The sequence below is a fragment of the Phocoena phocoena genome, chromosome 1, assembly GCF_963924675.1.
Source record: "Phocoena phocoena chromosome 1, mPhoPho1.1, whole genome shotgun sequence".
Taxonomy (NCBI): Eukaryota; Metazoa; Chordata; class Mammalia; order Artiodactyla; family Phocoenidae; genus Phocoena; species Phocoena phocoena.
In genome coordinates this window covers 116,654,548-116,722,854 of record NC_089219.1, presented here as the reverse complement: position 1 = coordinate 116,722,854, position 68,307 = coordinate 116,654,548, and the positions used below count along the sequence as shown (strand labels likewise).

The 68,307-nt window shown below is 40.0% G+C and overlaps 1 protein-coding gene across 1 annotated transcript; it reads left to right on the top strand.

Moving 5' to 3' along the window:
* The first annotated feature begins 16,585 nt into the window (after nt 1–16,585).
* Nucleotides 16,586–46,250, top strand: SLAMF6 (SLAM family member 6). Its single transcript, XM_065898777.1, has 8 exons — nt 16,586–16,691; nt 36,718–37,041; nt 39,795–40,058; nt 40,530–40,595; nt 40,968–41,006; nt 42,058–42,137; nt 44,652–44,726; nt 46,104–46,250. The coding sequence occupies exons 1-8, from the start codon at nt 16,586–16,588 to the stop codon at nt 46,248–46,250; spliced, it is 1,101 nt and encodes a 366-aa protein (XP_065754849.1).
* The last annotated feature ends 22,057 nt before the right edge of the window (nt 46,251–68,307 follow it).

The following is a 68,307-nucleotide window of genomic DNA, read 5'->3' as shown; positions in this document are numbered from 1 at the left end:
GAAGAGAGAGAGAGAAAGGAAGGAAGAAAGAAAGGGAGAGAGAGAAAGAAATGGGGGAGGAAAGAAAGAAAGAAAGAAGAAAGAAAGAAAGGGAGAGAGAGAAAGAAAGGGGGAAAGAAAGAAAGGAAAGAAGGAAGGAAGGAAGGGGGAAGGAAGGGGGGAGGAAGGGGGAGAAAGGAAGGAAGGAAGGAAGAGGGAGAAAGGAAAGAAGAAAGGAAAGAACCAGAGATAAGTGTTCCTTAGGTCTTCCAGGAGAACTAACCTGGGATGGAACCAGTGCACAGAAATTCTTCAAGTGGGCTTTGGGACTCAGGACCACCGTGTTTGATTCTTTCCTGTGAGTCTTCTGATTTATGAAGATGTAAGCTACTTACCCCATTCCCAAGGGCTCAGTTCTCAGATAATCCTTCTGTAAAATGACTGTGATCTTATTTTCCCCTTCACATATTTCCATACAACCTAGATTATGAACAACAGGTCTATAAAATCAAAGTATTCTTTCAATGGAGAGGATCTTGTATCAGACAAAGATGTGCTAGTTTAAAAATGTGCATTGAGGGGCTTCCCTGGTGGCGCAGTGGTTGAGCGTCCGCCTGCCGATGCAGGGGACACGGGTTCGTGCCCCGCTCCGGGAAGATCCCACATGCCGCGGAGCGGCTGGGCCCGTGAACCACGGCTGCTGAGCCTGCGCGTCCGGAGCCTGTGCTCCGCAATGGGAGAGGCCACAACAGTGAGAGGCCCGCGTACCACAAAAAAAAAAAAAAAAAATGTGCATTGAAATTGAAATCTGAGGGGCAGGGCCCTCTAGTGGAAAGCAGAGGTAAGACAGGACACTCCCTGGCAAGTCAGCGTGGGCTTTACCAGGGAACTGAGTTAATGCCTCTCAGAAAAAGAAAGTGAAGCTGATTTAAAATGAGAGTTTTTTAAAGCTATAGAACATTATGAACTGCACAGCCCACAAGAGAAGATCTGGACTGGGCCACCTATGGAAAGTGGGCATAGGAAGGAGCCTGGCTGGTCCAGGCTATGTAAACAGAGAGCACTTCTCATGGTTACTCCTGGAGAAAAGAAATGACCGGGCTGTATTTTCTTCAAGATCCATTACTTTCCTTCTATTTGAATTTTCTCTGAATTTCACTTGATTTGTAAAATTTTCTCACATGTAATTAGTGACAATACCTATTGGCTGTAAAATGAAGCTTAAGGACACAATAGGAAAAAGTGTAATGAGTGGTCACAAATGTGGGCTCTGATGCTAGAGTACCTGGGTCTGAATCCTGGTTTCTTAGATATGTGACCTTGGGCAAGTTATTTTAACCTCTCTGTGCCTCAGTTTGCCCATCTGTAAAATAGGTATAATACTGGCTCCTACCTTGTAGGGTTGATGTAGGGATTAAATGAGGTGTTCCGTGCCTGCACACAATAAAACCCTGGATCATTATATTAGCTGTTCTTATAGGCCTGAAACCATCATAAGATGCTAAACCAAAATTATGAAATAAGGTTCTTGCAACACAAAGGTATCTGATATTATGCTAGATTAACATGGTATATCAAACTTTTAACTCTCAATCCTCAACTCAATACCTGCTCCTATTATTTCACTTATTACACTACATCTTAATTACCTGATAGCATACCTGTCTCCTCAACTAGCGAGAGCACAGGGGCTATGTCTGAATAATAGTGATGGAAATAAAGAGCTATTTGAGGGCAGGGAGCCTGTAATAGTTAATTGAGGGCTTACTTTGTACACCAACTGCTACACTAGATGCTGTAAAATAGAAATTAACTCTTCTAGTTTACATTAAGGCTCAGGGAGTAAATACCTTAGCAAAGCCAGTAAGCTTAGGAAGACAGGATCTGAACTCAGGACTTCTTGTCATCAAGGCCTAAGTACTTGCACTCTACCATGCTGCCTCCTTTACCTGCTGTGGCTTCCCAACACCTGGCACTTTGCTTCAAGTATATCACACACCTGGCACCTTGCTTGACACATAATAGGTGGCCCACAAATATTTGTTGAATGAATATGTACATATAATAATATTTTAAAGACAATAACTGCAGCTCCAAGTCAACATGTTCATATATTAATTCCATTGTTCTCTGGATAACCACCCAGCTTTCCTTTTGGAAACAGCCATTAAAGAAGCTTGGATAGAAGCCCTCTCTGCATTTTGGACAGAGCTAGTTTCCTAGCAAACAAGGAATCCAGGTCTTAAGCATTTCTGATGAGTTGTTACAAAATGAGAAAAACACAGTGTAAATTTCCACTATTTACACCACAAGAAAAACAGGAACAGAAGAGGTAAGAACTGGGGAGTTGTGCTATACTAGTTCATGGTTAAGAAACAGCTACGCACCTTGAGATTTTAATGATCCTCCATCCAAGTGTGAGGAGCCCTTGATGGTTTTTCATATTAAAGTGTTAATACATTTTGACAAAGGCTCATTAGTAAAAGTCCTGAAGTTCTGATTTGAGGAAGCAAAGTAATGACTAGTACATTCTTTAGAGGCTTGTAGACTTTGAGAAATTTATTTAGAGGATGCATAAGAGAACTATCCTCTCTTCGGATGATAATTATTATCATCATTCTTGCTGGCTGATTGCCCAGGCAGTTCTGAATAGCCCTACACAAGCCTCTGGGTTTAGCTGCATCAACTCTGGGACCTGAAAGTGGCCATATCTTTGCAAGTGGGAAATAGAGATTTTTTTTCTTATGAGGTTTTATCATAGGCAAATAATTACATAAATTATCTGTCAGGGAATTTTTAAAAATACACATAATCTCAATCACTAATTTATAATCTATATTTCCAACTGTTTATGGGTCATTTCTGCATGGATGTCAGAAGTCACCTTAAATTCAGTGTGCCCAAAATTGAACTCACAGGTCTTTCCTTGACCTCGCCAACTTGCTTTCTGTCTGTTTCCACTGTGCTAGTTAATGGCCCACCAAATCATAATAGCTGACACTTACTGAGTGCTTACTATGTACCATTCCCGCCCTGATGTTTTATATGTATTCACTCATTTAAAGCCCATAAGAAACATTAAAACTTATCTACCCCCAAAATAGTTGCAATCATCCTCCATTTTACAAGTTAAGAAACTGAGTCACAGAAAGGCTAAGTAACTCAGACAAACAAATATTAAAACCAGGAATCAATTCCTAGTCTTCCAACTCCAGGGGTTGTGTCCTGAACTGCTATTCTTCACTGCTTCACCAATCAGCTGCCACCCAAAGCAAAGAAATCTTTTATCCTCGAGTCTTCTTTCTTTCTTCCCATCACCTCACCTCCCCACTACATCTAATCAGCTACTAGGTCCTGTCAATTCCAACTCCTCATCTGTCATACAGAGTGAAGTAAGTCAGAAGGAGAAAAACAAATATCATATGTTAACACATATATATGGAATCTAAGAAAAAAGAATGTCATGAAGAGCCTAGGGATAGGATGGGAATAAAGGCACAGACCTACTAGAGAATGGACTTAAGGACATGGGGAGGGGGAAGGGTAAGCTGTGACGAAGTGAGAGAGTGGCATGGACATATATACACTACCAAAGGTAAAATAGATAGCTAGTGGGAAGCAGCCGCATAGCACAGGGAGATCAGCTAGGTGGTTTGTGACCACCTAGACGGTGGGATAGGGAGGGTGGGAGGGAGGGAGACGCAAGAGGGAAGAGATATGGGAACATATGTATATGTATAACTGATTCACTTTGTTGTAAAGCAGAAACTAACACACCATTGTAAAGCAATTATACTCCAATAAAGATGTTAAATAAATTAATTAATTAATTAAAAAAAAATTCCAACTCCTCTATTTGGCCCTTCTCAACCATGTCTCCTCAATCTGTCTAATTCTCAAACACACCCTCCCTCTCTATCCCAGTCTCTCAGTTCATTCCTTTATCCTTTATTACCTGGGCTGCTATCACACAAAGAGCAACCTTTCTAAAACATGGAAGTTATCACTTCATTTTCCTGTGGGACCAGACTCCTTAGCAATCTAACCTATCAGATTTTCCAGGCCCCTCACCTGCCTCTTCCCTAGACTCCAGCCACATAGAATATCATGTATCCATAAACTCACTAAATCCTTTCCCACTCCCATGCCTTTGCCTATGATGCATCCCCCACCTGAAATGCCTTTCTCTCCACTCCATCTCTGGCTCTTTCATATTTCAAGGATCAGACCAAGTATCCCCTCTTTGTGTAGTCTTCCAAAACCTCCCACTCAAAGCTAAATATATAGCTCCTTATTCACACTCCTGCAGCATTTAGTACATAAGTGCATAATAGTAGTATTTATCATATTCTTTTATAATTATATAGCTGTGGCATTTTTTTAACTGTCTCCCCAACTGGTCAATAAATTGTTTTGGCTCAGAAGACTTTCTCCTCTTCTTTGTGTCCACAGTACCTAATAAACCTTGGATCCTCAAAAACTTGGATTAATTAATACAAGCATGAAGATTATGCTTACTAGTAGCAAATGCTGCTAAACCTATTTCAGAAGCCAGGTGCCATGTTTGTAACAGGGTATTTTATCCTTTCTACATGTTACCTTTTATTTCATGTATTTGTAAATTTCCAAGTATTGTTCGCACCTTGTAAGTGCCTAAGAAATGAGACTCCATTTCAGCAAGTAAACACACAAATATTTTATGATGCACCTATTCTGTTTGTGTCTTACTTGGCTTTTTCAGGAAAAAAAGAGATAAAATAAGTAGCTGAAACATCGAAAACTATCAACAATATGATAAAGGCTCTGTGCAGCTGAGAACTCAGACCCTGAATAGACACAAAGTTACCATGGATTGAGGTAGTCAGACAGAGAATGGGGAAAAGGAAGTCTACTGTGAGAGAGATGACCAGGATCCTGAGAGAAGGTGGAAAACCTAGAGGTAAGGAGGACCAGGACCAGAAACAAGAAGCCAGAGCACAGCAGAGGCATATGTCTAGAGGTAGAGCAGGGAGTTCTGCCTTGATCATCCTAGAAACAGAGAAACTGGGCACTTAAATCATATGTTTTGGGGTCCCTCTCCCTCTAGTATAAGAGTTTTGTCTTATTCATCTTTTCAGTAAGAGTGCTCACCACAGAAGCCAATGCCTAGGAAAGCTTAAGAAATATTTGTTGATTCACCTTGTTATAAAGCAGAAGCTAGCACACCATTGTAGAGCAATTATACTCCAATAAAGAATAAAGATGTTAATAAATAAATAAATAAATAATTTGTTGAACTGAACTCAGATTGGGACCCAGACATCAAGAGTAGAATAGAAGTCCTGGAAACCACTCTGAGTCTGTTTCTAGGGAATTTGAGAGTAAGATTGTATAGGTCACCCACAGTGCCACTTGGAGAAAAGGGATAAAAGGACTAGGTTTTTCAACGATGAGACTAGGGTGTGGTTCCCTCAGAACTATAGGTGCAGGGCCTCAGGGTGTTTTGTAAAACTTTGAAGAAATGACTTGCTAAGAGGTGGTATGTGAGACAGCAAACAGTATCTTCTAGATCTGAAACCACTTCCTTTACTCTCTACTTATCAAAGAAGCTTCAGATCCTCTGCTCTGAGCAACTCTGCAAATACGCTTGGGCTCCCAGCTCCCACAGTTACATCTCTTCATCCGTTTTTTGTTGGGCTGAAATGGAACCACTACCCAGAACAATTTCAGTGCCACCTGTGTAGCAACTTTATAAACAGATACAGATAATCTTGAAAAGATTTTTTTAAATTTTTGGTGGTGTTTTTCTAGTGCCCTCTGAGGTTCTGGCACATTTCATTTAATTTAATCTACACGTTAGCCTTAGGACTCTCCCTCTGTCTGAAATGCTTTACCACCCACTCCGTACCTTCACTACCTCTAATACACACTTCACTTAGTTAATGCCCAGTTATCCCTCAGGGCTCAGCTCAAATGTCCCTTCCTGAGGGAAGTCTTCCTGTTCTTCAATCCATGTCTGATGCCCATTTTTACTCTCATTATACTAGATCTCTTTCCACCACAGCAGTTTTCAGATTTTGTCTTTAAATATTTCTCCTTGTGATTATCTGATCAATGTCTCTGTTTCCCCACTAGACTGTGAGCTCCATCAGGGCACAGATCACATCTGATTTTGTTCATCATTTGTATCCACAACGTCTGATCCTGTGCAAGTTACAGAGGAAGTCCTCAATGTATAATATTTTGATTAACTAGTGAAGATGCAACAGTTTGTACAGCTTTTAACTGTCTTACCTTACCTGGAATGAGTAATTCTTTGGCACATGTCTCAATGACAAAGCTATTTATTCCAAAGTATATTCCCTTAATAAGTTTCCAACCTTCAGATGGAAATGCAATAGAAAAATACTGGCTTTACTTCCTGTGTATAAAACATAGTGTGCTAAACACCTGCTTTCCTTCTGGGATTCTGAAATTTTATACATGCTAGGTAGATAGCGCCTGCATGACTACTGATAAAAACCCTGGAATCCTAGGCTCAGACAAACTTCTCTAGTAGAAAATATTTCACACATGTTGTCATCACATGTCACTAGAGGAATTAAGCATATCCTATGTGACTCCACTGGGAGAAGTCTCTTGGAAGCTTGTACCTTGGTTTCTCCTGGACACCACTCTATATACCATCTCTTTTTACTGATTTTGCTTTTTATCTATTCACTGCAATAACTCACAGCCATGCGTATAACTATATGCTGAATCCTATAAGTCCTCGTAGTGAACCATTGAACGTGGAAGTGGTCTCGAAAATCCCTGACATACCTCCTTGAATGTTTTTATAATCCATCCAACTTTTCTTCTTCCATCCAGCAGTAGCTACAGCAGTCAAGGCACTATCTTCTCTTACCTGGACAACAGCCCTTTACCTCCTGAAGTCACACTTGCCATGGTCCAATTCATTCTCTACACCACAGCCAGAGTGATCTTTCCAAAACACAAACAATGCCGTCTTGTGGCAGGAAGAACAAATGGATTGCTCTGGTATATAGCTTTACACTCATAATAGTTCATAAGTTGAAAGGTTATAACTGGAAGAACTTCTTTAACCAGAGATAAAATGGAAAATATACTCAGTTATCTAATTCCCCAAGAGGCACCAAGCCTAGATGGTCTTATGAGCTAACTCCACCACCTTCAATGAAAGGATAATTCCTATGTAATTTTAACTGTTCCAAAGTGTAAAAACTAGTGGAAATTTTCAAAATTCATTGAGCACTATTAATATAGCACTGATTCCAAACTAGATGAGGACGATTCCCAAAAAAGAAAAATATAGACCAGGGATCAGCAAACTACTTCCTGTGGACAAATCCAGTCTGCCAAGTGTTTTTATATAGCTCGTGGGTTAAGAATAGTTTTTACAATTTTTAAAAGTTGGAAAAACTCAAAAGAAGAATAATATTTGGTGACATGCAAAAATTATATGAAATTCAAATTTCAGTGTTAATAAATAAATTTTTTCTGGAACACCCCCAATACTCATTCATTTACATATTGACTGGGGCTGCTTTCATGCTACAACAGCGAAGTTGAATAGTTGCAGTGGAGACTGTACAGCCCCCAAAGTCTAAAAGTATTCACTATCTTGACCTTTATGGAAAAAATTTGTCAATTCCTGATATTGATCAGTCTCACTTATTAATATAATTGTTAAAAATGTTAATTCAAATTTTAGTAAATTGAACCAAGCAAGGAATTAAAAAGAAAAAAGTGTAATCAAGTAGGGGTTCTCTCCAGAATGCAGAAATTAGTTATCTTTAAGAAATCTTTAAAAAAATTTCTTATTGAAGTATAGTGGATTTACAATGGTGTGCCAATCTTTGCTGTACAGCAAAGTGACTCAGTTATGTTCATATAGACATTTTTTTATATTCTTTTCCATTATGGTTTATCATAGGATATTGAACATAGTTCCCTGTGCTATATATTAGAACCTTGTTGTTTATCCATCCTAAATGTAACAGTTTTCATCTACCAACCCCAAACTCCCAGTCCATCTCTCTCCCTCCCCACTCCCCCTTGGCAACCACAAGTCTGTTCTCTATGACTATGAGTCTGTTTCTGTTTTGTAGATAGGTTCATTTGTGCCATATTTTAGATCCCACATATAAGTGATATCATATGGTGTTTGTCTTTCTCTTTCTGACTTACTTCACTTAGTATAATAAGCTCTAGATGCATCCATGTTCCTGTAAATGGCATTATTTTGTTCTTTTTTATGGCTGAGTAGTATTCCATTGTATATATGTACCACATCTTCTTTATCCATTCATCTGTCGATGGACATTTAAGTTGTCTCCATGTTTTGGCTATTGTGAATAGTGCTGCTATGAACATAGGGGTGCATGTGTCTTTTTGAATTATAGCTTTATCCAGGTATATGCCCAGGAGTGGGATTGCTAGATCATATGATAATTCTATTTTTAGTTTTCTGAGGAACCTCCATAATGTTTTCCATAGTGGCTGTACCAACTTACATTCCCACCAACAGTGTAGGTGGGTTCCCTTTTCTCCACACTTTCTCTAGCATTTGTTATTTGTAGACTTTTTAATGATAGCCATTCTGACTGATGTGAGGTGGTACCTCATTGTAGTTTTGATTTGCATTTCTTTAATAATTAGTGATGTTGAGCATCTTTTCATGTGCCTACTGGCCAACTGCGTGTCTTCTTTGGAGAAATGTCTATTAAGGTCTTCTGTCCATTTTTTGATTGGACTGTTTGTTTTTTTGTTGTTGAGTTGTTTGTGTATTTTGGAGATTATGCCTTTGTCTATCGCATCATTTGCAAATATTTTCTCCAATCCATTCCATAGGTTGTCTTTTGTTTTTTGTTTGGTTTTTTGTTTGTTTTTATGGTCTGCTGTGCAAAAGTTTGTAAGTTTGGTTATGTCCCATTTGTTTATTTTTGCTTTTATTTCTATTGCCTTGGGAGACTGGCCTAAGAAAACACTGGTACAGTTTACATCAGAGAATGTTTTGTCTATGCTTTTTTCTAGGAGTTTTATGGTGTTATGTCTTATGTTTAAGTCTTTAAGCCATTTGAGTTTATTTTTGGGCATGGTGTGCGGGTGTGTTCTAACTTCATTGATTTACATGAAACTGTCCAACTTTCCCAGCACCACTTGCTGAAGAAACTGTCTTTTCCCCATTTTATATTCTTGCCTCCTTTGTTGAAGATTAATTGACCGTAGGTGTGTGGGTTTATTTCTGGGCTCACTGTTCTGTTCCATTGATCCATATGCCTGTTTTTGTACACTGTTAAATACTACAGTGTACAAAATACGGTCAATATAGTCAATGGTGAGAAGTTGAAATACTTCACTGTTTTTGAAGTGAAGTACTACACTGTTTTTATTTGTACACAATACTACACTGTTTTGATTACTGTAGCTTTGCAGTATTGTCTGAAGTCTGGGAGAGTTATGCCTCCTGCTTTGTTTTTTTCCCCTCAGGATTGCTCTGGTAATTCTGGGTCTTTTATGGTTCCATATAAATTTTTGGATTATTTGTTCTAGTTCTGTGAAAAAATGTCATAGGTAATTTGATAGGAATCACATTAAATCTGTAGATTGCTTTGGGTAGTATTGCCATTTTAACAATATTAATTCTTCCAATCCAAGAGCATGGGATATCTTTCCATTTCTTTGAATCCTATTTTACTTCCTTTATTAATGTTTTATAGTACTCAGCATATAAATACTTCACCTCCTTGGTCAGGTTTACTCCAGGTATTTTTCTTTCTTTGGTGCAATTTAAAAAAGTGTCTTTTTTTTGAATTCCCTTTCTAATTTTTCATTGTTAGTGTAAAGGAATGCAACTGATTTCTGAATGTTAATCTTCTGTCATCCTACTTTGCTCAATTCATTTATTAGATCTAGTAGTTTTTGTGTGGAATCTCTAGGTTTTCTATATATAGTATCATATCATTTGCATACAGTGAAAATTTTACCTCTTCCCTTCCAATGTGGATAACTTTTCTTTTTCTTGTCTGATTGCTGTGGATGGGATTTCCAATACTATGTTGAATAGAAGTAGTGAGAGTGGGCATCCTTGTCTTGTTCCAGATTTTAGCAAGAAGGCTCTCAACTTCTCACCATTGACTATTATATTGGCTGTGGGTTTGTCATAAATGACTTTTATTATCTTGAGATATGTTCCCTCTAGTCTCATTTTGGTAAGAATTTTTTTTTCATGAATTCATGTTGAATTTTGTCAAATGGTTTCTCTGCATCTATTGAGATGATCATGTGTTTTTTGACTTTTCTGACTTTTCTCTTGTTAATGTGGTGTATTACATTGATTGATTGATTTGCATATGTTGAACCATCCTTGTGAACCTGGGATGAATCCCACTTGGTCGTGGTGTATGATGATTTTTATGTGTTGCTGGATTCTGTTTGCTAATATTTTGTTGAGAATTTTTGCATCTATATTCGTCAAAGATATTGGCCTGTAATTTTCTTTTGTGGTGGTGTCTTTGTCTGGTTTGGGTATCAGGGTGATGGTGGCTTCATAGGATGTCTTTGGGAGTGTTCCCTCCTCTTCAATCTTTTGGAAGAATTTGAAAAGAATCAGTATAAGTTCTTCTTTGTATGTTTGGTAGAATTCACCTGTGAAGCCATCTGGTCCTGAACTTTTGTTTGTAGAAAGTTTTTTAATTACAGATTCTATTTCACTTCTAGTAATAGGTCTGTTCAAATTATCTATTTCTTGCCAACAAACACATGAAAGAATGCTCAACATCATTAATCATTAGAGAAATGCAAATCAAAACTACAATGAGATATCATCTCACACCAGTCAGAATGGACATCATCAAAAAATCTAGAAACAATAAATGCTGGAGAGGGTGTGGAGAAAAGGGAACACTCTTGCACTGCTGATGGGAATGTAAATTGGTTCAGCCACTATGGAGAACAGTATGGAGGTTCCTTAAAAAACTACAAATAGAATTACCATATGACCCAGCAATCCCACTACTGGGCATATACCCTGAGAAAACCAAAATTCAAAAAGAGTCATGTACCAAAATGTTCATTGCAGCTCTATTTACAATAGCCCAGAGATGGAAACAACCTAAGCGCCCATCATTGGATGAATGGATAAAGAAGATGTGGCACATATACACAATGGAATATTACTCAGCCTTAAAAAGAAATGAAATTGAACTATTTGTAATGAGATGGATAGACCTAAAGTCTGTCATACAGAGTGAAGTAAGTCAGAAAGAAAAAGACAAATACCGTATGCTAACACATATATGTGGAATTTAAGGGGAAAAAATGTCATGAAGAACCTAGGGCTAAGACAGGAATAAAGACGCAGACCTACTGGAGAACGGACTTGAGGATATGGGGAGGGGGAAGGGTGAGCTTTGACAGGGCGAGAGAGAGTCATGGACATATACACACTAACAAACGTAGTAAGGTAGATAGCTAGGGGGAAGCAGCCACAAGGCACAGGGATATTAGCTCGGTGCTTTGTGACAGCCTGGAGGGGTGGGATGGGGAGAGTGGGAGGGAGGGAGACGCAAGAGGGAAGACATATGGGAACATATGTATTTGTATAGCTGATTCACTTTGTTATAAAGCAGAAACTAACACACCATTGTAAAGCAATTATACCCCAATAAAGATGTTTAAAAAAAATTATCTATTTCTGCTTGATTGAATTTTGCTGGGCTGTATGTTTCTAGGAAGCTGTCCATTTCTTCTAGGTTGTCAAATTTGTTGGCATATAATTGTTCATAGTATTCTCTTATTTTTTTTTTTAATTTCTGTGCTATCAGTGGAGATTTCTCCTTTTTCATTTCTTATTTTGTTTATTTGGGTTCTCTCTCTTTTCTTCTTTGTGAGTCTGGCCAGTGATTTGTTAATTTTGTTTATGCTTTCAAAGAACAAGCTCTTGGTTTTGTTGCTTTTTTCTATTGTATTTTTTAAATCTCTATTTATTTATTTTCTCCCTGATCTTTATTATTTCCTTCCTTCTGCTAACTTTAGGTTTTGTTCTTCTTTTTCTAATTCTTTTAGGTGGTAGGTTAAGTTGGTTATTTGAGATTTTTCTTTCTTTGGATGAAAGTCTGTATCGCTATGAACTTCCCTCTGAGAAATGTTTTTGCTGCATCCCATAGATTTTGTAGGTTGTGTTTTCATTGTCATTTGTCTCAAGGCACTTTTAAATTTCCTTTGTGACTTCTTCATTGACCCATTGGTTATTTAGTGTCATGTTATTTAGTCTCCATATAATCTTTTTTTTTTTTCTCATTTCTTTTCCTGTGGTTGATTTCTAGTTTCATGCCTTTGTGGTCAGAGAAGATGCTTGAAATAATTTCTATACTCTTAAATTTCTTGAAGTTAGTTTTGTGCCATAGGATATGGTCAATTCTAGAGAATGTTCCACGTGCACTTGAAAAGAATGTATATTCTGTGGGGTTTTTTGATGTAGTGCCCTGAAAATATCAATCAAGTCTAACTGTTCTATTGTATCATTTAGGACCTCTGTTGCCTCATTGGTTCTCTGTCTGGAAGGTCTGTCCATTGATGTGAGTGGGATGTTAACCTCTCCTAGTATTATTGTATTCATATCAATTTCTCCTTTATGTCTGTTAGTATTTGTTTTATGTATTTTGGTCTTCCTATATTAGGTGCATATATGTTGATGAGTGTAAAAGTCTCATCTTGTATTGATTCTTTTATCATTATATAGTGTACTTCTTTATCTTTCTTTATACCCTTTGCTTTAAAGACTATTTTGTTTGATATGAGTATTGCAACTCCCACTTCCTTGTCATGTCCATTTGCATGAAATAACTTTTTTTGGTTTTTTGGCTGCATTAGGTCTTCATTGCTGCATGTGGGCTTTCTCTAGTTGTGGCAAACGGGGGCTACTCTTTGTTGTGGTGTGCAGGCTTCTCATTGTGGTGGCTTCTCTTGTTGTGGAGCACAGGGTCTAGGAAAGTGGGCTTCATTAGTTGCAGCATGTGGGCTCAGTAGTTGTGGCACTTGGGCCCTAGAGCACAGGCTCAGTAGTTGTGGTGCACAGGCTTAGTTAATCCGTGGCATGTGGGATCTTCCCAGAGCAGGGATCAAACCCATGTCCCCTTCATTGGTAAGCAGATTCTTAACTACTGCACCACCAGGGAAGTCCCTGAATGAAATCTTTTTCCATCCCCTCACTTTCAATCTATGTGTGCCTTTTTCTCTAAAGTGGATCTCTTGTAGGCAGCATACTGTAAGCTCTTGTCTTTCAGATCCAATCTGCCACTCTATGTCTTTTGATTGGAACATTCAGTCCATCAACATTTAAGGTAATTATTGATATATATGTATTTATTGCCATTTCAAACCTTGCTTTCCAGTTGATTCTTTATTTCTTCTGTGTTCCTTTCTTTTTTCTTTTTGTTTTTCTTTTTGTGGTTTGATGATTTCCTTTTATTTTATACTTGTATTCTCTTCTGTTAGGTTTTTGTGACTCTATTGTAAGTTTTTTATCTATTGTAAGTTTTTTATTTGTGGTTGCCCTGTTTTTCCAATATGTTAACCCATTCCTATATCTGCTTGCTTTGGACTGATAGTGATATAGACTCAAACACGTTCTAAAAAAAAGGAAAAAGAGGGCTTCCCTGGTGGCACAGTGGTTAAGAATCTGCCTGCCAATGCAGGGAACATGGGTTCGAGCCCTGGTCTGGGAAGATCCCACATGCCACAGAACAACTAAGCCCGTGTGCCACAACTACTGAACCTGTGCTCTACAGCCCACAAGCCACAACTACTGAGCCTGCATGCCTAAAGCCCATGCTCTGCAACAAGAGAAGCCACCACAATGAGAAGCTCATACACTGTCGTGAAGAGTAGCCCCTGCTCGCTGCAACTAGAGAAAGCCTCTGCATAGCAACGAAGACCCAACACAACCAAAAAAAAGTAAAAATACATAAAATAAATAAATTTTAAAAAATAAAGAAAAAGAATATGGATTTTCCTACTCTCCTTCCCCACACTTTATGATTTTGATGTCCTTTTTTACATCTTCATGTTTATCCTTTTGCTGTTCCTTGTGTTTATCATTGCTTTCACAAATCGTTTTTTTTTTTCTTTTTGATCTGTATACTGGGTAATTTAAGTGATTTACTTTCCAGCTGGATTTACTCCTTCCTATTTCTTCTTGCTTCTCTTCTATTTAGAGATGGCCTTTCAATATATCTTTTAGGATAGGTTTAGTATTGTTGTATTATTTTAGTTTTTGCTTGTCTGAGAAATTCTTTATTTCTCCACCTATTCTAAATGGCAATCTTGCTGGGTAGAGTATTCTAGGTGGAAGATTTTTCTCTTTTAAGACTTTGAATATACTTTGCAAAAGAAATCATTTATTGCAAGATTTTATTTAAACAAATTAAAGGGGAGAAAAGAAATAATCATCTGGAGAGATTCCAAAACATGTATTTGATTAAATTCAACCCTGAATGGCCAAAACAATCCTGAAAAGGAACAAAGTTAGAGGACTTACACTTTCTGATTTCAAAACTTACTACAAAGCTACAGTAATCAAAAGAGTGTGGCAGGGGCATAAGACAGACACAGGGTGCTGTAGAATAAAACAGAAGAGACCAGATATAAACCCTCAAATATATGTCCAACTGATTTTTGACAAGGACGCCAAGAACATTGAATAGGGAAAGGACAGCCTTTTCAACAAATGCTACTGGGAAAATAAGACATCCTAATGCAAAAGAATGAAGGTGAATCCTGCCTTAAATAATACAGAAAAATCAACTCAAATGTATCAAAGAGATAAATATAAAAACTAAGACTATAAAACTCTTAGAGGAAACACAGGGGAAAATCTTCATTACATTGGATTTGGCACAATTTCTTGAATATGACACCAAAAGCATAGGCAACAAAAGAAAAAACCAAATAAACCAGCCTTCATTAAAACGAAAAACTTTTGTGCATCAAATGATACTATCAGGGACTTCCCTGGTGGCACAGTGGTTAAGAATCTGCCTGTGACATATGGTCACCTTATCTTTGATAAATGAGGCAAGAATATACAATGAAGAAAATATAGCCTCTTCAATAAGTGGTGTTGGGAAAACCAGACAGTTACATGTAAAAGAATGAAATTAGAACACTCCCTAACACCATACCCAAAAATAAACTCAAAATGTATTAAAGACCTAAATGTAAGATCAGACACTGCCAAACTCTTAGAGGAAGACATAGGCAGAACACTCTATGACATAAATCACAGCAAGATCCTTTTTGACCCACCTCCTAGAGAAATGGAAATAAAAATAAACAAATGGGACCTAATGAAACTTAAAAGCTTTTGCACAGCAAAGGAAACCATAAACAAGATGAAAAGACAACCTTCAGAATTGGAGAAAATATATGCAAATGAACCAACTGACAAAAGATTAATCTCCAAAATATACAAACAGCTCATGCAGCTCAATATCAAAAAAACAAACAACCCAATCCAAAAATGGGCAGAAGACCTAAATAGACATTTCTCCAAAGAAGGTATACAGATTGCCAACAAACACATGAAAGGATGCTCAACATCACTAATCATTAGAGAAATGCAAATCAAAGCTATAATGTGGTATCACCTCACACCAGTCAGGATGGCCATCATCAAAAAAATCTATGAACAATAAATGCTGGAGAGGGTGTGGAGAAAAGGGAACCCTCCTGCGCTCTTGGTGGGAATGTATATTGATACAGCCACTATGGAGAACAGTATAGAATTTCCTTAGAAAACTAAAAATAGAATTACCATATGACCCAGCAATCCTAAAACTGGGCATACACCCAGAGAAAACCATAATTCAAAAAGACACATGCACCCCAATGTTCATTGCAGCTCTATTTACAATAGCCAGGTCATGGAAGCAACCTAAATGTCCATCGATGGATGAATGGATAATGAAGATGTGATACATATATACAATGGAATATTAATCAGCCATAAAAAGGAACAAAATGTGGTCATTTGTAGAGATGTGGATGGATCTAGAGACTGTCATACAGAGTGAAGTAAGTCTGAAAGAGAAGAACAAATATCGTATATTAATGCATATATATGGAACCAAGAAAAATGGTACAGATGAACTGGTTTGCAGGGCAGAGATGGAGGCACAGTTGTAGAGAACAAACATATGGACACCAAGGGGAGAAAGTGGCAGGGGATTGGGGGTGGGGGTGTGATGAATTGGGAGATTGAGATTGACATATATACACTAATATGTGTAAAATGGATAACTAATAAGAACCTGCTGTATAAAAAAATAAAATAAAATTCAAAAAAAACCCAGTTAATTTTAGGTTGCATAACCACAATATGTAATTTAGGTTGTTTTACTACCATATAAAAGAAAGAAAAAAGGATATAGATAGTGAAAATTCCAATTCACATCACACACAATATTTTTGCACTTTGCTCAGAAAAGAAATAAATAGAGTAATAAAATAAAAATGGAACTCTTTGTATAGGGGAAGAAAGCCTTGCCACGCCTCTGAGAGGAAGAGGGCAGTTTCAGTAGAAGCACTTTCAGTCTATGAGAGAATGCCAAGAACATTGACTGCCTTGAGGTCTCCAGCACCATTCTCCACTGCTAAGAGCATGATCTGGCTGCTCCAGTCTCTCACGCTTGTCTCCTGCCTTGGCCCAGGTAAATGCTGAAGCGGACCCATGTAGTCATGAGTCACTCCTGGTTTTGTGCAGCTTGCTCAATCTAAATCACCTATTTATAGGTGTCTGTCTGTCTCTCTGCCAAGGGATCTGGTGGGGCTCACAGTGGTGCCTGATAAACTGCCGTTTCCTCTCAACCTAAAAGCTTATGGCCTGAGATGGTTCAGAGTTAAAAGCTTCAACTGTGTTTTCATTTAAGTGAATTATCTGCTGGGGCATGGTAAATGTGTTTTATGAGACAAGACTCTTTGGGTTTTATGACCAGCATGTTGTGATATAAAGAGACCTAAAGTTAAGAAAAGAGGCCTTCTTACTTACTGAGGTATCACAGGTAGGTTACACGTTCCTCCTGAGCCTCACGATCTTCATTGGAAATATTGAAACTCTATGGTTGGGCTTAGCCGAAATTTCTGAACCCAACTAAAACACTAGAAATAGTCCTCTCAGTTTTTGCTTACTGTGATAAAAAGCGTTCTCCAGCTTTCCTTTCCTTTGATGCAAATCAGGGGCTATCTAGTCCAGCAGCACCCAATTTGGCAGACAGAAAGGAATTATCTGATCCTGCCTGCTTCTCATTCCCTGCTGTCCATTCCATGGAAAGCATGAAGGTTCATGTCAGGTTTGGAGAACCACAAGTGGTCAGCTGGGGCCAAAGTATAGGATGGGGCAGAAGACAAAACAGGAAAGCTAGCCCAGAACTAGCCCAGGGTAGCAGATAAAAATAGTTAATATTCATTGAGGGCTCATACTGTTCCAGGAACTGAGTCAAATATTGTACATACATCATATACATAAGCCTTATGATAGTTCTATGAGTCTATACTATTATTATCCCCTTTTTGAATAACTTGCCCAAATTTCATTAGACAGCAGGTGGCAAGCTCTTGCAATATTTTTGAGGAACAGTGACAGTTGAATAAACACAGTAGCAGCACAAGAGGAAGAAGGACAGAAGCAAAAATCATCATAGATGTAGAATTAACTAGATTAACTGGCAATGGGAATTAGGGGGGAAGAGAATTCACTGTCATCCAATAAATATTCATTGAGCACCTACTGGATGCCTGGCACTGTTCTAGTTCCTGGGGATACACCATGAACAAAGGAGGCAAAAATTCCTGCTCTCGTGGAGTTAACTTTTTAGCAAGGGAGACAAACTATAAACAAGATAAATAAGTGAAATAGTATATTTGATAGTGATAAATGATAAGAAGGAAATAAATCAAGCAGGGAAAGGAGATATGAAATGTTGGTGGGGGGGGTGAAATTTCAGAGTAGCCAAAGAAGGTTACAAAGTTGCCGGGATGAGGGAGCAACCATAAAGAGAAGGTGATTTCTATTTTGGAGCTACTAATTTTAAGATGTTAGTGTGATATCCATGAGAAGATTTCCTGAAAGCAGCTGGAAATTTAGGATTGGAGGTAGAGCTGAGGCTGGAAGCTTAGAAGTCACAGCATAGAAGTAATAAATGAAGTTAAGGAGAAAAGTGTAAGGACAGAAACTTGGGAAATAAGTATAAGATGTAGAAAGAGAGAGAATTTACTTACACATTCAAGAGCCACTCCCCAGCATGGGAGCAGAGACCCGTGTCTTTGCCTACTTGCAAAATTGAACCCATCTCTAGAATTAAATGTTCTGAACGTCCTCAGGTTAAAATTCCCCTGCTTCTCCTCATTCCCAACAATACTTCTCATAGGGCCCTATGAAATATACAGTATCCTCACTTTAAGGAAGAGTAAAGAAGGCATACATCACTTAAGTATCTTGCTTAATGTCACACTGTTATGGGGGAAGTGGGGATGGTGCAGAAAAGAAACATACTTGAATGTGTTTTGCAGGTGTTCTGAAGCCCAGGAGGAAAGCAGTGATTTCCAGGGTTAGAAATCAGGGAACCTGGCTCCAGAGTCTGTATTCATAACCACTGTACTCTGCTAGTTAGTTTATACACAGTTATATATTCACATAAATGTATATATAATTATAAACTGTGATACTAGGAAGAAAATAAGCAGGGTATTGATGCCGAAAACTTGGCTTCTGTACACTGGTGCTGAATTGAATCTCAGAGACAGAGTTTTAGGTGAAATAGAAAAGTGTAGCTTTATTGCTTTGCCAGACAAGGGAGACACAGCAGGCTCCTGTCCTTAAAAACTGTGTGTCCCAACCTGGGACCATTTGGTGAGGAGTTTTTTGGGGTTTTTTTTGTGGTATGTGGGCCTCTCACTGCTGTGGCCTCTCCCGCCGTGGAGCACAGGCTCCGGACGCGCAGGCCCAGCAGCCATGGCCCACGGGCCCAGCCGCTCGGCGGCAGGTGGGACCCTCCCGGACTGGGGCACGATCCCGTGTCCCCTGCATCGGCAGGCGGACTCCCAACCACTGCACCACCAGGGAAGCCCTGGTGAGGAGTTTTATAGCAACCGTTCAAGGTTGGGGTTGCTGATAAGATTAGGGTGTGTGCAGGACCTGCACTCCTTCAATTTGGTCTCAGGTAATCTGATGAGTTTCTATGGTTCCTTTAATCTGGCCTCAGGTGGTCTTCTTGAAGAGCTTCTCTGGTTCCTTTAATCTGGAATGAAGAATGCTGATATATTCCATTTTGGGGCTTTTAGTTCTGTAGAAGAGCTCAAAGATATTGCTGTTTAACCCTTGAGGCGGAACCAGGACCCTGCCCCAAGGTTGCACTATTGTTTCTTGGCTGCTCCTCTCTCGTCTCTGCATCCCCTCTCTTCCTTGATTAGCAACTATTCTAATCCGCCCTTAGGAACTCAGGGAAGGTCATGGAGGCTGGAGTCTATTCCCTACAAACAAGAAATGGGGGACATAAAGCCTTCCATGCCCAGGAGTCCCCATAGTGTCCTTCTTGGTTTCAGTACAATTGCAGAGAAAAACAAGAGGATCTGCTTTGGATGAGGTGATATGGAATGGATTTTCTGGAAAGGTAGCATCTCCTCTGATATTTAAGGAGTGTGAGAAGTCAAACAGGGGAGGAGTCTAATGAAGAAGCATTCAAAGCAGTGGGAATTACATGTGCAAAGGCCCTGGTTTAGGGAAGAGTTTGGAGTGATTAAGGAAGGGAAAGAAAACTACTGTGACAAGAGTATGGCACAAATAAAATCAATCTCGAAAACAAGCATGAAGGAAGATGACTCATGCCAGCCTACATTCTTTCAAGGGGCTGGACACCATAACTTGCTCCTTTTAAGAAATGTATCTGAAAAGATAAACCATGTTAAGAATAATCCCAATTGGTATAACTGAAATCAGACATTATCATGCCCTGGAGGAAATGAATCTCATTTGCTTCTCCGTTTTATTCTTTATAGGTGGGAACTTACTTATCAAATGTCAATATGCATACAAATTATTAGGAAATCTTATTATAATGCTGATTCTGGAATGGAGACTAAGATTCTGCATTTATAACAAGCTCCCAGGCAACCGCAATGCTGCTTCATGAACCACACTCATGAGACTTTAGTCACAGTGGAGTTGGAGGGATGGAGAAATAAGAACAAATTCTTCAAGTGTGTTTGCAGGAAGCAGATACAGGTATTCTGATGCTGAAGAGAGAACAGTGGTAGGAAATATATGTACAGCCAATACACATGGGCCAACCAAATGATTCTGACGTTTTGAGTCAAAAACTTACAGGCTCTTCTGCTAAGAGATTTTAATCCAATGACTCCCCTTCCCCTGAGCAGCATTATCTACTTTACTAACCATCCACACCTTCAAATGTTTATTGTTGCTCACCACAGGCAGAGAGTTGTTTATATTTTGTCACTATCCTCAAGGACAACTGTGTCTTTCCACCTCTCAGAATCTGTGGTCTGTGCCCACTGGACTACCAGCCTTCCACACCTCCCAGTTTTCAGTCTCCCACTACAGATCTAGCCTCAGTTGTGTCTCCATGTGCACAGAAAATTTTTGTCTTTCTTTTTTTTCATTAAAGTGAAATTCACAAAACAAAATAATAATATTAAAATGTACAATTCAGTGACATTTAGTAAATTCACAATGTTGGGCAACCACCACTTCTATTGCTCCAAAACATTTAGTCACCCCAAAAGGAAACCTTGTACCCATTAAACAATCACTTCTCATTTCTCCTTCACCCTATCCCTCTTCAAACACCAATCTGCTTTCTGGCTCAATGGGTTTACCTATTCTGAATATTTCCTATAAATGAAGTCATGCAACATGTGACTTTTTATGTCTGACTTCTTTCACTTAGTACAATGTTTTCAATGTTTATTCATATTGTACCATGTATCAGTACTTTGTTCCTCTTTATTGCTGAATAATATTCCATTGTATGTGTGTACCATATTTATTTATCCACTCATCTACTGATGGACATTTGTGTTGTTTCCACCTTTTGGCTTTTGCAAATAGTTCTATTATGAAGATTTTTGTACAAGTATTGTTTTCAATTCTTCTGGGTATATAACCAGGAAAGAAATTGCTGGATCATATGGTAATGTTGTACTTAATTTTTTGAGGGATCACTAAATAGTTTTTTCCACAGTGGCTGTACCAGTTTACAATCCCACCAGCAATGTGTAAGGGTTCTAATTTCTCCACATCCTTACCAAAACTTATTTTCCAATTATTTACTATTATTATTGTTGTTATCATTATTAATCACCATCTTAATACATGTAAAGTGTATTGTGGTTTTGATTTGCATTTCCCTAACAACAAATGATATTGAGCATCTTTTCATGTGCTTATTGGCCATTTGTATATTTTCTTTGGAGAAATGTCTATTCAAGTCCTTTGTCCCTTTTTGATTGGATTATTTGTCTTTCTTTTTTTTGAGCTATAAGAGCTCTTTAACTACGTTGAATACTAGACCCTTATCAGATATATGATTTAAAAATATTTTCTCCTATTCTGTAAGTTTTATTTTCATTACCTGATAATGTCCTTTGATGCACAAAAGTTTTTAATTTTGATGAAGTCTAATTTATCTATTTTTTCTTCTCCTGCTCACACTTTTGTTGTGATATCTAAGAATTCATTGCCAAATCCAAGATCATGTAAATTTACACCTATGTTTTCTTCTAAGAGTTTCATAATGTTTTGCTTTCATATTTAGTTATTGAAACATTTTGAGTTGATTTTTGTATAGGTGTGAGGGAGGTGTTCAACTTCATTCTTTTGTTTATAGACATCCGGTTGTCCCAGCACTATTTGTTGAAGCAAACATTCTTTCCCCATTGAAAGATCTTGGCATTCTTGTCAAAAATTAATTGTCCATAAATGTATGGGTTTATTTATGGACTCTCAATTCAATTCCATATAGACATCTATATGTCTATCCTGATACCAGCAATGCACTGGCATGTGATTAATGTAGCTGTGAAAATTTCTAAATTGGGAAGTGCGAGTTCTTCAATTTGTTTTTATTTTTCAATATAGTTTTGGCTATTTGGGGTCCCTTACAATCCCATATGAATTTGAAGAATGGCTTTTCTATATATGAAAAAGAAAGTCACAAAAGTCGTTGGAATTTTGATAGAGATTGAACTGAATCTGTAACTTGCTTTGGGTAGTATTGCCAAATACTTAATCTTAAATCCTACAATCCATGAACATAGGATGTCGTTCCATTTATTTAGGTATTCTTTAATTTCTTTCAAAACGTTTCATAGTTTTCAGCATATAAGTCTTGAGTCTCCTTGGCTAAATTATTCATAGATATTTAATTATTTTAGATGTTATTATATATGGAATTGTTCTCCTAATTTCCTTTTCAGATTGTTCATTGCTAGTGTTTAAAAATACAATGTGTAAAAAATTAATTAATTAATTAATTAAAATAATAAAAATACAATGTGTATTTGTAAAATACAAATTTAAACTCTACAATTGTAAATTTACAATTGTAAAAATACGTGTTGTAATTGTAAAGTTTTGTAAATTGATCTTCTATGCTACAACTTTGCTTAATTCATTTATTAGCTCTGATAGATATTTTGTGGACTCTTTTTTTTTATATATACTTTTTGTTTTATATTGAAGTGTAGCTGATTAACAGTGTTGTGATAGGTTCAGGTGCACAGCAAAGGGACTCAGTCAGCCATACATATACATGTAACCATTCTCACCCAAACTTTCCTCGCATCCAGGCTGCCACATAACATTGAGCAGAGTTCCCTGTGTAATACAGTAGGTCCTTGTTGGTTATCCATTTTTAATATAGCAGTGTGAACATGTCGATCCCAAACTCCCTGACTATCCCTTCCCCTGATCCTTCCCCCCAGTAACCATAAGTTCATTTTCTAAGTCTGTGAGTCTGTTTCTGTTTTGTAAATAAGTCCATTTGTATCATTTCTGTTTAGATTCTGCATATAAGGGATATCATACAATATTTTTCTTCCTCTGTCTGACTTACTTCACTCTGTATGACATTCTCTAGGTCCATCTATTTTGCTGCAAATGGCATTATTTCATTCTTTTTAATGGTTGAGTAATATTCCATCGTATATATATACCACATCTTCTTTATCCATTGCTCTGTTGATGGACATTTAGGTTGCTTCCATATCTTAGCTATTGTAAACAGTGCCTCAATGAACATTGGGGTACATGTATCCTTTCAGACCATGTTTTTCTCTGGATATATCCCCAGGAGTGGGATTGCAGAGTCATATGGTAGCTGTATTTTTAGTTTTTTAAGGAACTTCCATACTGTTCTTCACAGTGGCTGTACCAGTTTACATTCCCACCAACAGTGCAAGAGGGTCCCCTTCTCTACACACCCTCTCCAGCATTTATTGTTTGTGGATTTTTTGATGATAGCCGTTTTGACTGGTGTGAGGTGATGTCTTGTAGTTTTGATTTGCATTTCTCTAATAATTAGCAATGTTGAGCATCTTTTCATGTGCCTGTTGGCCATCTGTATGTCTTCTTTGGAGAAATGTCTATTTAGGTCTTCTGCACATTTTTTTAAATTGGGTTGTTTGTTTTGATGATATTAAGCCTCGTGAGCTGTTTGTAAATTTTGGAGACTAATCCCTTGTTGGTCACATCATTTGTAAATATTTTCTCCCAATATGTGGGTTGTATTTTCATTTTGTTTATGGTTCCCTTTTCTGTGCAAAATCTTTTAAGTTTAATTAGGTCCCATTCATTTATTTTTGTTTTTATTTCCATTATTCTGAGAGATGGATCAAAAAAGATATTGCTGTGATTTATGTCAGAGAGTGTTCTGCCTATGTTTTCCTCTAGGAGTTTTATAGGTTAGGTCTTTAATCCATTTTGAGTTTATTTTTGTGTATGGTGTTAAAGAATTATCTGATTTCATTTTTTCACATGTAGCTGTCCAGTTTTCCCAACACTGTTTGTTGAAGAAACTGTCTTTCCACCATTGTGTAGTCTTGCCTCCTTTGTCATAGATTAATTGACCATAGGTGTGTGGGTTTATTTCTGGGCTTTCCATCCTGTTCCATTGATCTATATTTCTATTTTTGTGCCAGCAGCATACTCTTTTGATGACTGTAGCTTTGTAGTATAGTCTGAGGTCAGGGAGCCTGATTCTTCCAGCTCTAGTTTTCTTTCTCAAGATTGTTTTGGATATTTGGGGTCTTTTGTGTTTCCATACAAATTAAGATTTTTCTTTGTTCCAGTTCTGTGAAACTTGCCATTGGTAATTTGATAGGAATTGCATTGAATCTGTAGATTGCCTTGGGTAGTATTGTCATTTTAACAGTACTGATTCCTCCAATCCAAGAACATGGTATATCTTTCCATCTGTTTGTGTCATCTTCGATTTCTTTCATCAGTATCTTACAGTTTTCAAAGTACAGGTCTTTTCTCTCCTTAGGTAGGTATATTCCTAGGTATTTTATTCTTTTTCATGTGGTGGTAAATGGGATTGTTTCTTAAATTTCTCTTTCTGAATTTCATTGTTAGTATATAGAAATGCAGCAGGTTTCTGTGTATTAATTTTACATTGTGCAACTTTACGGAATTCATTGATTATCTCTAGTAGTTTTCTGGTAACATATTTACGATTCTCTATGTATGGTATCATGTCATCTGCAAACAGAGACAGTTTTACTTCTTCTTTGCCAATTTGGATTAGTTTTATTTCTTTTTCTTCTCTGATTGCCATGGCTAGGACTTCCAAAACTATGCTGAATGAAAGTGGTGAGACTGGACATCCTTGTCTTTTTCCTGATCTTAGAGGAAATGCTTTCAGCTTTTCACCAGTGAGTATGATGTTAGCTATAGTTTTGTCATATATGGCCTTTATTATGTTGCGGTATGTTCCCTCTTCGCCTACTTTCTGGGAATTTTTTATTATAAATGGGTGCTGAATTTGTCAAAATATTTTTCTGCATCTATTGAGATGATCACATGGTGTTTTTCTTCAATTTGTTGATGTGGTGTATCACACTGGTTGATTTGTGGATATTGAAAAATCTTTGCACTCCTGGGATAAATCCCACTTGATCATGATCCTTTTAATGTACTGTTGGATTCAGATTGCTAGTATTTTATTGAGGATTTTTGAGTCTATGTTCATCAGTGATATTGGCCTGTAATTTTCCTTTTTTGTGGTATCTTTGTCTTGTGTCAGGGTGATGGTGGCCTCATAGAATGAGTTTGGGAATTTTCCTTCCTCTGCAATTTTTCACAACAGTTTCAGAAGGATAGGTGTGAGCTCTTCCCTCAATGTTTGATTGAATTCGCCTGTGAAGCCATCAGGTCCTGGACTTTTGCTCTTTGAGAGTTTTTAAATCACAGTTTCCATTTCAGTACTTGTGATTGGTCTGTTCATATTCTCTATTTCTTCCTGGTTCATTCTTGGGTGACTGTTCCTTTCTAAGAATTTGCCCATTTCTTCCAGGTTGTCCATTTTATTGGCATACAGTTGCTTGTAGTAGTCTCTTATGATCCTTTGTATTTCTGTGGTGTCATTTGTAACTCCTCCTTTTTCATTTCAAATATTATTGTTTTGAATCCTCTCCCTTTTCTTCTTGATGAGCCTGGCTACACGTTTATCAATTTTGTTTATCTTTTCAAGGAACCAGCTTTTAGTTTCATTGATCTTTGCTACTGTTTTCCTTGTCTCTGTTTGTTTATTTCTGCTCTGATCTTTATGATTTCTTTCCTCCTACTAACTTTGGGGTTTTTTTTTTGTTGTTGTTGTTCTTCTTCTTTCTCTAATAGCTTTAGGCGTAAGGTTAGGTTGCTCATTTGAGATTTTTATTGTTTCCTGAGGTAAGATTGTATTGCTATAAACACCCCTTTTAGAACGGCTTTTGAGGTATCCCATAGGTTTTGAATCATTGTGCTTTCATTTTCATTTGTCTCTAGGTATTTTTTAATTTCCTCTTTAATTTATTTAATGATCCATTTGTTCTTTTGTGTGTGTGTGTGTGGTACACGGGCCTCTCACTGTTGTGGCCTCTCCTGTTGCAGAGCACAGGCTCCAGACTTGCAGGCTCAGCAGCCATGGCTCATGGACCTAGTTGCTCCACAGCATGTGGGATCTTCCCGGACCGGGGCATGAACCCATGTCCCCTGCAACGGCAGGCAGACTCTCAACCACTGCGCCACCAAGGAAGCCCCCATTTGTTCTTTAGTAGCATATGTTTTAGCCTCCACATATTTGTGTTTTTTATAGTTTTTTTCCTGTGGTTTATTTTTAATCTCATAACGTTGTGATCAGAAAAGATGCTTGATATGATTTCAATATTCTTAAATTTACTGAGGCTTGCCTTGTGACCCAGCATGTGGTCAGTCCTGGAGAAGGTTCCATGTACACTTGAGAAGAATATGTATTCTGCTGCTTTTGGATGGAATGCCCTATAAATATAAATTAAGTTCATTTGGTCTAATGTGTCATTTAAGGCCTGTATTTCCTTATTGATTTTCTGTCTGGATGATCTGTCCATTGATGAAAGTGGGGTGTTAGAGTCCTCCATTATTATCGTGTTACTGTTGATTTCTCCCTTTATGGCTGTTAGTACTTGCCTTATATATTGAGGTGCTCCTATGTTGGGTGCATATATATTTACAATTGTTATATCTTCTTCTTGGACTGATCCCTTGATCATTGTGTAGTGTCCTTCTTTATCTCTTATAACAGTCTTTATTTTAAAATCTATTTTGTCTGATATGAGTATTGCTACTCCAGCTTTATTTTGGTTTCCATTTGCATTGAATACTTTCTTCCATCCCCTCACTTTCAGTCTGTATGTGTCCCTAGGTCTGAGGTGGGTCCCTTGTAGACAGCATGTATACAAGTCTTGTTTTTGTATCCATTCAGCCAGTCTATGTCTTTTGGTTGGCATATTTAATCCATTTACATTTAAGATAATTATCAATATGTGCATTCGTGGGCTTCCCTGGTGGTGCAGTGGTTGAGAGTCCTCCTGCCAATGCAGGGGATATGGGTTCATGCCCCGGTCCGGGAAGATCCCACATGCCGCAGAGTGGCTGGGCCCGTGAGCCGTGGCCACTGAGCCTGCACGTCTGCAGACTGTGCTCTGCAGCAGGAGAGGCCACGACAGTGAGAGGTTTGTGTACCACAAAGAAAAAAAAATATATATATATATATATATATGTGCATTCGTATTGCCATTTTCTTAGTTGTTTTGGGTTTGTTTTTGTTGGTCTTTTTTCTTCCCTTCCTCTTTTGCTCTTTTCTCTTGTGATTTGATGACTGTCTTTAGTGTTGTGTTTGGGTTGCTTTTTCTTTTGTGTGTGGGTATCTGTTGCAGTTTTTGGGTTTGCTGTTCCCATGAGGTTTTGATATATCAGTCTATATATGTGCAAGTTTATTTTGTGGTTATTGTTTTTGTTTGTTTTAAGTTGCTAGTCTCTTTCCTGCGTAGAGGAGTTTCTTTAACATTTGTTGCAAGGCTGGTCTGGTGGTGCCGAATTCTCTTAGCTTTTGCTTGTCTGTAAAGGTTTTGACTTCTTGTCCAAATCTGAATGAGAGTCTTGCTGGGTAGAGTATTCTTGGCTGTAGGTTCTTCCCTTCCATCATTTTAAATATATCATGCCAGAGAGACCTTCAAGATGGTGGAGGAGTAAGACGTGGAGATCACCTTCCTCCCCACAAATACATCAGAAATACATCTATATGTGGAACAACTCCTACAGAACACCTACTGACACTGGCAGAAGACCTTAGACTTCCCAAAAGGCAAGAAACTCCCCACGTACCTGGGTAGGGCAAAAGAAAAAAGAAAAAACAGAGATAAAAGAATAGGGAAGGGACCTGCACCTCTGGGAGGGAGCTGTGAAGGAAGAAAAGTTTCCACACACTAGGAAGCCCCTTCACTGGTGGAGATGGGGGATGGGCGGGGCGGGGTGGAAGCTGCAGAGCCATAGAGGAGAGCACAGCAACAGGGGTGCAGAGGGCAAAGTGGAGAGATTCCCACACAGAGAATCAGTGCCAACCAGCACTCACCAGCCTGACAGGCTTGTCTGCTTACCAGCCGGGGTGGGTGGAGGTTGGGAGCTGAGGCTCGGGCTTTGGAGGTCGGGTCCCAGGGAGAGGACTGGGGTTGGCTGCATGAACACAGCCTGAAGGGAGCTAGTGCTCCACAGCTAGCAGGGAAGGAGTCCGGGAAAAGTCTGGACCTGACTAAGAGGTAAGAGACCATTGTTTAGGGGTGCATGAGGGCAGGGGATTCACAGCACCCCCTAAATGAGCTCCAGAGACAGGTGCGAGCTATCAACACAGACACCAGAGACAGGCATGAGATGCTAAGGCTGCTGCTGCAGCCACCAAGAAGCCTGTGTGCAAGCAGATCACTATCCACACCTCCTCTCCCTGGAGTCTGTGCAGCCCGCCAGGCCAGGGTCCCGTGATCCAGGGATAACTTCCCCAGAACACACGGTGCGCCTCAGGCTGTTGCAACGTCACGCTGGCCTCTGCCGCTGCAGGCTCACCTGGCATTCCGTACCCTCCCTCCCCCTGCCCTGGGTGAGCCAGAGCCCCCTAATCAGCTGCTACTGTAACCCCATCCTGTCTGAGCAAAGAACAGACACCCTCAGGTGACCTACACACAGAGGCGGAGCCAAATCCAAAGCTGAACCCCAGGAGCTGTGCGAACAAAGAAGAGAAAGGGAAATTTCTTCCAGCCGCCTCAGGAGCAGTGGATTATATCTCCACAGTCAACTTGATGTACCCTGCATCTGTGGAATACCTGAATAGACAACAAATCATCCCAAAATTGAGGCGGTGGATTTGGGGAGCAACTGTAGACTTGGGGTTTGCTTTCTGCATCTAATTTGATCCTGGCTTTGTGTTTATCTTAGTTTAGTATTTAGAGTTTATTATCATTGGAAGATTTGTTTATTGATTTGGTTGCTCTCTTCCTCCTTTTATAGATAGATAGATAGATAGATAGATAGATTTTTTCCTTTTTCTCTTTTTGTGAATGTGTATGTGTATGTTTCTTTGTGTGACTTCCTCTGTATAGTTTTGCTTTTACCATTTGTCCTAGGGTTCTGTCTGTCCGTTATTTTGTTGTTGTTTTTTTTAATATAGTTTTTTAACACTTGTTGTCATTGGTGGATTTGTTTTTGTTGTTCTCTTCTTTCTTTCTTCTTTTTTTATTACTTTTTTATTTTTAATAATTATTTTTAATTTTAATAACTTTTCTTTTTTTTCTTTTTTCTTTTTCTTTTTTTTTTTTTTTTTTTTTGCCCTTTTCTTCTGAGCCATGTGGCTGGCAGGGTCTTGGTGCTCCATCCGTATGTCAGGCCTGTGCCTCTGAGGTGGGAGAACTGAGTTCAGGACAATTGGTCCACCAGAGACCTCCCAGCTCCATGTAATATCAAATGGCAAAAGCTCTCCCGGAGATCTCCATCTCAACACTAAGACCCAGCTCCACTCAATGATGAGCAAGATACAGTGCTGGACACCCTATGCCAAACAACTACCAAGACAGGAACACAACCCCATCCATTAGCAGAGAGGCTGCCTAAAATCATAATAAGGTCACAGGCACCCCAAAACACAGCACCAGAAAGACTAGATCCAGCCTCATCCACCAGAACACAAGCACTAGTCCCCTCCACCAGGAAGCCTACACAACCCACTGAACCAATCTTAACCACTGGGCCACTGGGGGCAGACACCAAAAACAATGGGAACTACGGACTTGCAGCCTGTGAAAAGCAGACCCCAAACACAGTAAGTGAAGCAAAATGAGAAGACAAAGAAACACACAGCAGATGAAGGAGCAAGGTAAAAACCACCAGATCAAACAAGTGAAGAGGAAATAGGCAGTCTACCTGAAAAAGAATTCAGAATAATGATAGTTCTTCTGCCTCAGTTATTCTGCTATTGATTCCTTCTAGTATAGTTTACACTTCAGTTGTTATATTTTTCATCTCTGTTCTTTAGTTCTTCTTGGTCTTTGTTAAATATATCTTGCATCTTCTCAATCTTTGCCTCCATTCTTTTTCTAGGATCCTTGATCATCTTCATTATCATTATTCTGAATTCTTTTTCTGGGAGGTTGCCTAGCTCCACTTCATTTTGTTGTTTTTCTGGGGTTTTATCTTGTTCCTTCATCTGGGACATAGTCCTCTGCCTTTTCAGTTTGTCTATCTTTCTGTGACTATGGTTTTTTTTCTGCAGACTGTAGGTTTGCTTCTTGCTTCTGCTGTCTGCCTTCTGATGGATGAGACTATCCAAGAGGCTTATGCAAGCTTCCTGATAGGAGGGACTGGAGGTGGGTAGAACTGGGTCTTGCTCTGGTGGGCAGAGCCTGTGCTCAGTAAAACTTTAATCCACTTGTCTGCTGATGGGTGGGGCTGTGTTCCCTCCCTGTTTTTGGCCTGAGGTGACCCAGCACTGGAGCCTACAGGCTATATGGTGGGTCTAGTGGCAGTCTCTGGGAGGGCTCACGCCAGTGGGTACTTCCCAGAACTGCTGCTGCCAGTGACCTTGTCCCTGTAGTGAACCACAGCTGCCCACTGTCTCTGCAGGAGACCCTCCAACACTAGCAGGTAGGTTTGGTTCAGTCTCCTATGGGGTCACTGCTCCTTTAGCCAGGTCCTCATGCACACAAGACTTTGTGTGTGACCTCCAAGAGTGGAGTCTCTGTTTCCCCCAGTCCTTTGGAAGTCCTGAAATCAAATCCCACTGATCTTCAAAGTCAGATTGCCTGGGGATTCCTAGTCCCATTGCCAGACCCCCAGGCTCAGAAGCCTGACATTGGGCTCAGAACCTTCTCTCCAGTGGGAGAACTTTTGTGGTATAATTGTTCTCCAGTTTGTGGATCGCCCACCTAGCAGGTATGGGATTTGATTTTATCGTGATTGTGCCCCTCCCACTGTCTCAGTGCAGCTTCTCCTTTGTCTTTGGATGTAGGGTATCTTTTTTGGTGGGTTCCAGCATCCTCCTGTCAATGCTGTTCAGCAGTTGGTTGTGATTTCGGTGCTCTTGCAAGAGGAGCACCAATCTATTTTTGTGGACTCTTTAGAATTTTCTATCTATAAGATCACGTCACCTGTGAATAGGAAGAGTTTCACTTTTTCCTTTCCAATTAAGATACCTTTTATTCTTTTTCTTGTCTAATTGCTGTAACTAGAACTTCCAGTACAATGTTAAATAGAAGTGATGAAAGTAGGTATTGTTATCTTGTTCCTGGCCTTATGTGGAAGGCTTTCAGTCTTTCATTCTTTTTTTTAAAAATCTATTTATTTATTTATTTATTTTTGGCTGCATTGGGTCTTTGTTGCTGTGGGTGGGCTTTCTCTAGTTGCAGTGAGCTGGGGTTACTGTTCATTGCAGTAGGCAGGCTTCTCATTGCAGTGGCTTCTCTTGTTGTGGAGCACGGGCCCTAGGCATGCAGGCTTCAGTAGTTGTGGCACACGGGCTCAGTAGTTGTGGCTCACGGGCTCTAGAGCACAGGCTCAGTAGTTGTGGTGCACAGGCTTTGTTGTTCCACGGCATGTGGGATCTTCTGAGATCAGAGATCGAACCCGTGTCCCCTGCAACCCGTGTCCCCTGCATTGGCAGGTGGATTCTTAACCACTGCACCACCAGGGAAGTCCCTTCCATTCTTGAATAGAATGTTAGATGTGGGCTTCTCAAATGCCCTTTATCAAGGTGAGGAATTTCCCTTCTATTTTTAGACTCTTATGTGTGAAACAGTGTTGGATTTTGTTAAATGTTTTTTTCTGTATTAATTGAGATGATCATGTGTCTTTTTTCCTTAATTATATTAATGTAGCATATTGCATTGATTGATTTTCATATGTTGAATCACTCTTACATTCCTGAAATAAATTCCAATTAGTCTTGGTGTATAATCCTTTTAATATGCAGCTGGATTCAGTTTGTTAATATTTTGTTGAGGGTTTTTACATCAATGCTTATAAGGGATAATGGTCCATAGTTTGTGTGTGCGTGCATGTGTGTGTGTGTATGATATCTTTGGCTTTGGTAAAGGTAATGCCGGCCTCATAGGATGAATTAGAAAGTGTTTTCTCCTCTTCTTTTTTGGGGAAGTGTTTGAGAAATATTGACATTAATTATTCTTTAAATATTTGGTAGAATTCACCAGTGAGGCCATCTGGTCCTGGACTTTTCTTTGCCAGAAGGTTTTTGATTACTGATTCAATCTCTTTACTTGTTAAAGGTCCTCTTAGATTTTCTATTTCTTCTTAAGTCAGTCTTGGTAATCTGTTTGTTTATAGAAATTTGTCTATTTCATCTAGGCTATCTAATTTGTTACCATACAGTTATTCATATTATTCTCTTATAATCGTTTTTATTTCTATAAGGTCTGCAGTAATGTCCACTCTTCCATTTCTAATTCTAGTAATTTGAGCCTTCTCTGTTGTTCTCTCAATTAATCTAGCTAAAATTACGTCAATCTTCCTGATCTTTTCAAAGAACAAATTTTCCCTCTGAGCACTGTGTTCGCTGCACCCTGTAAGTTTTGGTATGTTGTATTTTCATTTTCACTTGTCTTACTCAAGATCCTGTCTTATATATCTCTTCCCTTCTCTATTAAATCTCTTGAGAAATCAGCCCCTACCCTCCTTCTGAACTTGTTTCATGCTGAGCTGAAACAACCCACTATATCTCTTTTTCCTATAGATAGGCCTAAGCCAGTCCTAGGCCTAAGCCATTCCCCTAGGTTAGATATCCCAAAGTTTCTCTGACTTTTCTCTTTTTCAGAATCAGTTCAGCCTTACCTGCTTTCTTTATTCCTTTGCATTTCTCAAAAATACTCCATGTTTCTTAATATATTCAAAAAAATCACTCAGATAATCATTCAAGACACTTTACATTCTGATCTCAACCTATTTAGTATTCCAAGTTCCCTGGGCCAGATTCTGGGGGCATAAAGAGCTGACTGATACATTACTCATGTTTCCAGAGTGAGTGAAACATGTAAACAAACATACTCCAAATTTCTGCTGACTGAACATCCACACCAGGGGATGGACCTCAGCACCACCCCCATGCTCCAAGTGGCTCCCAGTGACTTATAAGGGATGCTTCCCATAGGCCCCCAAAGCAGCCTTCTGTTAAGGTGATGAGGCATCCTCCCAATTCTTAGTCTCTTCTGGTTCCAGTCCTCCAAATCTGCAGCCAGCTGAACCACTTACAGAAGACCTCAATGCTCTGCAGAGAACGTGGATATCCATGCCAAGGATGCTGACCCAGGACATTCCCAAAGCATCAGTGCTGATCCCAGGCAGAGTAGGGAAAAAGGCCTTCTTGTGCCTTCTGGGCCACACCACGTCACCTGGGTCCCAAAGCAGCTCTCCTAGAGTCCAAAGTCTTTCAGAGGAGCCTTTGAACTTTTTCAGTAACTTCTTACCTTCACCTTCCTTAAGCACAGTGGCTCTTATCTTCTTTTTTTTCTTAGACTTGCAGGGAATTACTTCTACCAACCCCTTCTCCTCCTTCTATAACTTCTCCTCTTCTCTAACCACAAACTCCTGTCTCCTCCCCTGTACCAATGCAAACCCCATAAATATAAGCAAAGGCAAACAGATATTTGAACTTATCCTTGAAGGATAAATAGGAGCTCACCAGATGGGAAAATGTGAGCAAGGTATTTCAGGCAAAGGGAACAATGGAGCAAAGAAAGAGCCGGGCATTCTTGAAATAATCAAGCAATGGAGAACTTCTTGTTTTTATTCAAAACCCAACTACAATGTTACCTTCTCTGCAAAGTGTTCCCTAACAACCCCCAACCCTTTCTACTCCATCATTTTCACTATTTGTGCTCCTATAGAGCAGTTATCTCTATCAATTCAACATTTATTGAGCTCAAAATAGTGCTAAATGCTAGGAATACAGAGATAATAAGCATAATCCCTACCCTCAAGATTATGAAAAATAGAGGAAAAGAACATTTTAACTATATCTAAGAGAAAGAAACACTCGATATTGAGTGTGCAGGGTGCAGTTAGTGGTGTGAGGGCAATGCAGAAGCAAACCCTATCCTAGGTCAACGCCTAACTCACCACACCATAGCTACATGTTTACCTGTCAGACTCCTCTACCACACGGTGAGTCCAGAGAACAGATAATGTCTTATTCATTTCTATATTCAGTCTTCAGTCCAGAAACTGGTACATAAAATGAATCTGATAAGTATGGTCTGAATGCCATGATTTCTAAGGCTTTTACTCACTGAATTGGCATAAAGCTGAGCAAATAGTACAATGAATGGCCTGTTAAATAAATGAATGATTTCAATCTATAACAACAAAGGAAACTTAAAGGTCTGTGCTAGAGAAGGAAGAACAGTTCTTGGAGAGTCTTTGGGCCACAGGGTATGCCGAGACCCGTTACAAAGAGAAACTGGTCCTAAACATCATGGGCAGAGAACCTGCAAAACAAGGGATGGAGCTGTGCTCATTCACTCAGCAGTATTCATTGGGTGCCTACTCTGCGCCAAGCACTGTTCAAGAATGTCCAACACCGTGAACAAGACAGAAAAAATCCTTGCTTTCATGGAGCTTACATTCTTATAGAAGGGGAAAAGAACAAAAAAACAAATATGCAAATTACAGAGTATGGTAGAAAGTAAGTATTACAGAGAAAAACAAATTCAAAGGCAATGAGTACACAGGAGTGAGGGCTTGTGGTGAGGAAAGCATGGTCACAGAAGGCCTCCTTGAGAGGAGATGTTTGCATTAAAGACCTTATGGAGATGAAAGAGTGAGCCATGTGGACACCTGGGGGAAGAGCATTCTAGGCAGAGGGAATTACAAGTGTACAACTCTGGCCTGTTCAAGGAATAACCAGGCCAGCATAGTGTGAGCAGAGGGAATAAGGGGGAGAGTTATAGGAAGTTAGGCTAAAAAGAGAAAAGTGACCAGATCATTCTGGCCCTCATAGGCCATTGTAATTGCTTTGTTTTGTTTTTTCTTGTTTTAACCTCTTTTACTGAAATATAGTATACAAAGAGAAAATTACAAATCCTAAGTGTCAGCTCAAGGAATAATCATAAAATGAACAAATCTGTGTATCCAGACACAGGTTAAGGAATGGCACATTACCAGCAGCCCAGAAAACCCCCTCTATGCTCCCTCCTATTTGCTATCCCTCCCTCCTCCTCAAAGGTAACCCTATCCTGACTTCTAAAATAATAGATTTGTTTTGCCTGTTTTCTAACTTTAAATAAATGTAAGCATGCCACTGTATTCTATTTGTATTTTCTTTTTTCACTCAAGATTTTGCTTGTGATATTCACCCATGTGATTCTGAGAGGGAAGAATGGTCAAATGACAAACAACAGCATGTTAAAGTGCTGATGGGAAAAAAGTAGTAAAGAGGGGGAATTGATGGCAGTGTTCATGTGATGGGCATGCATGTGACAATTTGAGAAAAAGAGAGGAAGTGTGAGGTCACCCAGGAGCTGAGTGCAAAGATCCTGAGAGATATTTCCTCCCCTACTCAGATCCTCTCCTGAGAATTAAGAGATCTTGAGAAGGTTGAGAAGGTTGAGGTTGTGGTAATGGTTACCTATTCATTGATTCACTCAAACATTTCCATATCTTACTTTGTGTTAGGCACAGTGCTGAGATATAAAGATAATTAAGACATGGTCAGCTGGACAAACAAGTAAACAGAGGGCTAAAAAATGGTATGATAAATGCTAGGAATTTGGCAAAGGATGGTAAAGAAACATCTTCTTTAAGAATGACTGTGACTATTTCACCTTTTTTGCTTGAACATTAATGGCTCTGAGAGAGGCTCATGAGAGTATAGTCATTGTATGTTACTTTGAGGTTAAATGTATTATTTTTATGCTTATCAGTTTTTATCTCCTCAACTACTAGACAATAATCTTTTGGGAGAATAAAAGATATCTTCTGGTATCATGGAAAGAGCACAAAGTAGTTAGAGTCAAAGGAGTTGGGTCTGAATCCTGACTCTGTTATTCCTTAGCTAGTTAACCCTGGGAAAACTAGAGAACCTCTCTGTGCCTCAGATCCTTTCTATAAATGGAGATGGGAATATTCATTCTACTGCCTCACAGAATTGTTGTCAGCGTCGAATGAAATAATGTATAAGAACTGTAAACTCCTATTACTAGTCCTCTAAATCTCACAAGCCTACTATGCTGAACACAGTAAGTATTTAATAAATGTCAAGCTTTGATTATATTTCATCAGCAAAGACTTGTGGGTTTTGAAGTCTGTGCCAGAGAGTTGATATAGTTGTCCCTCTCTATCTCATGCCCAGACAACTCAGAAGCTGGGATCAGATAGTGTGGCCATGACTCAGGAGTGACCAGCTAGTATGGGAGGGTAGACTTGCCAGGATCATCTGGACCAACTACTCATTAAACAAGAGTGCCAGACATTTTGCTGGGGTGGAACCTCTGTGATTGCCCATTTCAACACTCCTCCTAACCGTTTCCCTTTTCATCATATTTCTGGACTTCAGTATCAGAGAGCTCTAACTGACTGGCAGAGGATGGAGAAAGGGTGTGGAGAGCAGGGGGAGGGCAGGGAGAGTTATAGCAGTTTCCTTTCTGTGTTCACAGGGAACACAGTTTCACAAACCAGCTCAACACCATTGATTGTGAACGGGGTCCTGGGGGAGTCTGTAACACTTATCCTGAAGTTTCCTGTGGAAGAGAAGATCACGTCCATCACCTGGCTACATGATGGAAAATCTGCCGTCTTCATAGAGCCAAATGAAGCACTAAACAGGGTGACTGACCCAAAGCGGAAAAATCGATTGAATGTCACCGAGTCCTATTCCTTGCATCTCAGCAACCTGACGATGGCAGACTCAGGACATTACAAAGCCCAGATAACCACACTGACCTCTTTACTGTTTACCAGTTATGATCTGAGGATCTTCAGTGAGTCAAATCATGGGGTTTAATTGTGTATGGACTGAAAAATAGTACATATTTCAATTCTATGTGACTGCAAGTGTGCACTATAGCTTAGTGGTAAAAAGCATGGCATTTGGAGCTAGACTGAGGTCCAGCAACAAAACTATTCAATGGCATTGCACAGCAGTTAGTGATAGAGCTAAGATTAGAACCTAAATCTTGTGACTTCTAGACCCTGTATTAGGCTCCATTACACTTGTTGAGACAAGTTTCTTCTGCCACTATTTAGAAGACCAAGCACAACTTCTTCTGCAACAACCACACTCCTGAGGCTGAATGCCAATGGCTTCTCAGGGCCTTTTGGAGTGCCTCTCCTTCAAAGGCACATACACAGAGAGATGTGTAAGCTACACCAACGTGTTTTACAATTGTGCAAAGGTATTTTAAGATATAAATTATATAGGTTTTCTTTTAAAAAAACACTGGCCAATTGTTCTGTATGTACTAGGCTAGGGATGGCAAAGATTTGATCTTATGGGCCAATATAAATTAATTGGGAGTAACTGTCTAGGGTTCAGTGTTAAGAAAGATATCAGAGTCATGTTGTTTATTCACTGAGTCAACAATATTTGTTAACCAGGGATAATATACGAGACACTGTTTTAGGCCCTTGAAATACATCAGTGAACAAAACAAAGGTCCCTGCCCTCATGGAACTGACATTCTGGGTAGGGAATATGGGAGCAATAATAAACAGTACACATAATATATAAACAAATGACACAGTAAGCTGCGAGTGCTATGGAGAAAGAGAGACTAGAACAGAATAAGGAGCATCAGAAGTGCCAGAAAGCAGTGGTCAATTTTAAATGGAGTGATCATAATAGGCCTCATTGAGAAGATGACATTAGAGCCAAGACATGTTGGAGGTAAAAGAGTGAGCCATGCAGATATCTGGATGAAGAGCCATCCCGCACAAGCACTCCCTGTGTCTGGCAGCTCAAGGAATATAAAGAAGGTCAAACATCAAGGAGCAGAGTAAGAGAGAGCAATAGGAAATGAGGTCAATAAGGAAGTAGGGGGCCATATCTTCTAAGGCTATGAGAGCCATCACAAGGACTTTGGCTTCTATTTTGGGGGAACGGACAACAATTGGAGGGTTTTGCAGAGAAGTAATATAATTTAACTTATTTAAAGGATCTCTTTGGACAAGGGTGGAAGCCACTGAACCAATTAGGAAGCCATTGCAACTATCTAAGCAAGAGGTAATACTGGCTTGGACCAGAGTGGTAACAGTGGAGGTAGTGAGAAGTGGTTGGATTCTGGATATATTTTAGAGGTAAAGCCACCAGGATTTTGTGATGTGGGAGTATGAGAGGAAAAGATGAGTCAGGGATGACTCCAGGGCTTTTGGCTTGGATGACTGGGAGGATGTAGTTGTTGTCAACTAAGATGGGGAAAGTTGCAGATTGAGAAGGTTTTGGAGAGAAAAACAGGAGTCTTTTTGAACATGTTGAGTTGGAGATACACATATCCAGGTGGAAATGTCAAGTCAGTAGTTATATATTCATCAAGTGGAGAAAGATATCAAGATAGGTTTTTGAGGTCAGCAACAGACATTGGCTGAAGGAGATGTAATATTCATGCCAAATATTTGTCATTTCTGTGCTACATGCTGTCTCATTTAATCCTCATAATTACCCAAGAAGTAAGTATTATTGCCCAGTTTTATAGATGAGGAAACTTAGGCATGAAGAGACTAAAATTTGTCCATGTAGCCAGTAAATGACAAAGCCATGATTCTAACCTAGGTCTTCCTAACTCCAAATCCAACATTCTTGCCATGACATGAAAATTCTGTTCTAGCAAGGTATGTTCCACCACCCCTACTCAGTTAGCTAAGCTTAAAGCATTACTTAATCTCTTCTAATCAGACAGTTGGAGTCATTCTGTTTCTATTGGGTCACCTCTATTTCAACCCTTGGGCGGAGTCTAGGTCAGAGGGCTTTTCTGTACTACTTTCATGTCCCCATTGATTCACAGCCACTGACACCTTAGAGGTGATATTTTCTGGTCTCTGCTCTCAGATATTTCTGCAACATATGTAGTCCCAAATATATTGCACTTCTTTCTTCTCCAGAATTTCTTGCTTTCTCTCTGTTTCTTCACTTCTTCCTTTCCTAATTCTTTAATTCTCAACATTTCCCTTTCTGACTTGGTGACACTCTACATCAAGGTCTCTTTGTCATCATTTGAGCCAGCATCAGCTCCAGTGAGAACCAATATTCCCACAGATGTGGGAAATACAGTTCTCCAAGAGTGTTAAGCTTTTATCTTCCATCCCATCTAGGGAATTCTGACAATGGAGAAGTATGCCTGGTCTTCTGGTTTCGGACCTGGCTGAGGTAGGGCTGGCCCTTAGCTTAGTCTCCAAATTATCTTTACATGAGGGGCAGTGAACAAGTGTTAGAAGGACCCCCAGGAAGAAACTGGAGCTCCAAAAATTAAAGTGATCAGCTTAAAATCACCCGACTAGTTGGCAACAACCCCAGTCTTTCCCTTCCCTCTCTCCCACTGCCTACTCTGTCTCATACTGATGTCCCTTATCATTTGGTCACCCCATACCTTGATGTCATCAATTAGGCAGTACATGCAGAGTTATTTAGAGTACACAGCTGTGTCAGGTGGAATACAGAAACATCGAGGTGAGAGATATTTTTCACAGAGGGCTGAGCCAAGACATTTGTCCTTAATCCAGGCCTCTTCTCTGCACACAGGACGACTGAGGAACTTACAAGTTGTCCCTCACACCAAATGGTCTAATAATAGGACCTGTGAGATCCTCCTGACCTGCTCTGTGGAGAATCCAAATGATAACATCTTATTCAGGTGGCAGGTCTCAGGAAACACACTTCAAAGTGAAGCAAACCTTACTATCTCCTGGGACCCCAAGAGTTTCAATGAAGAGACCTACACCTGCATAGCTGAGAATCCTGTCAGCAATTCATCCTTCTCTGTCTCTGTCCAGAGTCTCTGCAAAAGTAAGTATGTCTCAGGTCTCTCTGAGAGCCTTGAGTGGCTGTGAGGTGTGGGGTGTCTCTTGTGCTCTTTATGATTCCTAAAACAGCAGCCCAGTAGGAGACAGCCAAGTGACACTGGGAAGGGACAGACATCCCCTGGGGCTCCATGCCTCTCACTCCCCCAGAGGTCTCTCCTTCCTCCCTCCCCCTCCACCAACCCTTTCTCTAGCCCACTCAGATCCCAAGAGCAAAGTCCTTGGGAAGGCAGGATTGCTTCCTCCCACTGGCTCTACCAGGCTCCACCATGCCCTGTCTGCCTAAATGGGACTCCCACTCCCAGAAAGCCTGCTCACACCCCCAGAGCCTCTGGGTATAGATGAACCCACCCAACTCCCAAAGATGGTCTAGAAGAGATGCAGTAGAGGCTCTAAAAAACCACTCTGGGCCTCACTCGATGTGTCTCGAGTGCAACTTCTTTTTTTTTCTTTTTAGGTGTTACTAATGAAAAAAATGAGCACCTGGATACCACGTGGATTGTAGTGGCAGTTTCTTCAATATGTATAGTTGTCATCATCGTGTCATTATTTGTTTGGAGGAAAAAAATAGGTTTCCTTTCTTCCTACTTACTGTTTCTTCTCCAAGGTTCCAGAGACTTAGCATTTGGGGCCTCCAAAAGACTCTGTCTTGTAGAAGACAGATAAAGGGAGGGAGCATGCAAACCCTGGCTCAGCTGGTCCACTGGGACAACACCTGGGTTGTGAATACACATGTGCTAATCTCCTAGAAAAGTGTCTTACTGGAAAATGCAGGACCCTTTCAGGTCCCCTTCCACCACACCCTCTAGAGAGACACATCTAGGGGTAGGGGGTGGAAGGCTTTTCTCATTATAGTCACAGATTTCAACAGATTTCAATTAATTTTATTTTTCAGGTTTCTTTCAATTCTCTACTCAGCAAACCCAGTGTCCTGGTGAGCTTCCAGACTCTTAACTCCCAATCATAAAACAGATAGGAAGAACCAAGTGAAAAGGAAAGGGGGGCAGTCAGAGGGCTGTATAATGAGAGAGGAGGGAGTCAGAATGTCATTACTCAGATGGACCAGATGGTGCAAGGGGATAACACCTGGAACTGTGCAAGTTTGTCCCCTGTGTGACTTACAGGGTCCCTTACAAGCATGCAAACCGATCACTCATGTAATTTCTTGGGGTAGGATTAGGGTCATTCCCCACTCTGCCAATGGAGAGACTAAGCGCCAGTGAAAGGACTCATGACCTGTTCATTATCAACAGGAGGTGCAGGGTAAAGACAGGATTACAGCATCAAATGCCCAAAGACAAACTGCCTGACTCCATCACTCTCTTCAGCCAGGGTTTGGGCATTGAGTGGACACAGTCAAAAGAGAAAGTATGATATAGAGACAGAAACACAGGCTCTGGACTCAGACTGCCATTGAGTCTTATTTCATGGGTGAGAGATACATGACTTCATGCATGGAGGACCTGGCATGAGGTTTGGAGTGAGAAGGCATGCATTCAAATTCTTGTCTGATCATTTCCTGTGTGAGTTTGCACCAAGTCTGTAAAACTTTCTGAGCTATCAGTTCCTCATCTCTAATATAATCAAACCCACTCTAAGGAGCTCTGAAAAGTTTAATAGTATTATATATGTGAAATAATCTGGCTCCATTATGCTCACCAGTGAGGTTCTCTAGCTCCTGTGTAGGCAGTGTTATTTGGTCCCAGAAGCTCCCTTCCTGGAAGCCAGAGGGAGACTCTGAGGCTTTAGGATAGCTCAAGACCATGTGCCCCTGACGAGATGAGGTCAGAAATAGATCACATGGCTGAGAATGTTCTGGTTCAACCCAGAACTCCAAAGACTGTCAAAAATGAATGAACCCTAAGGAAGGGCCATGCTTTGAACAATTGCCTCTCTGGGGTCAGAGAATGGCCTGGGGTAGACAAGGTCCTGGGAGAGCAGACTAGAGTCCTTCAGCTACTGACTGTGCCTTCCTGTGTTAACAGCAGAGACTGTGAGGAACTTAGAGTATGCTTCCTTCTCTCCAGGGAGCACTGTGTATGCTCAGGTCACCCATTCAAAGAGGGTGAGTACTTCCAGGTTTATACTCCTTCATGGTCATTATTTTTACAGTCATTATACATGAACTTGTCATCAAACTTTTCTAAATTCAAATGACATACACCATTAAGGAGAGGCAAAGGCAGCGACAAGAACTGCAGAGTTATGTGCGGGACCTTTCTAGACCTCAATGCTCACACCTCAGTAGAATGTTGACTCATACCCTGCTTTACATTGCTTAATCTAACTGCTTAACGCATCAGTGAGTCTTGTTCCTTCAGCTTAATTACAAGCTGCCTGGAAGTGAAAATTATGTCTTCCTCTCTCTTCCCCTATGTCTTAGCATGATGCTCAGTAAATACTTGCTGGATGGATCAGAGTTCATTTAAGCTTGAGAGCCCCCAGAGGGCATGATTTTGTATCAGGGGCTTTCTCATCCTGGATGTAGGGGAAATAGGGGAGCTCAGAAGCGTCTCTCAAGAGGGAAGAGGGGCAAGAATTTGCAATCCCTCAACAGTAGAGGACACGAAAGGCATGAGCAGTCCTCAATCGTCCACTGCCCTCTAGCAACATAACAGGATGGCCTTGGTCAGGCATCAGGAACTCCTCGCCATGCATCAGTAATTCCCCATCAACCGCAAAATAAAGCACCTGCAGGTGGTACATTTCTAAATAACACTACACATCCTGGGAGGCCATTTTCCATGTCTTCTGAAAAATAAGCCAAGAGAGTCAACATTCTTCAGTTGATGGAAACAATGGTCTGGCTAGAAATCTTGGATTCCACAAGCAAATCTCCCTTCACAAAGCCCCTCACAGGTATTTGCAAAGTAGACTCTGAAGCTAGCCAACAATAAGAAGTGCTCTCACTTCAGATATTTCAATTGCCTTTCCAATTTCCTCTTGAAGACAAGATGAATTACTCTCAACAAACAAAGAAACTCTCCGGCAAGTTTGTTAACTTTTGCTTAGCAAAACATGGTACTTTGGAGAGTTTCAGAGGTTTTGATAACACCCCAAATATGCCTTAGTTAATTTAAAATGCCAAAAACTATGAGGATGGGGGACTTCTGTTACTGCCACACTTTTTATTCCAAGCAGAGCCATTCTTAAGACAAGATATTCCTGCTCTACCAGTTCCCCATGCTTGAGGAGAACCCCAGTGACATGATGACCAGGCAAATAGAATCACAGGGGTAAAATGAAGCAGGCAATAACTCCAGTTATAGGTAGTAAAGATCTGAGACAAAAGATGTAGTACAATAACCATCTGGTGTGTAGGTTAGTTCCTAAAAATAGAGGAAGGAGAGTAGAGTTGGATGCAGGACAAGAATGTTTTCTTTCCTTCACACCACCTGCCAACAAGGTCGCCCTTCTCTCTCTCTCTGGTTCTTGAGACCACCAGTCTGCTGGAGTGTTGTGCTTCTGTTTGGGGCTCAGGAAAGGTGACTAATCCTTCACAGGTTTAAGAGCTAGTGGTGCTTTGTTTCCAGCTTCTCTTGCCGGACACTCCCTAGACTTCCTCCTAAAGAACTTTGACATCATCCCTCATTTGTCACACTGCCTTTCCCAAGAATATACAGTAAGTCCCTTACATACAAATGAGTTCCATTCCGAGAGCATGCTCGTAAGTCCAATTTGTTCTTAAGTCCAACAAAAGTAACCTAGATACCCAGCTAACACAATCAGCTATAGAGTACTGTACTGTACTGTAATAGGTTTATAATACTTTTCACAAAAATAATACATCAAAAAAACAAAAAAAATAAAGAAAACATTTTTAATCTTACAGTACAGTACCTTGAAAAGTACAGTAATACGGTACAAGAGCTGGCATACAGGGGTTGGCATCGAGTGAACAGGCAAGAAGAGTTACTGACTGGCAGAGGAAGAGGACATGGGAGATGGCAGAGCTGAAGGATCTCCTGCAATAGGAGGTGGAGGGCAAGCTGCAATTTCACCCATGCCTGACGTTGATGTCACAGGTTCTGGTTCCTTGCTGCATTCAATTTTAACTATTCTCTTGAAAAAATGATGCTGTGATGTCTGGGTAGTAGTTTTTTTTTCTCACCATAAATGACACGGTAGCACTGGATCGCATTCTGAACGGCTGCTGCAACCTTCATGTACTGTTCTATATTTGGGTGCTGTGCCTCAAAAACTAACAGTGCCTCTTCAGATAAAGAAAATCCCCTTTCCATTTCCTGTATCGTGAATCTCTTCAGTTCTTCAATTACTTCTTCTTCCTCTTGTCTCTCTTCTTTCTTTGAGCCTCCAATTCTATCTAGTCTTCATTAGTAAGCTACACAAAGTAAGTATACAAAAGCTTGTGCACTTACTTTGTTGTCAAGTACACAACCACTTGACATGACAATGTACACCAGACACGTGAACTAACTTACGTGATTGGACATGTGAACACACGTTCACATCTTTGAAATATCATAACTTGAAGTCTCATAAGTAGGGGACTTACTGTATCTGTGCATGAGTACATTTCTCTTTATGTGAGCCAAATTGGTATGATTGTGTTTTACAGGAAATAGAAATCCCCAAACCTGTGAAAAACAATGACTCCACCACAATTTACTCTGAAGTTCAACAGTCCCAAGCGGTAAGCCTATGATTGGCACATCTTTTTACATTCCTACCTCTCTTCTCAGACCTATGACTTTGCAAATATGGTAAAAGTAAAGGGGCCATTTTACAGATGCACAAATACCAGCAGGATACAGAAAGTCTCAGGACAGCTCCAAAACATATCCAAGAAGCTACCTTGTATTAGTATCACCACACATAATTGAGTTTTTAACCTACTTGTTTTTTTAATTTAATCCTGCTTATGCTGTCAATATCCCTTACTGCCTGTTAGTGCTCTCCAAACCACCTCTATATCCATGAGGAGTGGCCTGACACTCTAGTCCCTATTTACCTACTTTATTTTTCTCTTTTTTCCATTACAGAAAGCCCATCTATTCCAGGACAACTGCCCTTCACAATGTCATGTAATTCGCTGAAAGTCTTCAAAGGAATTCAGGAACGACACATCTTCTAATCCTGTGGGAGAGAACAGAGCTTGGTTTCTGTCTGACAACAGAATTTGAATATCTAGGATTATCAGACTTGAATCTGCTTACCTAGGTCAAACATTTAAGGAATAACATCATCTCCAGCATATGACCCAAATAACAATTTCTAATCAGCTCCAAGTGAAAATATACATCAGATACCATGCTTGAAAAAGTCCTCAACAAAATACTAGCAATCCGAATCCAACAATACATTAAAAGGATCATACACCATGATCACTATCAATTGATCAATTTCAATATCCACAAATCAATCGATGTGATACACCACATCGACAAATTGAAGAATAAAAACCATATGATAAGGGGGTGGAGTCAAGATGGCATACTAGGAGGATGCGGAATTCGCATCTCCTCACAACTAGGGCACCTACCGGGCACTGGTAGGGGACCACGAACACCTAAGTGGACAGGAGGAACCCCCAGCAACCAGGTAGGGTGTGGGGGGAGTGTAGGGGTAGAAGAAATGGAGGTCAGAAGGGACTGGCGTCCCTGAGGGTTGGCTGGAGGAGGGGAAGGGATCCCACGCTCGAAGGGGGAAATTGGGGAACCACTGGGAGGGCAAAGGATCAACAAGGAGTGTGGCCAGGTTTCTCCTGCCCACTTGGACCCCCAGGAACCTGCTGAGATCCTGGGCCTGATCCTCTGCCCACCTAGGGATCCTCCAGCCACACGGATCTGAGGGAGAGGGAGGGAGGGAAGGGGGAGCAAAAGTAAAGGCCTGACCTCTAGGACCGGCACCCCTGAGGGGTGGCTGGGGGAGGGGAGGAGTTCCTACACCTAGCGGCACCCACCCATGGTTAGGGGTCCAGTGGCTACAGGGGAGACCCTGGAGGTGACAGTGGGGGAGGGGCGCAAAGGAATGGAAGGGAATGTGGCCAGTGCTTTCCCTGTCCACTTAGGCGCTGGAGAGCTTGTTGGGCTCCCTGGCCTACTCCTCTGTCCTTGGGGTCTCCCGCCTTACCCGCAGAGCTCAAGCCCTGTTCCTACACCCCCACCCAGGGCTCTACCTCTACAATCGGAGACCCCCTTCAATGTGCTGGGCCTAAACACCACCCACACACCCTCACTCAGGGCCCTACCTCCAAACTCCGGAACTCCACACTCCAGAGGCCCTCCTTTCTACGTGCTGCCTCTTCCCTTCCATGCAGGTCCTAAGCAGAGGCCCCGCCCCATGCTTGAACATCGCCCAGCCTAAACCCCGCCCCCAGGGCCTTTTCTGGCTATGTGGTCCTGAGCCTAGGCCCTGGGCCACGCACAAACATCATGCTCCCACCTGCCTAAGTCCCACCCCACCCTAAACTCCGCCCCTGCCTTAGTTCCACCACTGCCTAAACTCCACCCCAATAGCCAAGGCTGTTTTTTTTTTTCTTTTTTCTTTTTTCTTCTTTTAGATTGGGGTTCTGTTTTACCTTGTTGATTCTCTTATATTTTCATTTTTCCTAATAAATCTTTTATTTTTCTAATTTTATTTTATACTTTGTTATTGTTCTTTTGGCTCATTCCCCACTACCACCCTTTTTTTCTTTTTTCTGTTGTGGTTTTAATTTACCTTGTTGCAGTTGTTTCAATTAAACTTTTATTTTTCCTAATATATTTTTTATCTTTCTAATTTTATTTCATTTTTAACTTTGATATTGTACTGCTCCTTTTTATCTTTCTTTCTTTCTTTTTTTTTACCATGACACGAAACTTGCAGGATCTTGGTTCCAAGGCCAGAGTCTGGGCCTGAGCTCCTGTGGTGGGAGCTCTAAGACCAAATCACTGGACTAACAGAGAACGTCAAACCCCAGGGAATATCAGTAGGAGTGAGAACTTCTGGAGGTCCTCATCTTAGCACCAAGACCCAGCTCTATCCAACTGTCTGTAAAATCCAGTGCTGGACATCTCAGGCCCTACAACCAGTAAAACAGGAATACAGCACCACTCAGCAAAAAAAAAAAAAGAAACGACAAAAAATTATGTTACAGATGAAGGAGCAAGGTAAAAACCTATAAGCCCACATAAATGAAGATGAAAGAGGCAACGGACCTGAAAAAGAACTCAGAGTAATTATAGTAAACATAATCCAAAATCTCGGAAACAGAATGGAGAAAATACAAGAAATATTTAACAAGGATCTAGAAGAACCAAAGAGCAAACAAACAGTGATGAACAACACAATTACTGACATTAAAAATACTCTAGAAGGAATCAATAGCAGAATAACTGAGTCATAAGAACAGATAAGTGAGCTGGAAGATAAAATGGTGGAATTAACTGCCAGGAAGCAAAATAAAGAAAAAGAGAATGAAAAGAATTGAGGACAGTCTCAGAGACCTCTGGGACAATATTAAATGCACCAACATTCGAATTATAGGGGTCCCAGAGAAAGAAGACAAAAAGAAAAGGTCTGAGAAAATATTTGAAGAGATTATAGTCAAAAACTTCCCCAACATGGGAAAGGAAATAGTCAATCAAATCCATACAGGATAAACCCAAAGAGAAACATTCCAAGACACATATTAAGCAAACTATCAAAAATTAAACACAAAGAAAAAATATTAAAAACAGGAAGAGAAAAGCAACAAATAACATACACAGGAATCCCCATAAGGTTAACAGCTAACTTTTCAGCAGAAATTCTTCAAGCCAGAAGGGAGTGGTAGGACATATTTAAAGTGATGAAAGGGAAAAAACCTACAACCAAGATTACTCTACCCAGCAAGGATCTCATTCATATTCAGTGGAGAAAAAAACACTTCTACAGATAAGCAAAAATTAAGAGAATTCAGCACCACCAAACCAGCTTTACAACAAATGCTAAAGGAACTTCTCTAGGCAGGAAATACAAGAGAAGGAAAAGACCTACAAAAACAAACCCAAAACTATTAAGAAAATGGGAATAGGAGCATACATATCGATAATTACTTTAAGTGTAAATGGATTAAATGCTCCAACACACATAGACTGGCTGAAGGGATACAAAAACAAGACCCATACATATGTTGTCTACAAGAGACCCACTTCAGACCTAGGGACAAAACAGGCTGAAAGTGAGGGGACAAAAAAGACATTACATGCAAATGGAAATCAAAAGAAAGCTGGAATAGCAATTCTCATTGAAGACAAAATAGAATATTACAAGAGACAAAGAAGGACGCTATACCATGATCAAAGGATCAATCCAAGAAGAAGTAATAACAATTGTAAATATACACCCAACATAGGAGCGACCTCAATACATAAGGTAAATGCTAACAGCCATAAAAGGGGAAATCGAAAGTACAACAATCATAGTAGGGGACTTTAACACCCCACTTTCACCAATGGACAAATTAGCCAAAATGAAAATAAATAAGGAAACAAAAGCTTTAAATGACACATTAAACAAGATGGACTTAATTGATATTTATAGGACATTCCATCCAAAAACACCACAATATATTTTCTTCTCAAGTGCTCATGGAACATTCTCCAGGATAGACCATATCTTGGGTCACATATCAAGCCTTGGTAAATTTAAGAAAATTGATATCGTATCATGTATCTTTGTCAACCACAGTGCTATGAGACGATATCAACAACAGGGAAAAAACTGTAAAAAATACAAACACATGTAGGCTAAACAATACACTACTAAATAACCAAGAGATCATTGGAGAAATCAAAGCAGAAATTGAAAAATACCTAGAAACAAAATGGCAATGAATACACGACCACCCGAAACCTATGGGTTGTAGCAAAAGCAGTTCTTACAGGGAAGTTTATAGCAATACAAGCCTGCCTCAAGAAACAAGAAACATCTCAAATAAACAACCAAACCTTACACCAAAAGCAATTAGAGAAAGAAGAACAAGAACAACAACAGGGCTTCCCTGTTGGCGCAGTGATTGAGAGTCCGCCTGCCGATGCAGGGGACACAGGTTCCTGTCCCGGTCCAGGAAGATCCCACATGCCATGGAGTGGTTAGGCCTGTGAGCCATGGCCACAGAGACTGCGTGTCTGGAGCCTGTGCTCCACAACGGAAGAGGCCACAACAGTCAGAGACCTGCATAACAACAACAACAAAAAAACAGAACAACAACAACAAAAACCAAAGTTAGCAGAAGAAAAGAAATCATAAAGATCAGATCAGAGGGCTTCCCTGGTGGCGCAGTGGTTGAGAGTCTGCCTGCCGATGCAGGGGACACGGGTTCGTGCCCCGGTCCGGGAAGATCCCACATGCCGTGGAGTGGCTGGCCCCCTGAGCCATGGTCATTGAGCCTGCGCGTCCGGAGCCTGTGCTCCGCAACGAGAGAGGCCACGACAGTGAGAGGCCCGCGTACCGCAAAAAAAAAAAAAAAAAAAGATCAGATCAGAAATAAATGAAAAAGAAATGAAGGAAACAGTAGCAAAGATCAATAAAACTAAAAGTTGGTTCTTTGAGAAGATAAACAAAATTGATAAATCATTAGCCAGACTCATCAGATAAAAAGGGAGAAGACTCAAATCAACAGAATTAGACATGAAAAAGGAGAAGTAATAACAAACACTGCAGAAACACAAAGCATCATGAGAGATTACTACAAGCAATTATATGCCAATAAAATGGACAACCTGGAAGAAATGGACAAATTCTTAGAAAAGCACAACTTTCTGAGACTGAACCAGGTAGAAATAGAAAATATAGATGGACCATTCACAAGCACTGAAATTGAAACTGTGATTAAAAATCTTCCAAGAAACAAAAGCCCAGGACCAGATGGCTTCACAGGCAAATTCTATCAAACATTTAGAGAAGAGCTAACACCCATCCTTCTCAAACTCTTCCAAAATATAGCCGAGGGAGGAACACTGCTGAACTCATTCTACAAGGCCACCATCACTCTGATACCAAAACCCAACAAATATGTCACAAAAAAAGAAAACTACAGGCCAATATCTCTGATAAACATAGCTGAAAACATCCTCAACAAAATACTAGCAAACAGAATCCAACAGCACATTCAAAGGATCATACACCAACATCATGTGGGTTTTATACCAGGGATGGAAGAAATATTCAGTATATGCAAATCAATTAATGTGATACACCATACTAACAAATTGAAGGATAAAAACCATATGATAATCTCAGTAGATGCAGAAAAAGCTTTTGACAAAGTTCAACACTGATTTATGATAAAAACTCTCCAGAAAGTAGACATAGATGGGACCTACCTCAACCTAATAAAGGCCATATATGACAAACCCACAGCCAACATTATTCTCAATGGTGAAAAACTGAAACAATTTACACTAAGATCAGGAACAAGACAAGGTTGCCCACTCTCACCACTATTATTCAACATAGTTTTGGAAGTTTTATCCACAGCAATCAGAAAAGAAAAAGAAATAAAAGGAATCCAAATCGAAAAAGAAGAAGTATAGCTGTCACTGTTTGCAGATGACATGGTACTATACAGACAGAATCCTAAAGATGCTACCAGAAAATTACTAGAGCTAATCAATTAATTTGGTAGAGTAGCAGGGTACAGAATTAATGCACAGAAATCTCTTGCATCCCTATACACTAATGATGAAAAAAATCTGAAAGAGAAGTTAAGGAAACACTCCCATTTACCATTGCAGCAAAAAGAATAAAATACCTAGGAATAAACCTACCTAAGGAGACAAAAGACCCGTATGCAGAAAACTATAAGACACTGATGAAAGAAATTAAAGATGATACAAACAGATGGAGAGATATACCATGTTCTTGGATTGGAAGAATCAATACTGTGAAAATGACTATACTACCTAAAACAATCTACAGATTCAATGCAATCCCTATCAAACTACCAATGGCATTTTTCACAGAACTAGTACAAAAAATTGCACAATTTGTATGGAAACATGAAAGATGCCGAATAGCAAAAGCAATCTTGAGAAAGAAAAATGGAGCTGGAGTAATCAGGCCCCCAGACTTCAGACTATACCACAAAGCTACAGTAATCAAGACAGTATGGTACTGGCACAAAAACAGAAATATAGATCAATGAAACCCGATAGAAAGCCCAGAGATAAACCCACGCACATATGGTCACCTTATTTTTGATAAAGGAGGCAAGAATATACAATGAAGAAAAGACAACCTCTTCAATAAGTGCTGCTAGGAAAACTGGACAGCTACATGTAAAAGAATGCAATTAGAACACTCCCGAACACCATACACAGAAATAAACTCAAAATGGATTAAAGACCTAAATGTAAGACCAGACACTATAAAACTCTTAGGGGAAAACATAGGCAGAACACTCTATGACATAAATCACAGCAAGATCCTTTTGACCCTCCTCCTATAGAAATGGAAATAAAAACAAAAATAAACAAATGGGACCTAATGAAACTTAAAACCTTTTGCACAGCAAAGGAAACCATAAAAACAATGAAAAGACAACCTTCACAATGGGAGAAAATATTTGCAAATGAAGCAACTGACAAAGGATTAATCTCCAAAATATACAAGCAGCTCATGCACCTCAATATCAAAAAAACAAACAACCCAATCCAAAAATGGGCAGAAGACCTAAATAGACATTCCTCCAAAGAACATATACAGATTGCCAACAAACACATGAAAGGATGCTCAACATCACTAATCGTTAGAGAAATACAAATCAGAACTACAATGAAGTATCACCTCACACTGGCCAGAATGGCCATCATCAAATAATCTACAAACAATAAATGCTGGAGAGGATGTGGAGAAAAGGGAACCCTCTTGTTCTGTTTGTAGAAATGTAAACTGATAGAGCCACTATGGAGACCAGTATGGAGGTTCCTTAAAAAACGAAAAATAGAACTACCATATGACCCAGCAATCCCACTACTGGGCAAATATCCTGAGAAAATCATTATTCAAAAAGAGTCATGTATATGGAAAGCTGATTCACTTTGTTATAAAGCAGAAATTAACACACCATTGTAAAGCAATTATACTCCAACAAAGATGTTAAAAATAAAATAAAATAAACAAAAAGAGTCATGTACCACAATGTTCACTGCAGCACTATTTACAATAGCCAGGACATGGAAGCAACCTAAGTGTCCATCAACAGATGAATGGTTAAAGAAGATGTGGTACATATACACAATGGAATATTGCTCAGCCATAAAAAGAAACGAAATTGAGTTATTTGTAGTGAGGTGGATGAACCTAGAGTCTGTCATACAGAGTGAAAAAGTCAGAAATAGAAAACAAATACTGTATGCTATCACATATATATTCAATCTAAAAAAAAAAGTCCTAAAAAAAGAACCTAGGGGCAGGACAGGAATAAAGACGCAGACATAGAGTATGGACTTGAGGACACGTGGAGTGGGAAGGGTAAGCTGGGACGAAGTGAGAGAGTGGCATGCACTTATATATACTACCAAAAATACATGCACTTATGTATACTACCACATAGCTAGCAGGAAGCAGCCTCATAGCACAGGGAGATCAGCGCTATGCTTTGTGACCACCTAGAGGGGTGGTATATGGAGGGTGGGAGGGAGACGCAAGAGGGAGGAGATATGGGGATGTATATATGTGTATAGCTGATTCACTTTGTTATACAGCAGAAACTAGCACTCCATTTTAAAGCAATTATACTCCAATAAAGATGTTAAAAAAAAAAAAGAAAAAATTCCACATATAAGCAAAAAAAAACCCATGAAATTAGATTATTCTTTAACACCATACACAAAAGTAAACTCCAAATGGATTGAAGACCTAAATATAAGACCAGATACTATAAAACTCATAGCGGAAAACATGGGTAGAACCCTCTTTGACATAAATTTCAGCAATATCTTTTTCAATCTGTCTTCCAGTGTAATGGAAATACAAATAAACAAATGGGATCTAATTAAACTCAAAAGCTTTTGCACATCAAAGGGAACCATAAGCAAAACAAAGAAAACCCACACAATGGGAGAAAATATTTTCTAACAATGTGACAGACGAGATATTAGTCTCCAAAATTTACAAACAGCTCATGCAGCTCAATATCAAAAGAAACACAGCCCAATCCAAAAATAGGGAGAAGACCTAAATAGACATTTCTCCAAAGAAGACATACAGATAGCCAACATCACTAATTATTAGAGAAATGCAAATCAAAACTACAGTGAGATGTCCCCTCACACCAGTCAGAATGGCCATCATTAAAAATCCACAAATGGGCTTCCATGGTGGTGCAGTCATTACAAATCTGTCTGCCAATGCTGGAGGTATGGGTTCAAGCTCTGGTCCAGGAAGATCCCACATGCCATGGAGCAACTAAGTCCATGAGCCACAACTACTGAAGCCTGTGCACCTAGAGCCCATGCTCCTCAACAAGAGAAGCCACAGCAATAAGCCCACGCACCACAATGAAGAGTAGCCCCCACTTGCCACAACTAGAGAAAAGCCCACGTGCAGCAACAAAGACCCAATGCAGACAAAAATCAATAAAATTAAATAAATAAATAAATAACTTTAAAAATAAAAAAATAAAGTCTTTAAAAAAGATCCACAAACAATAAATACTGCAGAGGGTTTGGAGAAAAGGGAACCCGCCTACACTGTTGGTGGGAATGTAAATTGATACAGCCACTGTGGAGAACAGTAAGGAGGTTTCTTTAAAAACTAAAAATAGGGACTGCCCTGGTGGCACAGTGGTAAAGAATCTGCCTGCCAATGCAGAGGACACGGGTTCAAGCCCTGGTCCAGGAAGATCCCACATGTCACGGAGCAACTACTGAGCCTGTGCACCACAACTACTGTCTGTGCTCTAGAGCCCACAAGCCACAACTACTGAGCTTGCTTGCCACAACTACTGAAGCCCGTGCACCCAGAGCCCATGCTCCACAATGAAGAGTAACCCCTGCTCTCTGCAACTAGATAAAGCCTGTGCACAGCAATGAAGACACAACACAGCCGAAAATAATAAATAAATAAATAAATAAATGTAAATAAATTTAAAAGATTTTTAAAAATGTGTTTGTATTTTTAACAGATCTTTTCCTGTAATTGATATCTAGTCTCATAGTGTTGTGGTCGGAAAAGATACTTCATACAATTTCAATTTTCTTAAATTTACCAAAGCTTAATTTGTGACCCAAGATATGATCTACCCTGGAGAATGTTCCATGAGTACTTGAGAAAAATGTGTATTCTGTTGTTTTTGGATGGAATGTCCTATAAATATCAATTAAGTCCATCTTGTTTAATGTATCATTTAAAGCTTATGTTTCCTTATTTATTTTCATTTTGGATGATCTTTCCATTGGTGAAAGTGGGGTGTTAAAGTCCCCTACTATGAATGTGTTACTGTCAATTTCCCCTTTTATGGGTGTTAGTATTTGCCTTACGTATTGAGGTGCTCCTATGTTGGGTGCATAAATATTTACAATTGTTATATCTTCTTCTTGGATCGATCCCTTGATCATTATGTAGTGTCCTTCTTTGTCTCTTCTAATAGTCTTTATTTTAAAGTCTATTTTGTCGGATATGAGAATTGCTACTCCAGCTTTCTTTTGGTTTCCATTTGCATGGAATATCGTTTCCAATCCCCTCACTTTCAGTCTGTATGTGTCCCTAGGTCTGAAGTGGGTCTCTTGTAGACAGCATATATATGGGTCTTGTTTTTGTATCCATTCAGCCAGTCTGTGTCTTTTGGTGGGAGCATTTAATCCATTTACATTTAAGGCAATTATCGATATGTATGTTCCTATTCCCATTTTCTTAATTGTTTTGGGTTTGTTATGGTAGGTCTTTTCCTTCTCTTGTGTTTCTTGCCTAGAGAAGATCCTTTAGCATTTGTTGTAAAGCTGGTTTGGTGGTGTTGAACTCTCTCAGCTTTTGCAGGTTGTAATTTCTCCATCAAATCTGAATGAGATCCTTGCTGGGTAGAGTAATATTGTTGTAGGTTTTTCTCCTTCATCACTTTAAATATGTCCTGCCAGTCCCTTCTGGCTTGCAGAGTTTCTGCTGAAAGATCAGCTGTTAACCTTATGGGGATTCCCTTGTGTGTTATTTGTTGTTTTTCCCTTGCTGCTTTTAATATGTTTTCTTTGTAATTAATTTTTGACAGTTTGATTAATATGTGTCTTGGCATGTTTCTCCTTGGATTTATCCTTATGGGACTCTCTGTGCTTCCTGAACTTGATTAACTATTTCTTTTCCCATATTAGGGAAGTTTTCAACTATAATCTCTTCAAATATTTTCTCAGTCCCTTTCTTTTTCTCTTCTTCTTCTGAAACCCCTATAATTTGAATGTTGGTGTGTTTAATGTTGTCCCAGAGGTCTCTGAGACTGTCCTCAGTTCTTTTCATTCTTCTTTCTTTATTCTGCTCTGCAGTAGTTATTTCCACTATTTTATCTTCCAGGTCACTTATCCGTTCTTCTGCCTCAGTTATTCTGCTGTCGCTCCCTTCTAGAGTATTTTAAATTTCATTTATTGTGTTGTTCATCATTGCTTGTTTCATCTTTAGTTCTTCTAGGTCCTTGTTAAATGTTTCTTGGATTTTCTCTATTCTATTTCCAAGATTTTGGATCATCTCTACTATCATTATTCTGAATTCTTTTTCAGATAGACTGCCTATTTCCTCTTCATTTGTTAGGTCTGGTGGGTTTTTACCTTGCTCCTTCATCTGCTGTGTGTTTTTCTGTCCTCTCATTTTGCTTATCTTACTGTGTTTTGGGTCTCCTTTCTGCAGGCTGCAGGTTCGTAGTTCCCGTTGTTTTTGGTGTCTGTCCCCAGTGGCTAAAGTTGGTTCAGTGGGTTGTGTAGGTTTCCGGGTGGAGGGGACTAGTGCCTGTATTCTGGTGGATGAGGCTGGATCTTGTCTTTCTGGTGGGCAGGTCCACGTCTGGTGGTGTGTTTTGGGGTGTCTGTGGACTTATTATGGTTTTAAGCAGCCACTCTGCTAATGGGTGGGGTTGTGTTCCTATCTTGCTAGTTGTTTGGCATAGGCTGTCCAGCACTGTAGCTTTCTGGTCGTTGAGTGAAGCTGAGTGCTGGTGTTGAGATGGAGATCTCTGGGAGGTTTTCGCTGTTTGATATTACGTGGAGCTGGGAGGTCTCTTGTGGACCAGTTTCCTGAAGTTGGCTCTTGCACCTCAGAGGCACAGCACTGACTCCTGGCTGCAGCACCAAGAGCCTTTCATCCACACAGCTCAGAATAAAAGGGAGAAAAAGTAAGAAAGAAAGAAAGAAAGAAAGAAAGAAAGAAAGAAAGAAAGAAAGAAAGAAAGAAAGAAAGAAAGAAAGAAAGAGGATAAAAGAAAATAAAATAAAGTAAGGGAAAATAAAGTTATTAAAATAAAAATATAATTATTAAGAAAAAATTTTTTTTAAAATTCAAAAAACGGACAGATAGAACCCTAGGACAGATGGTGAAAGCAAAGCTATACAGACAAAATCTCACACAGAAACATACACACTCACTAAAAGAGGAAAAGGGGAAAAAATAATAAATCTTGCTCTCAAAGTCCACCTCCTCAATTTGGGATGATTCGTTGTCTATTCAGGTATTCCACAGATGCAGGGTACATCAAGTTGATTGTGGAGCTTTAATCCACTTCTTCTGAGGCTGCTGGGAGACATTTCCCTTTCTCTTCTTTGTTCGCACAGCTCCCGGGGCTCAGCTTTGGATTTGGCCCCACCTCTAAGTGTAGGTCGCTGGAGGGCATCTGTTCTTCGCTCAGACAGGACAGGGTTAAAGGAGCAGCTGATTCGGGCGCTCAGGCTCACTCAGGCCGGGGGGAGGGAGGGGCACAATACTTGGTGAGCCTGCTGCTGCAGAGGCCGGCATGACGTTGCACCAGCCTGAGGCGCGCCTTGTGTTCTCCCGGGGAAGTTTTCCCTGGATCCAGGGACCCTGGCGGTGGCGGGCTGCACAGGGTCCTGGAAGGGAGGTGTGGCGAGTGACCTGTGCTCACACACAGGCTTCTTGGTGGCTGCAGCAGCAGCCTTAGCGTCTCATGCCAGTCTCTGGCATCCGCGCTGATAGCCGCGGCTCGCGCCCATCTCTGGAGCTCCTTTAAGCAGCGCTCTTAATCCCCTCTCCTTGCGCACCAGGAAACAAAGAGGGAAGAAAAAGTCTCTTGCCTCTTCGGCAGGTCCAGACTTTTTCCCGGACTCCCTCCCGGCTATCCGCGGGGCACTAACCCCCTGCAGGCTGTGTTCACGCCACCAACCCCAGTCCTCTCCCTACGCTCAGACCGAAGCCCAAGCCTCCGCTCCCAGCCCACGCCCGCCCGGGCTGACCGGCCGGTGAGTGCTGGTCAGCACCGATCCTCTGTGCGGGAATCTCTCCACTTTGCCCTCCGCACCCTGTGGCTGCGCTCTCCTCTGCGGCTCCGAAACTCCCCTCCTCCACCACCCGCAGTCGCCGCCTGCGAAGGGGCTTCTAGTGTGTGGAAACCTTTCCTCCTTCATGGCTCCCTCCCACTGGTGCAGGTCCCGTCCCTATTCTTTTGTCTCTGTTTATTCTTTTATCTTTTGCCCTACCCAGGTAGGTGGGGAGTTTCTTGCCTTTAGGGAGGTCTGAGGTCTTCTGCCAGCGTTCAGTAGGTGTTCTGTAGGAGTTGTTCCATGTGTAGATGTATTTCTGATGTATCTGTGGGGAGGAAGGTGATCTCCGCATCTTACTCTTCTACCATCTTCCCAATCCTCCTAAACCATTTTTTAAATAAAGTATTCCTTAAATATTTAAACCAAATATTTTTTCTCTTGTTGTTTAGTTTTGGGGGTTTTTTGGGCTGCCTTGGGTCTTCGTTGCTACACATGGGCTTTTTCTAGCTGTCGTGAGCAGGGACTACTCTTTGTTGTGGTGGATGGGCTTCTCGTTGCAGTGGCTTCTCTTGTTGTGGGGCACGGGCTCTAGACACATGGGCTTCAGTAGTTGCAGCAGCCGGGCCCTAGAGCGCACAGGGTTCAGTAGTTGTGGCACGTGGGCACAGTAGTTGTGGCTTGTGGGCTCTGGAGCGCAGGCTCAGTAGATGTGGCACACGGGCTTATTTGCTCCACGGCATGTGGGATCCTCCCAGACCAGGGATCAAACCCATGTCCCCTGCATTGGCAGGCAAACTCTCAACCACTGCGCCACCAGGGAAGTCCAAGCCAAATGTTTTTAATTCTTCTAGACTTCTAGGGTCACCCTTTCCTTTAACACCCAGATAAAACACCTCAAGCCCCATCCTACACTCAGAAATTCCTGTTCCAGGGGATTGCTGTATGGCTGGGAAGGAAGCAGTGCTTATATTCACCTGGTAACCTCACTCCAAATTGCTACACCTATAGAGTTTCCATTTCCTATTGTCCTTTCACCTTCTACAGCTGTGTTCTCTCCATACTATTTCATCACTAGTGTTGACTGAAAAAAAATACATGCCAGAGCTTTGAGTTGAATTTTATTCAGGGTCTTACTGAGAACTATAGCCAGGGAAACAGCCTCTCAGGTAGCTCTGGCTAACTGCTCTGAGGAGGTAGGAGGACCAGCCAGTATATATATATATATATATATATATATATATACACACACACACACACACCTCAGTAAGAGGTAACTGCTAGTCACGAGGAACAGGTATCTCTGTTAATGATCTAAGTGTTTTTTAAAATATATATGTGGGAAAACACAAGAATTTGGGTTCATTAAAATTATTTCTGGGATCTCTAACTAACTAAGGGGCTTGTTTTTCCAAAGCACAGAGTGACTTATGCTGTTTTTCATCTGGAATTCCTTTCAGGGCATACTGTCAGTCAGCAACTGCAGTGGCTAATGACTTAATCCTCACAGACAGCCCAAGGATGGTGGGCAACATTCTTTGTTTTACATTTGCATGGACCCTGACACTGAAAGTACCACCAAACACTAGTCTGTGTGTCTATCACACTTTCACTTGTTCAAATAACTTTCTAGGCCCAAGATGGAGCTCTGCCTGCCCCAGATGCCATGTCATCAAACCAAAACTGACAACTTTCATGTCCTAGTAAATGCTCTTGTCAGGAAGGAAGAAATTTTCCTTGTAGGTTCTTCTGGCTGACCCAAGAATTAAATTGACATGAGACAGATGAACAAGAGAAAATAAAACAAAAGTTTAATAGCATATACAACTGGGAGAGATCCTGGAAAACTGAGTAACTTACCAAAATGGTCAAAACCCTCACCTTAAATATCATCTTCAGCTAAAGACAAAAAAGGATGCTGGGTGTAGTGGTTTGGGACTTCAAAGGAGAGGTAGGCAATTCACATGGAGATTGAAAAGCAAACGTTTGGTAAACAAATGTTTGCTGGGCCACCTGAGACAATAGTTCACAGAGTGGACTCTTATCAATAGGCCCTGCTGAGTTTCCCCAGCACCCCTAGCCCATATTCTTTGCAGATTATCTCTGGTGACAGCCCTATTCCAGGAACAGTCTATCTAAATTCTTGTAGGCAATTAGGGGGAAGGTCGAAATTTCTTCCTGAGTCTTTTAAGACTTGATTGTTTTCAGGTCAAAATAATCCTCATGCGAAAGAGACGTTTTGGGGTGGCAAGTTTTGCTCACCTACACTCTGTTTGACCAGAAACACGGTATATCCAGTCAGCCAGTCCCTAAACACCAAGCCAAGTCTGGGCTCTATACTTACTTGCTTTTGCCTTAGTCTTTACCCTGTAAAAGCTGCTGCCAAAAAGAATCTGAAATATATATATATATATATATATATATATATATATATATATATAACTGAATCACTTTGCTGTACACCTGAAACTAACACAACATTGTAAATCAATGATACTTCAAGAAAAAAGAAAAAGAAAGAAAGAAAAAAACAAAGAAGTCTCTTGCCCTCCACCCCATATTGCAGTTCTCCAAATGGAGACATTCCACTTCATAAAACGGTAGGTAAAGATTGTTTGTATCACCTAAATTGTCTTCTTTAATCATTATTTAACACACTTAAAGACTTGAGGAAAAAGGCTGGAATAAAAAACAAATTAAAATTGAGTTATTTAAATCACTGTCCTCAAAGTCCATTGGTCATCTCTGCACAGAGAGTTTCTCATTGGGTATCGCTTTTTTGTTGCTGTTCTGGCATGTACCCTTCCTGAGAGACCATTCTCTTTCTCCTCTTAAAGTTTCAGGCCCCCAAAGCTACTGGTATGCCATAGCTGCATACAGGTACACATAAGTCCATTGCTAAAATTTCAGGAATTTCACAAGCCTGTTGTTAAACACAGCCGTTATTAAAAACTAAATTATATAAGCTTACGTTCAAATAAATTATATTTTTAAAAGATAGTAAGTATTCACTTCCTAATTATTTTACTACACTTTAGTATTCGATGCTCTTGAGACTATTTACATCTATTTTACCTGTTGAGTGGAAATACTGTATAATGGTACACATCTTTATGCAAATGCTACCACAGAATGGACAAGTGCTATAAATCAGGGTTTTGTGGGTTTTCTGTTCGTCTGTAGTTTTTATTAGAGAAGTGGTTTTTTGCTTTGTCTTTTTTTAAAACCCACATTTGTTTATTTGTTTATTTTTGGCTGTGTTGGGTCTTCGTTTCTGTGCGAAGGTTTTCTCTAGTTGTGGCAAGCGGGGGCCACCCTTCATCGCAGTGTGCGGGCCTCTCACTATCGCGGCCTCTCTTGTTGCAGAGCACAGGCTTCAGACGCACAGGCTCAGTAGTTGTGGCTCACGGGCTTAGTTGCTCCGCGGCATGTGGGATCTTCCCAGACCAGGGCTCGAACCCATGTTCCCTGAATTAGCAGGCAGATTCTCAACCACTGCGCCACCAGGGAAGCCCAGAGAAGTGGCTTTTAAACATTTGCTAGCACACCACTTGCCTTCCCCCAAGGGGAAAACTGAAACACACCTGTTACTTTATTATGCAGACCAATTTGAACTCTGTCACAGTTGTTCCCTTTTCAGAACAGGATCAGAACAGGATCTGAACCAAACAGGCCTGTTGAGGAGCTTTTCTAAACCCATCACTTATCTAAATGATTTTACCAGACCCATAAAATTTGCAGCTGCTGCTGTGCTTTTTTATAAGCAATGCATTTACAAATCTTTGACTAATCCTGTTTTCTTCAATAGCAAAAACTCAACACAACTATTCAGTATGCTTGAAAGAAGTCAGAGTGAAAGAAGAGGCCAGAGAGGTTGGTCATGACTTCTTCGGAAAAACTGAATTTGCCTCATAGGAGGGAGTTAAGAGAGTTTGAGTTGTTGAGGGAAAAATCCTAAAAACAAAGATAATGGAAATGCTTCTTTCTGTGAGAGGAATGATCAAGGTAAAGGGAGTGCCCCTTCTATGGTCTATGAGTCATTTCCTGTTTTAATTCTTCCTGTTTATCCTTGGTTTTTCCACAAGTAACAGTTGAGTCTGTACCCTTTACCCTTACCTCCCCTCCCAGGTCGTGATTACCGGAGCCCTGGTGTTGAGTGAATACACTGGGGAGTCTGAAGCACTTTGATGTTGAAAGCTGCTAGGGAGTCAGAAATAACTTCTAAATTTGCAAACTTTCCATTCACTGTGAGCCTATATGATTAAACTGTGGAAACAAAGCTCCAGAACTAGCCCTGTTCTGAATGCTTTCTTTCTTGCTGGCTTTTTTTCTTCTCTCCCCCCTTCCTTCCTTCCTTTCTTCTCTTTCTCTGACTCCCTTTCTTTCTTTTTGATCTGTTCCCCCACTGTCCTTCTTTCTTTTTCTTTTGTATTGCTCTCAGTAATGCACATGTATCTTGATTGGGGAGCACTGTCACAAGGAGAGGAAGTAAGATTCTGTACATAAGATTTTGTATTACTTTTATGTTCCACAGCTCACATAAAGGAAACCTGAGACACAAAGGCAAATGGACTAGCACCATAGTGAGTCCTAGGCACCAGCACTTGATCAAGCCTCCTCACGCCTGATTCACAGCATTAACCACAAGACGCTGGGCCTCCCTGGTAATCAGTTAACACTTTTAAAGTGGAAGGAGCATAAAGTTTGAAGTCAGAAAGATCTGCGTTCACATTCTATCCCTGCCACTTACTATCTATATGATCTCATACAAGTCACGTAACCTTTTTAAACCTGTTTTCTCATGTGTAAAATGGGACCAATATATTGAAATGTTTAAGTGAGGTAATGCTTGTGTAAAAGGAGCTTAAAACAGTATTCTTTCTTTGTTAGTTTGGGCTAAGTCTACAAAACCAAAAATAAAACAGTAGATGCCAAGCTCTCCTCACAGTACAAAGCTTGCCCTCTTTTTCAGGAATTTACTAAGGAGATGATCAAAAGCTGGCTTTGTGACCCTTAGCACATCCCCTGTATCAGGAGTTAAAGTTGAAGAGAAGGGGAAGCACAGAATTTCTTTAAAAGAGTTGTGTAAATACTCGTGTTCACAGCACGAGGAAGGGGGACTTCCCTTCACCCTAAGCCAACTGGATGGGCTTCAATAGAATCATAAAGAGCAGATCATCCAGTGACCTGTGTCCTCTGGAGTTTGGGATTTATAAGGACTGTGAAGAGAGGTTATGGATAGATGGGCCTGAGGCCACAGAGCAGAGAAAAAAGAAGGCTGACCATCCACAGAGGGCAGAACAGAAATAAGAATGTTTCCTCATACCAGACACAGGTTTTCTAAAATGGAGTTGACCTGGAGCCAGTTTGAAAACTCATGACTCCATAGAGGTACCTTATGTTTACTATAGGAGGCTCATTCCTAGGAGTTGAAGTTAAAACCGGCCTGTCAGATAAGAAGCATCAACCACATGACAGGAATTACACTTACAGATTCCCAGCAGGGGAATCTTTGAAGAACTTACAATACCCCATTTTAATAAGCCAACAATATTAATCTGCCCGTTTCCAGGTCACAGAACTACATAAGATGGCCTCAAATCTCCACCTACATCTTTTAGTAATCTGATGCCCTCTTTCATGGCATTGTTCTCATTGTCACTTCTGGCTCCAAATTCCTGCTTCTGCTAAATTAGTTCAGTTTATGGATCATTTGACCCCCTATGTGTGTTTCCCTACCCCTTACTACCTTAAACCCAGACAAGAGGACTTCCCTGGCGGTCCAGTGGGTAAGACTCTGTACTCCCAATGCAGGGGACCCAGGTTCAATCCCTGGTTGGGGAACTAGACCCAGCTTGCATGCTGCAACTGAGAGTCCACATGCTGCAACTATGAGCCTGCATGCTGCAACAAAGATCCTGCATGCTGCAACTAAGACCCGGTGCAGCCTAAATAAATAGGTATTTTTTTTAAAAGAGCCGACAAGGCCTAAGATCCTTTCCAAAATTCCCTCCTGAAAAGCTCCATTTACACAAAGCTGTTGCATGGGTAGAAGATTGTACTGAAGGTTTTTGGAAGAGAGCAACACAAAGTTCCACTCTTATTTTTATCTTCCCAGTAAGTATTTTTGTTCCCATTCTTCTGGTAATAGACCCTTCCCCTCTAGGCAAAAATGTAGTCACATGACTTCTGTAGGACAATCATAGTGCCTAGTATCACTGGCACTGATGATTGATCCAAGGGATGGAAATGTAATCCAAGCAAGGCTAATTAGAGAAGGTCCCTAGCATTGTTATATGCATACTTGGAACCCAAAAAGCTCTGTTTCCGTGGTCACTGAGCTGGGTCTGGCAGGAACCATGTTTCCTACCACATGGCAAAGTTCTGTCTGCAGTAAAGAGTGAAGTCAGCATGGAAAGAAAAAGTCAAGCAGAGATGAGCAAGATAGGAAAAGAAGGAAGGGGGGAAGAAGAGAAAGAGAGAGAGAGATGGCAATGTTTTTTGTTTGTTTGTTTTTTAACATCTTTATTAGAGTATATTTGCTTTACAATGGTGTGTCACTTTCTGCTTTATAACAAAGTGAATCAGTTATACATATACATATGTCCCCAATATCTCTTCCCTCTTTCATCTCCCTCCCTCCCACCTTCCCTATCCCACCCCTCTAGGTGGTCAAAAAGCACCAAGCTGATCTCCCTGTGCTATGCGGCTGCTTCCCACTAGCTATCTATTTTACGTTTGCTAGTGTACATATTTCCATGCCACTCTCTCACTTTGTCACAGCTTACACTTCCCTCTCCCCATATCCTCAAGTCCATTCTCTAGTAGGTCTGCATCTTTATTCCCATCTTACCCCTAGGTTCTTCTGATCATTTTCTTCTTTCTTTTCTTTTTTTTAGATTCCATATATATGTGTTAGCATATGGTATTTGCTTTTCTCCTTCTGAATTATTTCACTTTGTATGACAGTCTCTAGGTCCATCGACCTCACTACAAATAACAGTTTCATTCCTTTTATGGCTGAGTAATATTCCATTGTATATATGTGCCACAACTTCTTTATCCATCCATCTGTTGATGGACACTTAGGTTGCTTCTATGTCCTGGCTATTGTAAATAGAGCTGCAATGAATATTTTGGTACATGACTCTTTTTTTTTTTTTTTTTTTTTACGGTACGCAGGCCTCTCACTGTTGTGACCTCTCCCCTTGCGGAGCACAGGCTCCAGACGCGCAGGCTCAGCGGCCATGCATGTGGGATCTTCCTGGACCGGGGCATGAACCCGTGTCCCCTGCATCGGCAGGCGGACTCTCAACCACTGCGCCACCAGGGAAGCCCACATGACTCTTTTTGAATTATGGTTTTCTCAGGGTATATGCCCAATAGTAGGATTGCTGGGTTGCTTGGTAGTTCTATTTTTAGTTTTTTAAGGAACCTCCATATTGTTCTCCATAGTGGCTGTATGACTTTACATTCCCACCAATAGTGAAAGAGGGTTCCCTTTTCTCCACACTCTCTCCAGCATTTATTGTTTGTAGATTTTTTTGATGATGGCCATTCTGATCGGTGTGAGATGATATCTCATTGCAGTTTTGATTTGCATTTCTCTAATGATTAATGATGTTGAGCATTCTTTCATGTGTTTGTTGGCAATCTGTATATCTTCTTTGGAGAAATGTCTGTTTAGGTCTTCTGCCCATTTTTGGATTGGGTTGTTTGTTTTTTTTGATATTGAGCTGCATGAGTTGCTTGTATATTTTGGAGATTAATCCTTTGTCAGTTGCTTCATTTGCAAATATTTTCTCCCATTCTGAGGGCTGTTTTTCATCTTGTTTATGGTTTCCTTTGCTGTGCAAAAGCTTTTAAGTTTCAGTAGGTCCCATTTGTTTATTTTTGTTTTTATTTCCATTTCTCTAGGAGGTGGGTCAAAAAGGATCTTCCTGTGATTTATGTCATAGACTGTTCTGCCTATGATTTCCTCTAAGAGTTTGTTGGTGTCTAGCCTTACATTTAGGTCTTTAATCCATTTTGAGTTTATTTTTGTGTATGGTATTAGGGAGTGTTCTAATTTAATTCTTTTACATGTAGCTGTCCAGTTTTCCCAACATCACTTATTGAAGAGGCTGTTTTTTCTCCACTGTATATTCTGGCCTCCTTTATCAAAGATAAGGTGACCATATGTGCCTGGGTTTATCTCTGGGCTTTCTATCCTGTTCCATTGATCTATATTTCTGTTTTTGTGCCAGTACCATACTGCCTTGATTACTGTAGCTTTGTAGTATAGTCTGAAGTCAGGGAGCCTGATTCCTCAAGCTCCATTTTTCTTTCTCAAGATTGCTTTGGCTATTTGGGGCCTTTTGTGTTTCCATATAAATTGTGAAATTTTTTGTTCTAGTTCTACGAAAGATGCCAGTGGTAGTTTGATAGGGAATGCATTGAATCTGTAGATTGCTTTGGGTAGTAGAGTCATTTTCACAATGTTGATTCTTCCAATTCAAGAACATGGTATATCTCTCCATCTGTTTGTGTCATCTTTAATTTCCTTCATCAGTGCCTTATAATTTTCTGCATACAGGTCTTTTGTTTCCATAGGTAGGTTTATTCCTAGATATTTTATTGTTTTTATTGCAGTGGTAAATGGGAGTGTTTTCTTAATTTCATTTTCAGATTTTTCATCATTATTGTACAGGAATGTAAGAGACTTCTGTGCATTAATTTTGTATCCTGCTACTTTACCAAATTCATTGATTAGCTCTAGTATTATTCTGGTAGCGTCTTTATGATTCTCTATGTATAGTATCCTGTCATCTGCAAACAGTGACAGCTTTACTTCTTTTCCGATTTGGATTCCTTTTTTTTCCTTTTCTTCTCTGACTGCTGTGGCTAAAACTTCCAAAACTATATTGAATAATAGTGGTGAGAATGGGCAAACTTGTCTTGTTCCTGATCTTATTGTAAATGGTTTCAGTTTTTCACCATTGAAGATGATGTTGGCTGTGGGTTTGTCATATATAGCCATTATTATGTTGAGGAAATTTCCCTCTATGCCTACTATCTGGATGGTTTTTATAATAAATGGGTGTTGAATTTTGTTGAAAGCTTTCTCTGCATCTATTGAGGTGATCATATGGTTTTTTTCCTTCAATTTGTTAATATGGTGTATCACGTTGATTGATTTGCATATATTGAAGAATCCTTGCATTCCTGGGATAAACCCCACTTGATCATAGTGTGTGATCCTTTTGATGTGCTGTTGGATTCTGTTTGCTAGTATTTTGTTGAGGAGTTTTGCATCTATGTTCATCAGTGATATTGGCCTGTAGTTTTCTTTCTTTGTGACATCTTTTTCTGGTTTTGGTATCAGGGTGATGGTGTCCTCATAGAATGAGTTTGGGAGTGTTCCTCCCTTTGCTATATTTTGGAAGAGTTTGAGAAGGATAGGTGTTAGCTCTTCTCTAAATGTTTGAGAGAATTTGCCTATGAAGCCATCTGGTCCTGGGCTTGTGTTTGTTGGAAGATTTTTAATCACAGTTTCAATTTCATTGCTTGTGATTGGTCTGTTCATATTTTCTATTTCTTCCTGGTTCAGTCTTGGCAGGTTGTGCATTTCTAAGAATTTGTCCATTTCTTCCAGGTTGTCCATTTAATGGCATAGAGTTGCTTGTAGTAATCTCTCATGATCCTTTGTATTTCTGCAGTGTCAGTTGTTACTTCTCCTTTTTCATTTCTAATTCTATTGATTTTAGTCTTCTCCCTTTTTTTCTTGATAGTCTGGCTAATGGTTTATCAATTTTATTTATCTTCTCAAAGAACCAGCTTTTAGTTTTATTGATCTTTGCTAACATTTCCTTCATTTATTTCTGATCTGATTTTTATGATTTCTTTCCTTCTTCTAAATTGGGGTTTTTTTGTTCTTCTTTCTCTAATTGCTTTAGGTGTAAGGTTAGGTTGTTTATTTGAGATGCTTCTTGTTTCTTAAGGTAGGTTGTATAGCTAGAAACTTCCCTCTTAAAACTGCTTTTGTTGCATCCCATAGGTTTTTGGTCATTGTGTTTTCATTGTCACTTGTTTCTAGGTATTTTTTGATTTCCTTTTTGATTTCTTCAGCGATCTCTTGGTTATTAAGTAGTGTGTTGTTTAGCATCTTGTGTTTGTATTTCTTACAGATTTTTTCCTGTAATTGATATCTAGTCTCATAGCGTTGTGGTCAGAAAAGATACTTGATACGATTTCAACTTTCTTAAATTTACCAAGGCTTGATTTGTGACCCAAGATATGATCTATCCTGGGAATGTTCCATGAGCACTTGAGAAAAATGTGTATTCTGTTGTTTTTGGATGGAATGTCCTATAAATATCAATTAAGTCCATCTTGTTTAATGTATCATTTAAAGCTTGTGTTTCTTTATTTTCATTTTGGATGATCTGTCCACTGGTGAAAGTGGGGTGTTAAAGTCCCCTACTATGATTGTGTTGCTGTTGATTTCCCCTTTTATGACTGTTAATATTTGCCTTATGTATTGAGGTGCTCCTCTATTGGGTGCATAAATATTTACAGTTGTTTTATCTTCTTGGATTGATCATTATCCCTTGATCATTATGTAGTGTCCTTCTTTGTCTCTTTTAATAGTCTTTGTTTTAAAGTCTATTTTGTCTGATATGAGAAATGCTACTCCAGCTTTCTTTTGGTTTCCATTTGCATGGAATATCTTTTTCCATCCCCTTACTTTCAGTCTGTATGTGTCTCTAGGTCAGAAGTAGGTCTCTTGTAGAAAGCATATATATGGGTCTTGTTTTTGTATCCATTCAGCCAGTCTGTGTCTTTTGGTAGGAGCATTTAGTC

Bases quoted from the DNA above. Each gene is read 5' to 3' on its own strand.
- SLAMF6 (XM_065898777.1), top strand. From the start codon at position 16,586: ATGCCAAGAACATTGACTGCCTTGAGGTCTCCAGCACCATTCTCCACT. The intron at 41,007-42,057 runs GTGAGCTTCCAG...CTGTGTTAACAG, and splicing joins TCAGCAAACCCAGTGTCCTG to CAGAGACTGTGAGGAACTTA. The intron at 44,727-46,103 runs GTAAGCCTATGA...CTGTCCACTTAG, and splicing joins AAGTTCAACAGTCCCAAGCG to GCGCTGGAGAGCTTGTTGGG.